The following is a 71,421-nucleotide window of genomic DNA, read 5'->3' as shown; positions in this document are numbered from 1 at the left end:
GCGCCTATGTACTCACCTGCCTCCTTCACGAACTCCTGGAACCATCCCCATGCCTTTCGACATCTATCGACCAGTCCAAGCTGTGGCGTCCTTGGCACGTCCTCTGTAAGCGCTGGATCGATGAGGTTGAGGACCGGCAAAATGCCCATTGCCACCTCCTGGCACCGGTTTTTCCATGTGTCCCGATCCTTGGTGATCTCTTGGCACTGCGCCTTCCAGCTGTCACGGTCTTTTATCATGGCCTCTAGATGCTTCTTGGCGTTGACTTTTAAAACTAGAAACCACACAAGCTATTAAAACGTCATACCACGACAAGATAAGGCGGGCAACAAAAGTGAGCAAAGGGGTTCGGAAACTTACTTTTCAGTTCCTCCTTCATCTTGGTCGTGTGGTCCCGGAGCTGCGACTAGTCGTGCGCCAGTTTTCTGTTGTCCTCCTTCAGGCGATCACACTCCACGATCCGCACGACTATTCTCCTCTCGGAGACGGACCACTTCGGCTTCTAAGCCTGCACTACAGATGTTACTACCAACAACACAACAACACTTATCATGCACTCGTTGTGATAAAGTGACTACTTACTTATTCTTTCCTGCTCTTTGTTACTGAGATGGACAACCAGGTTCTGGTTCTGAGACTCTTGCTCCGTCCTCTCATGATTGGCAGCTTCAAGTTGGTGGCGCAAGCGTTCCACTTCCACCGTCAGCTCTTTATTGCTTGCAGTGATCCCCTCGATCTGGTTGAAGCATTTCTTACGGTACCTTGCGGTCTTCATTAAGTCCTGTGTGCAAAAAGATAAGAAAGTTTGACTAGACAGCAAAATCAGGTGGTTGAAGCAAGGCATACCTGGACCTCCGTCACTAGTCGTTTTGCCGCTCGTTCAACTTTCTTGGTCTCTTCGACCTCTGGGATTTCCTCATGAACAACCCATTGGTCATTCCGCCAACGCGACACATACACATGTTGTCGCTGTCCTGTGGACGGCCCAGGACCTCCTCTACTTCGTCCTCTTCGGGCTCTTCTTCAGGTATCGGTTGCTGGTCTAGAGTTAGCAGCTTCTGCGATCACTATGGCCTTTCCACGGGCTGCAGCATCGACAAATGTGCTATGTACTCTCGCCTCCGGCCGCTGCTCCTTGGTTTGTTCCTTATCCTTGGTGCTGAGGTGTTGCCCTCAGCAGGGCTAGTGCTCAGAGCATTTGTGCTTGGCTCGGCTCTTCCCTCGACCCCCTGCTCGGGGACTGTTGTCTGACCGCTTGTTTGCTGGGGCCCCCGACGGACCTTCTACTATGGGTTCCTCGATGGCCGGCTGCTGGGCAGTCTTCTCTGAAATTGATGGCGGAGCCACGCCGCTCCTAGCTAGTTGGTCCGGATTTTCGGTGGACGCCGAACTAGTACATCGAGATAAGTTCAGAAGGCAACCATATTCAATACAAATTGCTATCTTACATCAAGGTCACAAATACTTACATGTTGGAAGCGCGGAATGATGTGGCGAAGGCGCGTCTTTTCTACCGTGCTTGCTCCACGTGCTATGCGGGTGACACCTGATCTCCCTCTACATCCAGCACCGCTGCTAGGCCTTGGTGCTCGACCCCTCCGTCGCTTGTCCTTCGCGCTGCAGTGGTCGGCGATGTAGGTCCCAACCGGCACGGAGGAGCCACCCTGCCTCCAACGAGTTCCAGTTGCCTCCTCCTCTTTCGAGGGATGAGTCGGAAGATGTCTGCATCCTCTCCCTCCTCTGTGTCATCGTCCGACAAAGTAAAGATCGCCTGAGGACGCTTGCTGGCCACCGGCCGCTTACCAGCAGCTTTGGCCGCTGCCTCCTCTCCAACTCCGAGCATGGCCCAGTCGACGTCCTCGACCCCGACGCTGGTCTGGGTGGTTGGGTCAGCAACTTGTGGCCAATCTACACCAGGGGGTGTGACACAAACACTATCGCTCTATCCCGACCATTAATCTAGGAAATAAATAGGAGATAACACAGTAAGTTTCTACTACAATATGAGACTACGGGTATAAGGCAAGATGAGTTACCTTTGGGGAGGTCGGACGAGCTTGAAAGCGTGCTCGATGTCGCTCAATCTAACATAATTTGGATCAGCTAAGTTAAATAGCTCTCCAATTCTGGCTCTGACTTTCGATCTTGTCAAGCGGCCTCCTGCCTCATCCTCGTTGGGTCTGTGCTACCTTGGTACTCGTAGCCGGGATGTACCCTCCTCTGGTAGGGCTGGATCCGTTGGCTGATTGAAGCTCCCGACCACGCTCGGACCGTCCAGTTTCTTCCACAGGATCATCCCAAATATTTTGGAATCTGTTCTAGGTGCTCAGGCTTCTCCGACCAGCTTGTCCTCTTGCTCCGGAATGAACCCCACGTCACACAGTGTGATCGTGTTCAGCTCTTCGCAGACGTAGAACCACTTCTTGTAACAGTCATCAAGCGACGTGTTCCATGGGCAGTGCAGGTACTAGGGCTTCATTCCGTCACGGAGGTTGAGGGTACACACCTCCGGCTATCTTCGAGCCGCCGCTTCCTTTCTTCTGCAGACATAAGAGATGGCAAAAAAACTCAAAATGGGGCTGGAAGCCGCCATATGCTTCGCAAAGATGAATGAATGGTGGCAACAAGGAGGATCGAGTTGGGATACAGATTGCAATCCCAATCTTGTAGTACAGAACAGAGGCCCTGAAGGAAAGGATTTGTACCAGAACCCCAAATCTCCGCTTAAAGAAGTCTTCGAACACCACGATCTCACCTGGTTGTGGATCGGGGTACCCTTCGCCCTCCGGTGCACGCCATCCTGCGAGCTCCTTGTTGTGGAGTACTCCCATGGCGACGAGGTCTTCAATGGTCTGCTCGTTGCTTCTCGATTTCCACCACTCCTTCGCCATGACTCCTGCTTTCTTCTGTGCGTCACTTTTCACCATGAATCTGGCCTTGCTGATAAACGAGGAAACTGTGGAGGATTGATTGGTGGTGATTTCGGAGGTATTAGGGTTGGCAAGAGGAAGAAGAAGGCTGCGGCTGCGAATGGTAATGGGGTTCAGTAAAAAGTAACTTCCAATTCTATACTGTTTTTAACCAAGAGTTCTGCCGTTTTGTCTGCCCAAGATTCTTGGGAGACGTGTACACGCGCCGCAGATGGTTGTTTTCACAGCCTCGAGATCTACGCCAATATATGTGCCTCTTCGTTATCAGTGTACGCGCCTCTTCGTTACCAGTGTGAGAGGGCCCATGCTGACGCACCTACTTACAGGTGCCACGCAACAGTTTGTTTGAAAGGACAAGAAGGCAGTATGACGTGCTATACCCGTCTATTTTTTTGACCAGACGTGTCAGATTGGATTTGACAGAGCGAGTAAATAAAAAATACACAAAATAATAGTACAAGTGGCATATGGTTTTTCGCCGCACTTCTCGTGCTCGGGGACTGTCCAGACCACCGTTGTGCTCAGGGACTGTCCAGACCACTGTTGTGCTCGGGGACTGTCTAGACCACCGTTGTGCTCGGGGACTGTCTAGACCACTGTAGTGCTCGGGGCCTGTCCAGACTACCATCGTGCACGGGGATTGTCCAGACCACTATCGTGATCGAGGACTGTTCCGACCACTCTCCGAACATTGCCCGGAGACAGCTCTCCTCGGCTACATGTGATTTGTACTCATATACAGTCGAGAGGCATTTATTTGGACCTTGCTACAAGGCTGATACCTCGCCTTCCAGCAAGCTCGGGGACTACATCGGTACGATGCACCTGCCGGTGCATCTCGTATCGCTTGTATTATGATTGGATTTTCAACTTAATTGGGAATTCTTTTTAGACCCTAGCACCACGTGCCTGCGTCACCTACTACCAGGCTCGGGGACTAAGTGGGCACACTTCACCTTGCGGTGAATGTGTTTATTTTATCGACCCCTACGCTTTAACTGTTGGCCATAACAACTACTGTACAAGGGTCACTTACATTTCTTTTCAGAAATACAAGTGGGCACACTTGATCAGGAAAGAAATCTTTTTCTTTTTTCTTTAGAGCGTCGTGCATTCTTCGGATAACCAGAATTTTTGGCTATAATCGTGGTTTACTGCTCTCTGTACGGACCAGAATACTAGCGTATTTGCTTAGTCGATGTTTCAGCCAGTTGGAGATGACATGAAGATAGACTGCATTAGCCGAAGAAGATCAAACGGCGTGTCGCAACATAATATATGGTGCTCGGGGACTAGCTGTGGGGGTATTAACCCCTATACCCTTACGGCTAGGCTTGGGCCGGCCCAGTCCAGGGGGTCCGGTCCACTGGAAGACGACGCGCAGTTCGGCCGATCTGTTCGGAGTCCCGCGCAAGGAGTCAAGACAGACTTGGAGATCAAGCAAGATCCTGGTCGGTTAGAATAGGAATCCTTTTCTGGCCACCTATGGCAATTGTAACCGATTAGGATTAGTTTCCAGATCTGTAACCCTGCCCCCCCAGACTATATAAGGCGGGCAGGGGACCCCTCTAAAAAACATCTCTCATTGACATACAACAATACAATCAGACGCAGGACGTAGGTATTATGCCTTTACGGCGGCCGAACCTGAATAAAATTTCGTGTCTGTCTTGCGTCACCATCTTGTTTGTAGCTTACGCATCTGTCTGCCGATAATCTACTACCTTGGGCATACCCCTAAGTAGACTGTCGATCATATTTCGTCGACAGCCACGTAGATGGCGGCTTGGGCCAGGTCAAAGCGGCGAGGACCCGGCGCGCCCGTGTACGGGTACGCGCGCTACTCCATCAGCCCGCCGGACTTCATCAGGTACGCGTACGCGTTGGTCATTAGCCCACCGGCATAGCCGTTGTTGCACTCGTCCTGCGCCACCACGCTGCACTGGAACATACAAACCAAACCAACATGCTCTAATAATCCTTCATCGAACTGGACGAATTCATTTCAAGTGGGAAGACATCGAGAGAGCGCAGTGATGCACGTACGGTGTGGTCGTAGTCGACCAGCTGCTGCTCGCTAAGGTCGAGAAGCTTCCCTGTGGCGAGGAAGTTGGTGCCTTCCACCGCGCCTGTCGTGGTGAACGCCCAACACGACCCACACGCGCCCTGCATCTTGACGCCGATGACGGCGCCCTTGTCGCGCCAGTCGAAGCTGGCGGGCAGCCGCGCCACCTCCTCTTGCGAGGCCGGCGGGGCGGCCAGCGCGCCACTCATCACGATCCACTGGACGTCCCCGCCGGCGTGCACACCCGTGAGGCGCGCCTCGAACTCCTCCCGCGTGAGGTCGGAGAAGGGCGTGACCCCGTGGCGCGCGGTCAGGTCCAGCGCCTGGTGCGCCGCCGCGCGGGCTAGGTTGGCCGCGAACACGCGCAGCCGACGCGCGTACTCCTCAAGCACGGAGTACCGCCGCCCGTGCCGCCTCACGAACGCCGCGAACTGCGCCTCCAGGAGCAGCCCCGGGCCCGCGCCGGCGCGGGAACGACCATCCGTCACCTGCCGGATGAATCCGCCGTCGTCGGCGGACGCGCCGGCGAGTGGTAGGAGCAGGATGAGGACGACGGCAAGCTGGGAAGCCAAAATACATGTATTTTGATTAACAAAGTGAAGAAATACGCCAAATGTCATCTAAAACAAGAAGCCAACGTTTCGAGGGTCATTTTAACGAAGTCGACGATTGTAGTCCTATAATTACGAAGCGTATTGTTCTATAATTGCAAATTTCTCGAAATGGTCTCGGCGGCCGTCGCGAGGTTTGAAATTGTTTTGGGGTCTCTTTTTTTTGGGAATCTTGTTTTGGTGGTCTCTGTTCCCCCGTTGGCCTCGGTTTTGCGGAGTGGGCGCCCGAAGTAGCAATTGTTTGAAACGGGGACGGTGAGGTTCGTACCTGTGGTCACAGGGGGATGCGGTACGAAATGCCAATAATAAGCTCATGGAACTTTCTTTTTTCTTTTTTTTGAAAGTTTTGAGACGAGGGAACGGTGGTAATCGAGGCCAATCGAGGCCGAGCGAGAGATTTCGGCTCAATCACTTTCAGCCTGTTTGGTTTGCTGGTTCATATCGTTACTGGTTCGTGAAGAAGTACTGTTGGCTGGTTTGTGTGAGAGAAAAATACTATTCCGACTGAAAATTTACGATCGTTTACGATAAGCCATAGCCAAACGAACAGACTGTTTAACCAGATGAAGTAATCGAGTGTTGGCGCGCCTCCTATTGGGGCAGTCTAGGACTCCTAACTTTTATAACCGGTATATAGGTTCTCGTACAAAGAGACTAGATCCGATAAGCCGATAAATCTGCTAAACGGGTACCCTTACATTGTTCAGTGCTCCCTCCGTTTTAAATTGGTGTCTTTCATTAAGTCAGAATTGCTCTAACTTTAACTAAGCTTAGAACAGAATACACAAGCATCTACAACATCAAACAAGAGTTATTCAGCCTGTTCGTTTGTTGGTTTCAGCCAGAACTTATCAGCCAGCCAACAATATTTTTCTCTCACAACAAACCAGCATCAGCCGGGCTTATCAGCCTAGAAACCAACCAGCGAACAGGCTGATTAGATACACCATTAAAATATACTTCCTTCGTCCTAAGATAAATACACATCTCGCACTTCAATATATAATAATAGACATCATTAGATTAATTACGATATATATTTTTATAGTAAACCTAATTAGAGATACAAATGTTAATATTATTTTCTATAAATCTAGTTAAACTTAAGATCAGTTGACTCCTTAAAGTGCAAAATGTGCATTTATTTTGGCACGGAGGAAGTATTTTGATTGCATTTTTTTAATATTGTAAGTGTTAATATATTTTTCTATATATTTGGTCAAAATTAAACAAATTTGACTTATGACAAACCCAAAACAACTTAGAATTTCAAACGATTGGAGCATATGTACTTCTATGTCTACAATATTACTACCACATTAAATAAATTATAAGTCATTCTGGTTTTCTAGATACATAGTTTTTGCTATGCATCTAATATATATTTACATAGTTTTTGCTATGCATCTAATATATATTTACATAGTTTTTGCTATGCATCTAATATATATTTATGTCTAAGTGCGTAATAAAAAGCTATGTTGAAAAAACAGAACGACTTAATTTGGAACGGAGTACACCACACCTGATGCACTGTGGTAGCAAAATAGCACCTCATCCAGTTTCAAAGAGAGCAATCAAGGAATGTACATTGGTGTCCAGAATTTCAAGCAACTAAATTTACAAGCACCAAGCTGGATAACAGAATATGCAACGACGATGTTGCAGCACCCATCCAGCGGAGGTGAGAACAACAGAATGAATAGCAGGAGTAATATCCTTATGTCTCAATGTGACAACAAGCCTATATAATACTACGTTATAAATTGTAGGTCATTTTAATTCTGTCCTAACTCAAAATTGTCTAACTATGACCCGAGTTTTAGGAGTGGAACAACATCAAATACATATCTAAGTAGTTTCAAACTTAAGATATGCATAGATAATTCATTTATTTGGCTTTGCAAACATTAACATATTTGTCTATAAAATTGGTTAAAGAGAAATTTGATATAGGATAAAACTAAAACCACTTACAATTTGAAACGGAGAGAATAATAGTCTCATGTAAGAGACGATGTTCAGTGAAGTGGCTGAAGTGGTAGCCTTGTATATATTAGCCTACGACACAGACTAAAGCAACAACATGATGCACTAGACGGCAAAATGACACCATAATAACATCATTATAAGTTTCAAAGTTCAAACTGACCGCATTCAGTGAATGGACAACAACAACGGTGTTCAAAATTTCAAGGAACACCTTAAAAACATAATTTTAAGGAACTAATCTGCAAGCACTAACCTCAAAACTGGAACAGCAAATGTAACGATGGATCCAAACCATTAATTTGTCCAATTCAGTAACAGGTGCAGTAACACTGGATATTCCAGGCTCCAGCACCTACCCATGGGAGTACAAAAAGAATTTGCACAACATTTAATATGCTGTGAGTTGGCATTCTGTACAGGACTGGAATGGGCACTCCCATTCAGAAGGTAGGGAATGCACATATATAATGAATATAGATACAACCTTCATCCTTACCTACTAACTAAAAAAGAGAAACAGATAATACTAACATTGTATCTCCAGCGACACCAGTCTGTATATGCTGCCACCAATATTCGTCATTATCCTTTTGAAGGGAGCTGCTGGCATTATATCATATTAGCAATAGATTACTGCCGCCCAAGCACCCACCAAGAGTTCTGTCATTGGTCCACTTTCATCTTCATGATTCTATGTCACCTGATCATTTTCATTTCGAGGTGGATCGGTGTAATCTTGACCATGATCACGGACATCTCTGAACATAGAGAAGAAAGAAACTATGCCATCAGAAGCACTGCCTCCTAGCAACCACAGCAAAAGGGACCCAAATGGGTTGAGGGAGCCTGAGCCCGTAGGGGTGGTTCCAGCTTGCTGAGTGTTTTGCTCTTGATACTGGAGAGCATTGTTGGCAGCTGGCTCAGAAATTCCATTCTGTTGACCCTCTTGCTGGTTCCTGGTAGACTCATCCTGAACCAATAGGGCATCTGCTTCACGAGCAGCACCAAGGCCATCGTTTATAGTACCAGGGTCCCTCACATTTACCCTAGCAATGTGTAAGGTAGAGTAGATAGTTGAGGATGTAATCTGGACACCTGTCTGCTGGTGAATGTGAGCTCGACTTCGCATGAATCTCAGGAGAGCTGGCACCTGAAGTGGCACAGGGAAATATGAAGTAGACATTGGGTGACAAGGATTTAATTGAGCTAATGGACCCAATATATGCACACTGATCTACCTCCCTACTGAATCAACCAATTTTGGATCAATTTTCTCATTCACATGAAAGTTACGACAAGCTGTGCATGCAAACCACTGTTCAGAAGCTAAAAAGTGGATAGGGATATTAAACTTTGAAACATCTAACTAATAGTAATCAATGATTATTTCTAAAAAACGTGAACAGAAAATTACATCAAAATGTAGAAGCATTAGATAAATAAAGAGAAAAACAAAAACACAGAAACAAGACATTAACTTACCTCAAAACGGTTCCAAAAATATAAAATAAGGTGCTGCATGAATGCTGCCGTAGCAGAGAAAGCCAGATATGAGAAGCCTGGTAAAGCATATGTCATAAAGCAACAGAAATGTGCCATTAGTTAATCAATAGTTCAGTCAGAAAAAAAGTTCGATACATACTGAATTTTACGTACCATAAGTATATGAGAAGAAGTAGATATGGAAAACCAAAAAATAGAGCAAGAAGAAGCGTGGAAAGAACTGCATCGATATGGATGTCCGCACACTGAAAAACAAAGATACAGGGATAAGTATTTAAGAATCATTAGCTTCAAAATTTTGTCCTGCACAAAATCAATTCTAATAGATGCATTCATGCTAGCTGCCTTATACTATTTCGACGAGAATAAGTGATCATCTCTACCCATATATCTTTTATTTGAGTTGCTCTCAGCAGTTATACTGAGCAAAAGGCCTAGCTATTCCCTTAGGGAAAATTTGCCGTAGGGCACCACGACTTCGTATAGCTCTAGCCTCTAGGACACAGCAAAAGTCCTGCTTGGGGGAAGGCACTGTCAAATTGTAGTTACTAGCTGGTTGCCTGGGCCCCCATTAAAATACTCTTTCCAGCTCAAAGAGAGATTTTTTTTCATTTGGGTGCCCCTGGATTACAAATGAACCCGACCTGGCCCCAACCAGACCCAACAGGAGTTTGGACAAAACTGTGACTTCTCTAAAAGGGTAGATGTTTCACAATGGGAGTGGAGTAATAATAAAAATTCCAGTAATACTTCCATGTAAAACATTACCTGATCATCGTGAACAGCTCACATAACCATACAAGAGTCAAAACAAGAAACGCAAGCAATTGATCATCGTAGAACTCAAATAGAAAAAAGAGGATCCCAATCATAATCTACAAAGATCAGAACAAAATAATGAGTGAGCTAATGTAGAAGTTTGGTGAATCCTGCAGTGAATACATTTCATCACAAACTTCAAATATTTCAAAACACCAAAGAATATATCCCATTACCGGAACAAAAACCAATGATTCGATGACATGCACGAATATCAACTGAAAAGTTGGCAGGTGGTGGCGTGCATGGTGTTGAAGCTGCACTGAAAATTTCAAGGAAGAACAACACACTAGGTGAATCAAATAAAATATTAAGTGCAAAGCAGTCCAGGCCGCAACCTACAGAAAAGAACACCAACCTGTGAACCTAAGCATGCGGGATTGTGTTTCTCTCAGAGTAAATGAAACAGACATGGTGGTTGTGAAAAAGACAAAGAGTGACATTAGAAGGACACCACATTTTGTCACAAAGTAATCTGCAAACACCAAAGTTGCAATGCATCAGATTTGATGCACAGAGAGGAAGATATGAGTCATGTATGTTATGAAAGGCAATCAAAAGCCAAAATTAAGGACTTTTTGGTTCCATACTTTCCAATTTGAAAGTTCATTGCAATTTAGCAGTTGACATGTATAAAGCTTTAGTAGAACAATGCACAATAGTGATGTCATGTAGAAAACGCTCAAGAGTTGACTCAACATATTGAGAAAACAAAGTTAACTATACCAACCTCCAAATCTTGTAGGACCTTCTGGTAGTTCATGCCCATAACTGAGATCATAGAGCTCCTTTGTCTGAAAGTTGTATAAATAACCTGCACAACATACCAAAGCCCAAAAAATTAGTTCATAAATGGATCATAGTGCAAACAGTTATACAAAGTGCAAAAAACTGTTGTTTGACATGCTTCAAGCAAGTCAACTACGTTGTTAGTTGTTACTTTGCTGTTATGAACCAAGTCTGTAATCATTTGTAGAACTATTTTGACGATTAAAGGTTGGTACATGCACAATAGGATCAGATGCGTACCATGACCAGGAGAATTCACCAAGCTGTTTGTAAGTATAGTATCATATCCAACAATGCTGTTTATCAAAAGCTGCTGCCACCTGAAAAGGAAAATGTAGAAAAAATTGAGATGGCATCTACTGCAGACAATCCAATTGGATAGTATATGTACATGCCAACACATCACAGACACCCACTCAAAGAAAACTGTAGCAAAGAAAAATGTAGACTTATAGAGAAAGAAATGTCTCTCGCATTTTTTATACAAAGTACAAATTGCACACAAATCTACAGATTTTATTAATATCAAAGAAAATTTCATGTTGCAATGATATAGGGGTTACTATCGTAGTGTTCATTGAAATAAGGCACCAATTCTTATTATCTATCTGAGTGCAAGATCAAAGTTACCAGAGGCCACAATCAACTCAAGATGAAAAATAAATAGATGTGCAAAACTGTGACTTAGTACTCCCTCCATTCCAAATTATAAGACGCTTTGGCTTTTCAAGATACATAACTTTTGCTATGCACTTAGATATACACTATGCCTGGATACATGGTAAAAGCAATGTACCTACTACCTAGAGAAGCCAAAACATCTTATAATTTGAAACGGATGGAGTATTTGTCAAAATTGTTAGCTGGATAATACACATATGGAATCTAAGTAGCAAACTGTCAAGAATTAATATATGCTGAAGTGAAAACATTTACATAGATATGTAAATTCCACAAGATCCAAGGTAAGGTCATTGATACTCTTAAAATACAACATGCAGCATGCTTACATGTTGGTGGAAAGGGCATTCTCCTAAACTCTATGTCAGATCAAAGTTTTCAACATATGAGAAGGTGCTAATATTAACAGCAACCTTTGGCACTTAAAAGCTTGCAAACAGGAAGGGTTCAAAAATACTGAACAGAAACCTGTTTCCAAAGCAAGGATTTCGAGCAGAAATTGTGATATTGATTGTTCGGACACCATGACGAATTTTAGCACCTTCAGAAAGCAAGAAATAACCCTGCAGAAAAGAAATGAGCATGTGGGAAAGCCCCTAAAATGAATACTATTCAACGTACAATGCTAATACATGCATACAAGAAAAGGAACAACAATAGGGTCTTCTGATCCTCTTAACCAACTCAAGGCTTGAATTAATTCAAGAAACTATGTCATCAATCAAACATTCAAACCTATATTGCTAATACTGTATAATTGTGAATATTCTACTGCTTTTCAGATCCTTTTCATTGAGTGAATATGCCACTCTAATAAGGTTGAACCTCTTTCATAGCCTGAAATTGTATGTTCGTTATTTACCCTTGCTAAAATTAAAGATTGCATACACAACACATCTGCGACAATGTGCTGTGAAGGGCGACTTCATCTACAAGCTTCCAGGTTAGTGCTCTGTGAGGTTACTCAGACTGCATTGCAACAGTCAGTACTTCAGTGAGAGAAGTGCAGACCTGGAAACAGCCTGCGGTCTCACCATTGTGTTGAGACCACTTGGGGTGTGACCACATAAGGCCAGTGGCAGGTCAGAAAGCAACGAAGGTCAACAGAGAAGGGATGTAACTTCCATCATATCTGTCCAGTGTTCCATCTCAATGTGCCAAAGTTTATAAGGGTGAGTGGACAAAGGAACAGCAAGGATATTTTTTAAGAGTTTAACAGAATATATCCTCATAATGGAACTTTGCACTGAAGATGTCAAGAAGCAGTGGCATATTCACAGTTATCACTTATCAGATTGTTAATGGAATTTTCACCAGCTGGGGATTGACTAGGTGCATACACTATTTCCTCACTGAAGAGTAGCCTAAAACTTTCAAACATGTTCAACAGAAGTTTGTATTCTTATTGTGCTAAGAAACAAGAAGCCCATCACCAAATAACATATCAAAGAAGACAGAATGGCCAAGTGATATAAACAGGACAGGAAGAGTCTGACCTTCTCCACGCCATATAAATAAGTAGGCTCAAACGCTTTACTCCTCCTCTCAAACCACTGCACTGTAACAAGCAACATAAGCTAGAGAAGTTAGAGAAAATTAGTGCTTGTAGTTTGCAGGTGACAAGGTTAATAGGATTCATGCAAGCACTATTCTAGGTTGAGGCGCATAAAATATGACAACTTAACAGTCGACACTACCTATTGTCGAAATAAGATGATCCATGGTTGGTAGTTGAAGATCCTTAACAATATGGAGGAAGTCGTTCCAATTTGATCTGACCTGATGTTAAAATAAACAAGAAATATCATAGGGATAAAGTACATGTATGTTAACCAATTAGGCGACACATAGGCAAACACAGATCACTAATCGCAAACATATAGAGTTATAGACAAAAAAAAAGTATCATGCCACTTACGGAACCCAGTAGGGATAAAAATATTAGTGAGCAATCTTTTGCTTAATCTGAATATTGATTAATACTGCTATACTATCAGTCCAACAAATCTCAGCAATAAATAGCTATACGCCACTAATTTGCCCCTTCAGAAACACTTCTCAAGACCCCCCCCCCCCCCCCCCAACAAAAAAAAAGAAAAAAGAAAAGAGCTAGAAACTTTTTTGCTACATCAAAATCCATCGATCCGACCAACAAAACGAGGATTTTTGGGGTGAGCATTAAACAAGGCAACAAGGCAGTGGTTTAAAAAAATTCTGGTCAAACTTCTTACCATCAACTGGAGGGTGTTTTCTGAAAGTTGCTTTATATTCTTCCAGAATGAGACAGCACGATGGTACCATTTTCTGAACAAATATGTCACTGCTGTTTTAAATGACTCCTTAGCCGATAAAGGGTGGTGTACAGAACCCTCTCCGGCTGCCTTCAAATCTGGTAAGCCTGGAATAGTCGTGGTAACAGTTGTGTCAGCTGTATTCTCTGATTGAGGTTCAAATTCTTTGTCTCCTTTCCAAGTTCTAAACATTAGCTTACTCCTCCTAGCTCCAGGGCCAACCCAGGTTGACCAAAACTTAGATGCCAAAATGTTGAACTTATCACCATTAACCTCTAAAATTTTCTCAGCTGAACGTCCCAGGTTCTGGAGATCCATGATGTAAGAAGCACCTCTGCTGGACCATAATCCCCCACTGATAATCTACAACTCATAGCAAAGTTTAAAATTGACACCAATAGAATAGAAACAGGAATCATCAACAAAAGCAAGAAGAATAAAACATACATAATGGAGTTTCAGAGTAGCAACTAATTCAATAACAAAAGCAAAGAGCAACCAGACATTAATACTACCTTGATTTGGACAAGTTGTGCTTCTCCAAATTCAATTCCAGAAAACTCACTTGAGCAGCCAGGCTTCGCATGCAAAAGACAATTCAAAAGTGAGAATCAAAAAATAAAGACTGGAGCGGACAGAAATGTGGACTACAAAATCAAATAGTATTAGTCCATCGCAATATTCTTTCTTTTTTTCTCACAACTCAAGATTTTTGTTTTAATGATCTCCACTCATGAACTTTATATTTCTACCTAGTTGATATTAATCAGCGGGAATTTGGAACCATGGCACGTACTTCGCCCTAGGAACATTGTTCCTGTTCCAGAAACAAGTAGGTTCGACATTCCTCAATCCCATCAACCCAGGAACTTGGTCACTATGCACATGACTATGTGAATTACAGAGAGCCTGCTTTTTATATGTATTAGATATATAGACAGATCATTTAGATGAATAAGGTTATAGTTGCATGGCCTTGCTTGGTGTGATGTGTGATTTGTTCTATATGCGTGTAGATATATCATAGTTCGTCAAATATTTATCTTATGTACCATTACATGCATTAATAATCCTTTGTAAAAGGATGGACAAATTAGATCAATCAGATTGGCTCAATTTTAACATAGCAGCAACTCAATGAAATCAACAATCGAAATATGTGTTAACATGATAAGTGAGGCATGAACAGAATAGAACAGAACATAAAGGTCAAAACAAAAATGTCAATCAGAAACAGAGCAGGAAGTGAACAGTATGTATACAGATTAAGTGAACTAATACTCCCTTTTGAATATATATATATATGATGTTTAGGACAAGCTAATTAGTTCAAAAAAAATGCCATGTATTTAAATACAAAGGGAGTACTTAACTTTTGTTCCTCCTAGTTCAAAGTAAATACTACTGATTACTGAAGGAAGAACAAAAGAGGATAGGTAAGAGTTCTTCAATGTTATGCCGGCAAAAAAATCATTAGCAAAGCAGCGATGGTAGCTCTGTTTCCACAATTCACATTAAATTGGCAGCATGGTAGCTCTGTTTCCACGAGAAGCGTCACATCCGCTCCCAATCCATCACAGCGGCAGCAACAGGAGCAACAGGAGCAATGGAGAATGATAGGCAGGCCACTGAGGGCAATTCTCGAGAGACGGGCCCATGACTGACCTGCTGCACGAAGTTGGTGTGCATGACGACGAGTAGGCAGAAGAGCGCGACGGCGCCGGCGAGGTAGAGGTACTCGAGCGCGAGGCGGATCCGCGGCGTGAGCAGCTGGGACAGCGTCCCCGATAGGCGCGCGTGCACCCGCAGGAACGTCTGCTCCGGATCCATCCCCCTGCCGCTGCCGCTGCCGCTGCTGCGGCCCCCGCCCCGCGGCGTCGCCGGCCACCTCCAAACCCTAAGCAGGGCCTCCCACTCCCCTCGAGGGAAGGAAGCTTCGAATCGATTGGGGAATTGGGATTATTCGGGACTGGAAGCCGCTGTGGATCAACGGAGAGCTGCTGGCCGGCCGGCCGCGAATTTGGTGCTGGGGGAATTTGCTTGCGGGGTTTGGGATTTGAATTTCTCCGGCGCAGTGCGCATCAGCGCATGCGGTTGATGGTGTGCGCGAGTTTAATACGTTTCGCTTTCCTTCCCCTCACACAGCCTGTGTGCCAGACTACCAGTATCGGGGGCTCTTTCTTGGGGAACGGGATATGGGCTATGGCGTGTGTAGGCGGCGGGGCGCACGCAGCAATTTTTCCTGCCGCCGGCACGTTGGTTGGTTGCCTGGTTCTGGTTGGGTTGGGTCTGCCGGTATGGAGCCTGGGTGGCTGGCTCCACGCGAGCGGATGAGGATGCCAGATCTTTTTGTGGCGTGTCGCTGTCCAGGAAACTCCAACACTGGTCCTGTATTTTTATTTTTACAAATTTATTTACATGCACAGCTTGAACTTGCTCTCAAATTCAAAATTGGGACTACTCTCCGTCTAAAATAAGTGCACATCTCACACTCTGAGAAGTCAACTAATCTTAATTTTGACAAAATATATGCAAAAAGATACTAACTTTCACGATGCTAAATAGATTTATATATGTTCATACTAAATAAACTTATTTAGATATACAAATATTAATACCGTTTTCTATAAATGTAGTCAAAGTTCAGACTGATGGACTCCTCGAAGTGCGAGACAAGCACTTATTTTAGAAAGGAGAGAGTAAGCTCATGCTTGCTTCTGCTTAGCAAGACACACTGAAAGCACTAGTTTGATTTTGGATAATTGATAACATCTATGGACTAATCCTTGATGAGCTAAGTATGTAGACAAGAGGGGATGGTCCAAAGCAAGTGGTAAAGCTAGATGATGGTCATGGTGATGGTGATGGTCAAACTTGAAGATCAAGTGCTTCAACTTGAAAAAGAAGAAATAGAAAAACAAAAACAAGGTTGATCAAGGCAAATGTATCAAATATGTTTTTGTTTTGGCACTCAAGACACCATAGAGGGTGTGAGTGTGTTTAGGATCGATATCCATACTATAAAGAGGGGAAAATCTTTGGTTAAGTGGTTATCGAGTGCCACTAGGTGATATGATTCTTGCATATGTATTAGGGACCTAGTGTGCTAACAATTAACCCTTAAAAATGATTTAAAAATGCTAATATACGGGCACATGAGTTGTGCACTTTATGGATAGTAACTTGGAAGCAAGGGTGGAGTGTTTGAGGAGATAGAAAAAAAAGGAGACGAAGATCAGTGACCGAACGCTAGGACTTGCATGTCCGGTGCTTAACCCTAGCTGTTGGTCAGCTGAGGAGAATTGACCGGACGCTGCACTCGACGCAGGCCGTGCATCTGGTCATGCTGTCTAGAGAAGGTGCAGGGCGGTTTGGCGACTAGACCCTAGAGGTTATCGTTGACCGGACGCGCAGGGGGTGCATCAGGTCGACGATGACGTATGTTGATGCAATCTCTGTGGGCGAGCGCAGTGAGGACCGGACGTTGGACGCATCAGGTCACCTCTGACTGGATGCATCCGGTCAATAAAAATTCTCTCTAGATGCTTACTCGACTCGACGGGACGCGTCGTGTTCGTGAGTCCGGTCATTTCTTCGTCAAGTCCGATCACAACTTAACTACTGCGAGTGATCAACTAGTGATCGTTGAAGATGAACGGGTGAGGTTCAAAGGGGTGCCACGTGGACGCCATCCGTGGACCGGACGCTGGGGTGCGTCAGCATCCGGTAAGGCAAGTCCAGTCACGCCTTCGACAAAGCAACAGCTCTTTGAGCCACGAGGCTCTATAAATAGCTCTTGGTCGGCCTTAGGGGCTCACTCTCTTAGGTACTTTGAACATTCTTGACATCCTTGTGAGCCTATGCAAACACCTCACACTCATTTTCATTATTGATTCATCATCATAGTGAGATTGAGAGTGATTCCTAGTGTATTTGCTTGAGTGATTGCATCTAGTGGCACTTAGGGATCATTGTGGCTAGCGGATTTCTTATTACTCTTGGTGGTTACCGCTACCTAGATAGCTTGGAGCAGCGGAGGAGCATTGGTACTGAGTTGGTGATTGTTCGTGGCTATCTCCCTAGTGATTGTTGAGGGGTCTTGTACCTTTCCTCGGTGGAGAGCCGAAAGATAACTCTAGTAGGATTGCTCGTGTCATTGAGTTACCTCACTTTGGGTAGGTTCTTGCGACGCCTAGTGAAGGCTTGGTGTGGTGTCAATTAGCCACCAAACTATCAAGTGTTGATCGACACAACGGGGACTAACGTGCCGACAAGCACTTGAACCTCAGGAGAAAAATCATGTGTCATCTTGTGATTGAATTTCTCCCGGTGATTGATTGATATACATTGTGATTGGTTCATCTCACTTGACACGGCTGGTATAAACATCTCACTCACTCTCTAGCATTTACATTGTTTACATTCTTGCTTAGTCAAGCTCTTTAGTGTAGCTAGTTTTGAGAGCTTATTAGTTTGGTTAGTGAGGCTCTTTAGTTAGTCTTTGAGAGCACACTAACTTAGAGAGTAGTGACATAGCCTTGTGTGTGCCTAGAGATCATAGAAACTAGAATTGTCGGTATAGGTGGCTTGCAACATTTGTAGAGCTAGAGCAAAATTGCATTTTGACATTTAGGTATCTAACCCTTTGTCGACGAAATCTAGTCGGTAGTCTACCGAGGGGTATACCCACGGTAGTAGATGAATCGATGGAGGTGCGCGTGAGGGAACCTAGACAGTGACAGAACGCAAGAGACAGCGATTAGGTAGGTTCAAGCCACCGACTTGGCATAATACCCTACGTCCTGTGTCTTTCGATGGGTTGTATTGCGTATGATCAGATAAAACGAGGGGGTCCCTACCCACCTTATATAGCCCGGTAGGTAGGGTTACATATCAGTTGTTTCTATCCTGATCGATTTACAAGATAGGAAGTTATTGATATTATGAGATCTAGCATATCTGAGCAGGTTTTCTAGATCACCGAGGATCTTTATGTAGTCTTGTGAGGCACGCTGACCTACGTCGTGCTTCATGCAGTGGCGTCTTGTAAGCTAGGCCTCCACTAGTGGCGAGACTCATGCGCAGTCTTGTGGGCTAGGCCTCCCCTAGCGGCTCAGCACATGTACAGCCTTATGGGTATCGGGGGCCATACCCCCATAGCTAGTCCCCGAGCACCTTGCACCCTCTGTGCAACACCGTCCTGGGCTTGTCCGAGCTGATCAACACGCCGCTAATTGTCAAGAAGAGGCCTCTGACCTGTCTGACTGGGAGCCGAGCTGTTGAAGAAGATGTCCGAGCAATTAGTCAGGCAGTTCGGGCTGTTGGAGCGAAGCATCTGAGCTGTTAGAATCAATGTTCGAGCTGTTCAACCAGGGAGCCAAGCTCAGACTTATGAGAAGCCTAAGGTTTGTCAGAATGGATGTAAGGAGCTCAAGTTAAAAAAAATTGAAATCTCCATCTTAGACGAAGTATGTCCACTTAGGTTCTAAGGCATCAAAGTTGGTCATGTGGAGTCCTTGACTTAGTTATCGTGAAGGAACTTAGCCGCTTTGAAGAAATCTAAGTCAAAGAAATAAGCACATTCACCGCAAGGTGAAATGTGCCCACTTAGTCCCTGAGCCTAGGCACTAGGTGAAGTAGTCTCGTGGCTGCCAAGGTCCAAAGTAGTAGTCTTCATGGTGCTGAACCCTGTTCCTAGCTTAGCTAAGAAAAATAGTACAGTCATCGCTAGATGACATGTACACACAGTAGTCCCCAAGCCTACTAGGAAGATTACGAAGATATTTTGTAGCAGGGTCAGGAAAAATATCTTGCCATGAAAATCCAAAAATTCCTTCGAAATATTGCTTGGCGCGCATTTTGTCTTTGCGGCCCGCACGAAACACAGCTTCGCATACAGATACAATAAGCCCAGTTAACGGCCCAGTGACGCACGGAGAACTCAGAGGGAATGAGGCGCAGCAGGCATGGTTTCCCAAAAACCCTAAAGGCAGAGGGTCTTGGGTCATTCCGTTATAAATCCACCATGGCTCCGAGGCGCACTCCCCATTTCCTGCATGCCACATCATCTTCCTCGTGCTCTTGCACACATACACCTTCCCGTCTATAACCGCTCCGCCGCTGGAATAAATCCAAGCAGCGAGCAACCACCATCTCCAGATCTGCTTGATGGCGTCGAAGAGGAATCGCAGCGGCTCAAGGTGGGTGCCGCGCTAGGTCAACCACGCCGAGGAGTGGGTGCAGTCCGTCAGTGATGAGAGGGCACTCAACAACTTGGTGGTGCTTGAGATTCTAACAGATAGGGCGATAGCGGGATGGTGCCTGATGGTTGGTGAGAATTTCCCCACGCCCTATTCCTATGAACTTATTGTTTTTGAAGATTACTTCATCCGCGGATTCAGTGTCCTAATTCATCCTTTTCTCCGCAGGCTGATTGACCACTATGGCATCAGTCTCTACAACCTTAGTCCAAATTCTAACCTTCATGTTGCTAGTTTCATCAATCTTTGTGAGGCATATCTAGGGATCTTACCCCACTTCGATCTATTCCACCATTTCTGTTGTCTCAAGATGCGGGGGGAGCTAGATCCAAGGTAGTCAACAGCGCTTATCTACAACTGTAGGATGGGATGGTCAGTCAGTACATCGCCGTCCCGCTTAACATGAATGTGAAGTACTAGGCCTATAGATGGTTCTACATTATGCAGGTGGAGCCATATGTCTAGTGCGACATTGATCAGGTGCCAGTGGCGAACACAAAGTGGTCGGAGAGGCCTAGCCTGGACAGAATGGAGCAAGTAAGGGAGCTCCTACAGTTGATAGATCACAGAAGGTTTGATGGAGTCATTGTGGTGACGAACTTCACGTTCCGCCAGATCTAGCCTTGCAAGGAGAGGGCACACTCGGCATTTGAGTTTTGAGGAGATACTGATGGGACCCACGAGGTGCCAGAGGAAATTGCCCAAGATGAAGTCATGCGGTGGATCGGGATGATGTTCAATCTCATAGGTCGGCTATCCATCAGAGACTAGTAGTGGGCCTTCAGCGTCGAAAATCTCCCCCCGGTGGTGAGAGCCTTTTCTGTGGTGTTTTGCTTGACTGTCCTCACTTTGCAATGTATTCATTTGTGTTGTTGAAGATTCATGGATAGGACTAGGTGATTTACTTTTTGGCGATCCTGTCAGAGGAGTGTCCAAGGGCCGTGGACACCTAGCCAAGCAGTCCCTAGCATTAGCCGAGCACTAATGCAGACGAGGAGGGCTTAGAGAGCCAAGAAGCTGGAGGTAATGACACATGGACAGAGTATGTCCGTGAAAAGCATCGCGGGAAGCAACCGGTTAACAAGGAGCCATCCGCAAAGCAAAGAAAAATAGCTAGGCCCTTTGGAGGTGAGGAGGGCCTGGTGCACATCGGGGCCTCAAATCAGCCTCGAAGGCGATAGATGGTTCTATCGGACACTTCTTCTAAAGATGAGCCGGTGGCTCTGGCACCTCCGAGCGCGGTGAGGCCTCCACCGACAGCCCCAGCCAGGGCAGAGATGTAGGAGAGGTGGCAAGCTTGGGAGGCAGCAATAGCCATCCCCGAAAGTGCTCGGAGGACCACGACGGCGGCGACTGGGGCTGGCAGGAGAGTCCCCAAGATGACGTAGGGCATTCTGACCATGACCCCCGAGCCAACCCAAATGGCAACGTCGGCGGCGGTAGAGATGGAAAGCCTAAAGATGGTAGACATGCTAGATAGCTCTGCCATAGGTCAGGGGGGCTCAGGAAGGGCATGCCGGTTCAGGACTACATGATGGGAGTCCTAATTGTAAGTTCCTTCATCATTTGCGGTATTCCATGAGTACATAGTCTTGATTTTGATGAGCTATTTCTTTGTGGTAGCGTGAAGGCAACTGAAGATCTACAGTCGTCGGCCATCGATGATAGGCAGTAGGCGTCGAAATAAGAAGCTGCTACCGCACCATTGGAGGGAATGGGGGGTGACCCGACCATTCTCGTTGAGCAGGGGCCAGCGGCTTTAGTGCCAACTACTCCTATCATCAAGGAGCCGCCAACCACCGAGCCGACCTCTCCTAGAGGTGGGGCACATGATGAAGGCGACCCAGGCGCTGAGGAAGCATGGACTGCTACGACAGTGTAGGGAGACACTGCTCGAGCGGGAGTGGAGACCGCGGGGGGGGGGCATGCCAAGCGACGCGACGCAGAATCCACCCACTATTGCTGAGCCAGTGACATCTGCAATGGGGTCAACAACGAAGGTGGGGCTTGAACACCCCGTAAGAACATGGTGGTGATCGAGGAGGTCACCTCCTTAGGCAGCTACTGAAGAGATCGATGCAATTGAGTGGGAGCCCACTCCGCCCCCAGCTCCTCTGTACAATTATTCAGCGCGATGACGAGTTTGAAATGCTAGAGGAGGAGGAGGCGAGCACGGAGACAAAAAGGATGAAGGCTGACCTATCGACAATGATCGGCCAGATCGAGGTAGGCCACAAAAAATCTTATGTTTTGTTCCTTCGTTAGACGCGGCGCTTGACCCTTATACTTTTGCAGAATGTGATGAAAGTGTTTGAACAGCGCCGGCGATAGTTGGAAGAGATGGCCCTGGTGCTGGAGGAGAACAAAGAGCTCTAGGCATTGGTGACCAACCTCCAAGTGCGCTTCACCCAAGAGCACCATCGTAAGGAGGACTTGGAGGTGAAGGTGCTGGCGCTGGAGAAGGACAAGCAACTGCTGGAGGCGAAGAACCATTCGCTGAGCGAATAGCTCGGCCATAGTGGTGATCAACAGAAAGGTATGACTCTAGGTCTTGCTTTGTTGGTGTTCAGTGTTTTAAGATATCTGACTATGACATACAACGCTAGAGATGGAGCTCGACCTTTCCCGCACGAACGTTAGGCTACTCATTGCGGGGAAGGAGGCCATAGAGGAGAAGGCTGAGAAGGCCATCATAGATCTTAAATGTAAGTGCACCTTTCTTTATCTTGGTTCTTGCCATTAATAGGAGCGTGCTTAGTCCGTCGATGTTGGTGTATTGCAGAATACCGGTACCAGGCGCACGTGCAATTCCAGGTGCTAGGTGAAACGGTGAAGGCTTAGGATGAGAAGCTGGAGGTAGTAATTGCGGGGATCAAACCCATGCTTGACCATGTCGGCTTTGCGCCACCCGAGGGATCGTCACGGCTGCCTAGTGACTTGCCACATTGGTCAATCATCGACCATTGCCAGACGGCATGGACGAACTTCATGGAGTTCACACATAGCGCTGCCCATGGAGCCGTCGTCCACACGCTAGCCATGCTACAGTCACACTACCCCTAGGTAGATCTCGAGCGGGTGGTGACTGGCTATGCTCGAGGGACAGATGCGGCCAAGATCTCCAAACTAGAGGACGAAGCTGAAGAACCAGGGAAGAAATTAGCCAGTGACATCGACCTGTTTGGCGAAGGGGGAGCGGTGCTCCATAGATTAGAAAAAATCATGTTGAATCGTTGTATAAAAGTGCTTAGCAGCTTTTGTTGAACGCTTGTTGTTTTGGTATGCTTGTGTTTATATTTGATGTAAACCATCCTATCAGTAGTGTATAGCTGAGTCCCCAGCCCTAGCTAGCCTGTTAACTATAACACAGGGCGTAGGGGCCGTGTGCGTGTGGGAAGAACAGTGCGTCGCTAAGGAACCACTACCGACCACCCATGACGTAGAGGGCAGACGCTCATGCACATGTAGGGAGAAGTCGGAGACAGGGTCGTCTCTTAAGGCGTCCGAGCATCAACGTGTTTGTTTGGGTATTTGCCTTAGGCGTAGTTGGCATGCCATCTTTAAGATGTTGTACGCAGAATCAGAATCGCTTAGCGAAAAAGCATGGAGAAAACAATATGGAGAAACATTAGGGTAAAAAACTTTATTGAATACTCAAATATGAAAGGTACATATCTTTGAAATGAACGCTTCAAGGGTAGAAACGTCTAAGCAGATCGATGTGCCAAGAGTTTAGGACATCTCTTTCATCCATGTCGCATAGTCTGTAGGACTCTGGTTGGGTGATCGCCTTGATGATGAAGGGGCCCTCCTAAGGTGAGGAAAGCCTGTGCATCCCGTCTATCTTCTGTTTCCTATGGACTAAGTCTCTGGCCACAAAGAATCGATCGTTGACATTACGGTTGTAGTACTTCGTAAGCCATCGAGGTATTTTGCCATCCGAACATAGGTGACCAGACGTTCCTCTTCTAAGCTGTCCACTTCAACGAGCCGAGCTTGGTCAGAGTTGTCCTCATTGTAATTCTCCACCCTAGGTGCTCGGAAGGCGACGTTAGCAGGCAATACGGCCTCAGAGCCGAAAACCATGAGGTACAGGGAGACGCTGGTGTTAGGATTGGGCTGGGTCCTTAGTCCCTAGACCACAGTTGGTAGTTCCTTGAGCCTTTTGCTTGGGTGTTTCTGTTCCTTCTCGTAGAGCCGCTTCTTCAACGCGTCCAAGATCATACCATTGGCACGCTCGACTTCGCCATTGGCCCTTGGGTGTGCCACGGAGACATACTTGATTAAGATGCATCTTTTGTTGTAGAAATCCCAGAAGTCGCTACTGGTGAACATGGACCCCAGGTCTATGATGATGTTGTTCGGCAGGCCGAACTGGTGAATGATGTTGTCAAGCAGCTCGGCTGCCCTCTTTGCTGTAGCTTGGACCAGGGGTTTGTATTCGATCCACTTGGAGAATTTGTCGATGCAAACGTAGACCTAGCAGAAACCTCCTTGTGTGGGCTTGAAGGTCCCGATCATATCTAGCCCCCAGCATGCAAAGGTCCACGATGCAAGAATCGTTTGTAAGGCCTGAGCCAGGACGAGGATTTGTTTAGCGAAAAACTGGCAGTTCTCACATCGATGAACGAGTGCTTCAGCATTGGCTACGGCTGTGGGCCAATAGAAACCAGCTCAAAAAGCCTTTCCTACTAGTGTTCTAGAGGCCACATGGTTGCTGCAGGTGCCGGTGTGGATCTCCTTGAGTATCTTCTAGCCTTGTTCCACGGAGACGCACTTCTGGAGTAGCTCCTCTTTGGCATTTTTTGCGGTACAACTTCCCTTCAACTAGGACGTAATGCTTACTATGACGGGTAAGGCATTCTCTCTTTGTGTTGTCAGCCGGGATGTCTGTAGTGGTGGCCTAGGGACCACTATGACTGTCTGCTCAGCAGGTGGTTTTCATTCAACGCCTTCTTGTTCCTGCTTGATGGAAGGGGCCACAAGGTCCTAGACGAACACTCCGGCTGAAACTTTAGGCTGGGTTGATCCTATCTGAAAGGTTCTAATGGCTAGAGGGGGGTGAATAGCCTATAAAAATTTCTACAACAACACTTAAGCTATATGGTTAGTCAAATAAACGACGAAGCAAGTGTAGCGCTAGCCTAGTAAAATGCAAGCCGCCTACCACAATTCTAGTTGCTATAGTCTCTATCCACACAATGGCTATGTCACTACACTAAGTTAGTGAGCTCTCAAAGACTAACTAAAGAGCCTCACTAACCACTAGTCCCGACGCAAGTTAGCTCTCAAAACTAATTACACTAAAGAGCTTAGCTTACACACTAGGAATGTAATACAAGAAAGGATGGCGATGATTATGCCGATGTGTCGAGGTATGAGCCAATCACAAGATAACCAATAAAATCCTTAGATAAGGTGACACAAGATTTTTTATCGAGGTTCACTTGCTTGCCGGCAAGCTTGTCCTCGTTGTGGTGATTCACTCACTTGGAGGTTCACATGCTAATTGGCATCACATGCCAAACCCTCAATAGGGTGCCACACAACCAACACAAGATCATACAAGCCATGAACAGTCCACTAGAGTACCTTTTGGCTCTCTGTTGGGGAAAGGTCAAGAACCCCTCACAATCATCACGATCCAAGTCGGAGACAATAACCAACCTCCACTCAATGATCCTCGCTGCTCCAATCCATCTAGGTGGCGGTAACCACCAAGAGTAACAAGCGAATCCCGCAGCAAAACATGAACACCAAGTGCCTCTAGATGTATTCACTCAAGCAATGCACTTGGATTCTCTCCCAATCTCACAACGATGATGAATTAATGATGGAGATGAGTGGGAGGGCTTTGGATAAGCTCACAAGGTTGCTATGTCAATGCAAATGGCCAAGAGAGTGAGCTTGAGCCAGCCATAGGGCTTAAATAGAGGCCCCCTTGAAATAGAGCCATTGGCTCCACTATCCACTGAAATTCGGGGTGACCAAACACGTAGGTCTGACCAACCAGACATAGCCAGCCCAGCATTCGGTCATGTGATCAATGCCACGTGCCCCCGCCTTCAAACCTCTATCGCTGATCTCCAATGGTCGAGTTCCTACGTAGTTAATTGATGATCAGATGGGCCATAGTATAAGACCAGATGCGCCGATGTTCACTTTAGCATGCACGTGTGCCCAAGCCTTCACCATGCGATCGGACGCATAGCTCACCACCACACTGTGCAATGTCAAGTCAACTCCAGAGAGGTCCTCGAGCTCCTAAATGCCAACTGGATGCATCAGGTCCACCCAGACCGGTCGTGCCCCAGCGTCTGCTCGGTTCTTCCTCGCTTGTGCGCTTAGTCTCATGCCTGACGTTAGCATATGTCACCTATGACTAGACGCAGGCCCTATGTGTTCGGTCACTTTCACTATGCTGAGTCCGATCGTGAACCAACAGAAGCTGAGTGCGACCAACAAATTTATAAATGATCAGAAGCTGACACTATGAGTCCGGTCACAACATAACCTACGTCCAGTCACTATTTCATAGTGAAAAACACCTCCTTCACTTCTGTGGGGGTATAACCCTTGATACTAGCAGGGATGTACATGGGCCGAGATGCTAGGGGAGGCCTAGCCCATAAGACTACACATGGGCCACTCCACTAGTGGAGGCCCAGCCTACGAGATGACGCCATGCGAGGCACGACATAGGTCAGAGAGCCACACAATACTGTGTGAAGATCTTCGATGATCTAGGAAACCTGCTTGGATATGCTAGATCATGTAATATCTGTAACTTCCTATCTTGTAAAATCGATCAGGATAGAAACAAACGATCTATAACCCTACCCCTCGAGCTATATAAGGCGGGTAGGGGCCCCCTCATTTTTATCTAATCATACGCAATATAATCCACAAAGACACAAGACATAGGGTATTATATCAAGCTGATGGCGTGAACATGTCTAATCACTATCTCTTACATTCTGTGTCACCATTCGGCTCCCTCACGCACACCTCCACTGATTCATCTACTACTGTGGGCATACCCCTCAGTAGACTGTCAGACGTATTTCGTTGATAGTGGCGTGCCAGGTAGGGGGTGTGCGTGCTGAATTCATAGCAAACCAAATGGTCACCTTCCCGAGCTCCATGGCCTTCCCCAATTCAGGCCAGATCTTCACCACTGTTGGATCCATGACATGGGTCATTAGCCCTGATGGCAATAGGGAGATCGTGGAGGCAGTGCAGGATCACCCTACACTAATTGCACCAACACCTGCAATGACATCTCTGATCCCCGCGCCCCACCACTGGGTTAGGAGATCCATCAGCAATGATGATCTGATCGTATCCATCGATTAGGTCACAGACCGCTTAGCAGAATCTCAGCTCCTCATGGATTCAGTCTTTAGATCAATCTAGAGCGAGCAATGAATTTCCTGTACTCCAAGATCACCAAGCTGCTGCAACCGAGTGACTTGCTCGGCCACATCGTTCAAGGTGGCTAGATTCTAAGCTGGTGATCATGGCCACTCTAGAGGGGCGCACAGTGCAGCGCCGACCACATCCCGTTACTGGCCTATGTTTGGCCAACTATGAGGCCCCAATGGAGGACCCACCAAAGCCCTATCCCTTTGGACTAGAGGGTGCAGGATCTGCGTACGAGAACACCATCCACCACCTCTTTGTCAACCACATCAAGCGCGACCACACTACCAACATCTACATGATTGACCCGACTGACTCCGGTCAACCTCGCACCCATGGTCAGCATGGTAGCTATTCGCCAGCTCTAGGATGACCCCTCTCTTCCAACCGAATCTCTCCACAATGTTCTAAATGAGAGCCCCGACGATTATTCCGACGGCTCAACCAAGACTGTATCAAGCTGCCCTACTTTCCCTCTAGGGTTCAGGGGCATGATTTTCCACGTTAGGCACGACAGTGTCACCAAGGACGGTGAAACCACTAAAGAGCACGAAGCTCATCTAGCAAAGAATGGCGATCGCCAACATCGCTGAGATGAAGAAGCAGCCCAAGGGGCCAACAAGGATGGTTGCGGCCCTGCCTCTCCATCAACATAATCTAGGGAGGCATTTGACATGGTGGGCGGCCAGCCAGTCTACTAGACTCCAAGCACCAATCTAGTCGACGCTTTCAATGAGCTCAACAAACTCCCTCACACTCTAGAGGTCGAGAAGGTCCAAGCATATATCATAGCAGTGCAAGTCTAGGCCAACGAGTTCTAGAATGACACCGCATCTTATTCCACCAGATCAGCTCATAGCCGCCTCTCCCACTGCGACAGAGGAGGCCAGCATCACGGTGCTAAGGGCCTCCGACCTTAGGCTAGAGGTCCCTACCTCTATAGAGGATCCAGAGGCAACTATTAAGGTCATTCATGCCACGATGGCCGCCCACTACGCCCCCAAGGAGGTTGGGGCGGCAACCACAACCAAGAGGTCAATCAACCCCTTCACGAAACATGAGGGATTTGCTGCCCGTCAACGCTAGCGCAGATGTCCGCAGCTACATCAAAAACAGTAGGTCCACACACTACGAAGTAGAGATAGAGCGTTGCTAGTAATTCGACGCCGAACATGAGGGATTTGCTGCCCGTCAAGCGTCACTTCCCACCAACGCATCCGGACTTCGCCCCTTCACAAAAAGGCTCCGAGTCGTCCGATGGCCTATGGGTTTCAAGGTTCTTGGTGTTAACACCTATGACAGAAAGGCCAACCTCGCTCAGTGGCTAACTCTATACGAGATCGCCGTGAGAGCCGCAAGCGGAGACGAAGATGTCATGGCAAACTATCTACCCGTCATGCTTAACTAGTCTGTGAACAATTGGCTCCTCAGCCTATGGGAGAATTCTATCCAATCTTGGGATGACATCAAGAAAGTCTTCGCCAATAATTACATGGCTACATGCGAGCAGCCTAACACCAAGTATGACCTAGAGAAGCTTCATCAATCCTCCGAGGAGTTCGAGATAAGAAATTTTATTCCCAACATCACTAATGCTGAGGCCATCGCCGCTTTCACCAAAGGGCTCTGACATGAGCAGCTTTGTGGCAAGTTTTACCGCAAGAGGCCCACAACCATCGATGCACTGATACAAACAGCAAACGGATATGCTGACGTCGAAGAAGTCGAACGGGCTGCCCGCTCCGCTCACCACCAACGTCATGACGATGACCATTGTGAATATAGGCTCTACGACGACCGCAACCGCTATTGTGACAACCAAGACCGCCACGATGACCGTGGCCGCCACCAAGATGACCGCGAGCCCCGGCATGACGATCGCCCGGATAGCTCGAGAGCTAGACAAGGCCGTCGTCGTCGACCTGATAACTCCATCAACACCGTTAATGCTCATGCTAAGTGCACCTACGATGGTGATTTTGGTAAGGAGCTAGACGGCTGATGCCCTATCCACAAGGATGCCAAAGCACACCATGTGAGAGTGCAAAGGCCTAAAAATAGCACTCAATGGCAAATCATCAAAGAAGCCATGGCATGACAATGATGAGATCGAAGACTGTCAAGGCGGAGAATGAGGCAAGAACAAGTGGGAGCAGAAGCTTGTAGCTCGACATGTCATGTTGGTCGCTACATATGATGGCCCAGTCATTGATTCCATGTACCTCGACTGGTCAGAGCACTCGATCACCTTCTCTAGGGCCAACCAATGATTAGAGAGTCCATGGGGGTGAGGTCTTCCTTCTTGAGCCCTAGCTCCTCCAGAGATCCAACAAAGAGGATGTTGAGGGCGCTCCCTCTGTCGATGTGGACCTTCTAGAAGCACACGTCCTTGATTATGGGATCTAGGATGAGTGGGAAATGCCCTGGGTATGGGATGTTTGACCACTGATTAGCCCTGGAGAAAGTGATCAGGTGCTTCAACCAGTCGAGGTACTTGGGATCAGCGATAGGGCTGTCATATGTAGCGACCGACATGACACGTTAGGCTACAAGCTTCTACTCCCACTTGTCTTCGAAGACAGCTCTCCCACCAAAGATGGTGGCGACGGTCTTGGTGGGGTCTTGGTGGGGTCCTGGTATGTGGGGCCCTTGTTCTTGCCTTGTTCTCTGCCTTAACCGTCTTCGGTCTCATCATCATCACGCCGTGGCTTCTTCGATGATTCACCATTGAGCGCTTTCTTCAGGCCTCTACACTCTTTGCATGGTGTGTTTGGCATCCTTGTGGATAGGGCATGGGCCATCCAACAGCTTGCCGAAGTCAGCGTTGTAGGTGCACTTGGCACGGGCATTAACAATGTTGATGGAGTTATCAGGCCAATGATGGTAGCCTTGTCTGCCTCTCGAGCTATCTAGGCAGTCGTCACGCTGGGGCTCACGGTCATCTTGGCAGCGGTCGTAGTCGTCACGGCGGTCTTGATCGTCACGACAACGGTCGCGGTCATTGTAGCACCTGTCTTCACGATGGTCATCGTCGTGGCGCTGGTGGTGAGCGGAGTGGGCGTATGGTTTCTTCGGCATTAGCATATCTGTTTGCTATTTGTATTACTTCATCGATGGTTGTGGGCCTCTTGCGGTATAGCTTTCCATGGAGCTGCTCATGCCGGAGCCCTTTGGTGAAAGCGATGATGGCCTCGATGTTAGTGATATTGGAAACATAATTTCTTGTCTTTGAGAAGTGCCTGATAAAGTCGCATAGGGACTCCTCGGAGGATTGGTGAAGCTTCTCCAGGTCATACTTAGTGCTGGGCTACTCATATGTAGCCATGTAATTATCGGTGAAGACTTTCTTGAGGTTGTCCTAAGATCGGATGGAGTTTTCTCGTAGGCTGAGGAGCTAGTTGTTTGCAGACTGGCTAAGCATGATGGGAAGATAGTTCGCCATGACGTCTTCATCTCCGCCCGTGGCTTTCACGGCGATCTCATATAGAGTTAGCCACTGAGCGGGGTTGGCCTTTCCATCATAGGTGTTATCACCAATAACCTTGAAACCTACAGGCCACTGGACGGCTCGGAGCCTTTCCATGAAGGGATGAAGTCCTGATGCGCCAGCAGGGAGTGGTGCTTGACAGGCAGCAAATCTCTCATGTTCAGCGTCGAATTACCGGCGATGCTCTATCTCTGCTTCGTAGCGTGTGTACCTGCTATTTTTTATGTGGCCACGAACATCTGCGCCGGCGTTGATGTGGTCACAAAGGTCGCGAGGGAGGGGTTGATTGACCTCCTGGTTGTGGTTGCCACCCCGACCTCTCTGGGGGCTTAGAGGGCAGTCGTCGTGGCATGAATGAGCTTCATAGTTGCCTATGGATCCTCTATAGAGGTAGGGACCTCTAGCCTGAGGTAAGGGGCCCTCGGCGCCATGATGCTGACCTCCTACGTCACGATGAGAGCGACGGCTATGAGCTGACACGATGGAATAATATGGGGCGTCATTCTAGAACTCGTTGACCTAGACTTGCGCGGCTATGATATGTGCTCGGACCTTCTCGACCTCTGGAGTGTGAGGGAGTTTATCGAGCCCATTGAAAACAATGGCTAGATTGGCGCTTGGAGTCTGGTAGACTAGCTGGTCGCCCACCATGTCAAATGCCTCCTCCAGATTACGTTGATGGTGGGACGGGCCACGAACATCCTCGTCGGCCCCTTGGGCTGCTTCTGCGTCTCGGTGATGTTGGCGATTGGTGCTCTTTAGCGGTTTTGCCATCCTTGGTAACGCTCTCATGGCTGACGTGGAAAATCATACCCCCGAACCTCGGAGGGAAAGTAGGGCAACTTGATACGGTCTTGGTTGAGCCCTTGGAATAATTGTCGGGGCTCTCATTCAGAACATTGTGGAGAGGTTCGGTCGGAAGAGAGGAATCATCCGAGAGCTAGCGAATAGCCACCATGTTGATCACGGGAGCGGGCTGACCAAAACTAGTCAGGTCGATCATGAAGAGGTCAGTGACGTGGTCGTGCTCGACATGGTCAACGAAGAGGTGGTGGATGGCATTCTGGTTTGCAGATCCTGCACCCTCCAGCCCGAAGGGATAGTGCCTCGGCGGGTTCTCCATCAGGGCCTCGTAGTCGACCAAGCATAGGCCGGTAGCAGGAAGTGGTCAGCGCCGCGCCGTGTGCCCCTCTAGAGTAGTCGTGATCACTAGATCGGAATCTAGACACATCAAATGGTGTGGCCGAGCAGGTCGCTCGGTCGCAGCGGCTTGGTGATCTTGGAGTGCAGGAAAATCATCGCTCGCTCTAGATTGATCTAAGACTGAATCCACGAGGAGCTGACATTCCGCTAAGCGGTCTGTGACCCGATCGATAGATGCGATCAGATCATCATTGTTGATAGATCTCCTAACCCAGCGACGAGGCACCAGGATTGGAGATGTTGTTGTAGGTGTTGGCGCGATCGGCGTAGGGTGATCCTGCACCGCCTCCATGATCTCCCCGTTGCTGTCAGGGCTGATGACCCAGGTCATGGATCCAACCGTGAAGAGTTGGCCCGGCTCGGGAAGGGCCATGGAGCTTGGAAAGGTGACCATCTGGTTCGCCATGAATTTAACACGCACACCCCTACCTGCGCGTGCCATTCTCAACGAAATCTAGTCGGCAATCTACCGAGGGGTATGCCCACGGTAGTAGATGAATTGGTGGAGGTGCGCGTGAGGGAACCGGACAGTGACACAGAATGCAAGAGACAGTGACACAGAATGCAAGAGACAGTGATTAGGCAGGTTTAGACCGCCGACTTGGCGTAATACCCTACGTCCTATGTCTTTTCAGTGGGTTGTATTGCGTATGATCGGATGAAAATGAGGGGGTCTCTACCCGCCTTATGTAGCCCAGGGGGTAGGGTTACAGATCAGTTGTTTCTATCCTGATCGATTTACAAGATAGGAAGTTACATATATTACGGGATCTAGCATATCCAAGCTGGTTTCCTAGATCACCGAGGATCTTTACGTAGTCTTGCGAGGCACGCCGACGTACGCCATGCTTCATGTGGTGTCGTCTTCTAAGCTGGGCCTCCACTAGTGGTGGGACCCATGCGCAGTCTTGTGGGCTGAGCCTCCCCTAGCGGTTCAGCCCATGTACACCCCTGTGGGTATTGGAGGTCATACCCCCACACCCTTTGCTGTAGTGATTTTGTAGAGAATTTTTATAGGCTATTCATTGCCTAGCAATTTAGGACCTTTCACACACCTACACAAAAACTTCATTGTAGAACCAACACAGCCCAAGTGTATTTGCAGTTTTTAAAGTCAAGGTTCATAGTTGAAGCTCTGAACTCACGTAGACTCATACAAGATAGGTTACTCCAGTGGCACAACTAGAACTTTTGATAAAGGGGGACAGATAATATGATGAGACCTTATAAATATGATAAATATATATAACAAATGTATATCTCAATAGCTTTTCAACGTTTTTACAAATATATTTAGTACTCATGACTAAAAAGCACAATAGTTATCGTAAAAAAGAGTGAAATAATAATTTTTTAGCTATGCTATCGATTTTTTATAGACATTTAAAAAATTCACTATGCTTGGGGGGGGGGGGGGGGGCACGGCCCCTGCTGCCCCCTGGTTCCGCCAGTGGGTCACTCACACTCAATTCCTAAGTCCTAATATTAACATTAGCATGTAAACTTGCTTGTCATTGATGCGTTTTTTAGCATTGAGATCGCATGTTCGTTGTCGATGTGCTTGGCCTCCTGGCAAAACCAAGTGGTTTGCTCCTCAGGGGTCTTTCGCTCCATCACGAATACTTCCTGAGAAGGGTAGTGGCTCGTCGAGCTCTCCCTGTCTAAGTTGGAGTAGGAAGAGAGTGTGGCAAGAAAGTTGTACATAGAGTCAATCATGCTAGCGAGTAGAGGTCGGTACTCAACGAGCGAACAGCCAAACGCGAGTGGCAAATCTATCTACTGGCTGGGACCGTGTCCTAGAAAAAGAACATCGAGTTCCTCAACCCAAACAAAAATACGAGGGAGGAGATCGATGGGATCTCCGTGGACCGGTTTGATGCCGAGTCATCGAGTTAAAGCTTGCCTAGTTTGCTGGTGACAAAGTCTAGGTTAGCGAACGCAAGGCCCAGTTGGGCCTGATTTAGATCACCTCCAAATTCTAAGTTTTTTCACTTTTTCTCCATCACATTAATTTTTGGACGTATGCATGGAGCATTAAATATAGGTAAAAAAATAACTAATTGCACAGTTTGGTTGTAAATCACGAGATGAATCTTTTGAGCCTAGTTAGTCCATGATCGGACAAAGTTTGTCAAGTACAAACGAAACATGCTACAGTGTCCAGATTGTAAAAATTTGCAATCTAAACAAGGCCTTGGTGGTGAAGGTGAGATGAGGCCCACCAAGTAGGTGGTGAAAGTCAGGGGGGCGAAGGAGATACGTTGGCTTGGAGCAAAATCGTCGACGTCGTCGTAGTTGAAGAAACTCATCTGGATGTGTGTAGATGAATCTACGTGCAGTAGCCCCTATCAGACACGCCAATTGTCAATGTTTTTACCATTGATTGTGATTATATATGGGGGTGTGTTACACGTAGAAGATCTAGAGGTAGCGCACAAAATATGGATTCATGTTGATTCAGGCATAGGGTTCCTTATGTCTGGTGTATGATTGTGTTTTTATTAACTCTAGTGCCTAAGAGTGTTTGCCGATATATTTGTGGTTTGCTGGTCAAGGAGCTCTATGACCACCTTATATAGCTTAGGGGTAGGATTATAGGAAGATCCTATCTTGAACGGCTTACAAATGTGTTTCCTCTATTTGATTACAACAAGATTGGATTAATCGGTTACACGCATATTGATATATGCCTTAGGCCAGCCTCAGTGAGAACTTTCTTGACGTTGTTTTCAAAATAGAATAAAATAAAACATGTATGAAATATCCACTCTAAATGGAACGTTTTTATATATTTGATTTCATGACACATAAAGAGTTGATAATCGTGCCGAGTGAATTATATCCCATGAAACTCATTTCTTCTCTCTCTTAAAAAAAACATTGCCACGTCATCCATCGAAATGCCTATACAACTTATTAAATAAAAATAGAACTCTCGTGAATCTTCCGTTGAAAATGGCTTTATACATCAAGCAGATGAGGGACCCCAAGGAGATGTCACCTCCGATGACCAATCACCCTTGTCCAGGGGGCTAGTTTTGGTCTGGTTTAGTTTGCAAAATTTTTGGCGAAATGATACTGTAGCACTTTCGTTGTTATTTGATAATTAGTATCCAATCATAGTCTAATTAGGCTTAAAAGATTTGTCTCATGAATTTCGTCTAAACTGTGTAATTAGTTTTATTTTTTATTTATATTTAATGCTTTATGCATGCGTCCAAAGATTCGATGTGACGGGAATCTTGAAAATTTTTGCAAAATGAAGTAGAACTGAACGCTACCTTTGTCCTCCGGAATGATATTTGTGCTGCCTGTACTCATCACATCCTCCACTTATGAAGTTAGCAACCGGTAGAAGAAGGCAAAATAGGTTAAAGGAAGCAGTAGAGGGAGGAAGAGGCAGCAAAGGAAACAAAGATGTGATGAAAACAAAGATAGACACGCCATTGTCCATGGTATGTGGCTCACTGTACGAACGCACTAACGACGGTTTAGCAAAATAGACATTTTATAGCTACCTCTTACACGCCGTTGAAGAAAAATAGACGGTAATAATCGGTACAGTATAAAACACCGGGACAATGACACATTAGTCTATATACATCGAATTTTTTTGTTGGCACGAGTAGAATTTAAATGTTTTATAATGGGCTCCAGCTAAAATTATTCAAAATTTATTAGCCTTTTCAGTTGTATCTTAGCTCACTGTACAGATGCACTAACTGACGGTCCGGAATCATGATCGGACGTAGATTATCCGTCCATGATCAATGCAAAATCAAATGACGACATCTTTTCGTTAGTCCTTGACCCGTCATCTCTTGAATTAATCAACTTAAGCTTTAGACATTTTTTAAATCTTATTAAGCTTTAGACATATTGGTCCCGTTCGGCTTATCTTAAATTCGGCTCGTTCGACTTCTTTTTTCAGCCGGAACCGTGTTTTTCTCTTACAACATTTCAGCCAGAACAATATTTTTTCAGTCACTTTCAGCCAAATTTCAGCAAGCCGAACGAAGCATTAGAGCCATTACCTAGTGGCGAGTGACACAAAGACTCTTAGATATTGCTGTACATATTTTTTTATCATTGAAATTCGAGTAGTACTTTTCCTAGGGTCAAATGATTTTCCTACTAAGCCCTCGGTAAGAGTCGAAGCTGCGTAGGAATAACAATGCGTGCTTTCCATTGTTAGACCGTCTCTCAGAACCGTTATCTAAAATACAAGACCTATTTCACATAACGCTACAGTAAAGGATTTAATACTCATTTTTTGTCTTCTCCAACAACAAGATCTAAAAGAGAATCATTTCTACGAATGGGTTTCCAGGAGAGAGGATACTCATATTAGGGTTATATCTCTCCTGACACTTAAAATGGGTCTTTCATATAGGTACTTTGTTGGATGCTATAGGTAGTGTGTTAAAGACCTATTTTGGGTTTGGGTCTCTGGTTGAAGACAACCTTGACATGATGGGGTGAGCTGATTGTGGGCTAGACCATCGGCTTTGTAGTTCTACTCCTCGGTATAAGAGCGGCCGAACGTTCACCAAAACGATCAGACAGCCCACGACTTTCCATTTTTGATAAAAAATTTCTCCGCAACTTTCCCTTTTTGGAAAGTTTTTCATTTTTGACAAAAAAAAAATCACAACTTTTCTTTTTTGGGAAGTTACAAAGTTATACTTACAACTTGTGGAACAAACTTCAACATATATACCTTCAACGTGACAAAGTTACGCACATAACTCATACATATAACTAACTACGTGACAAAGCTATACACATAACGTACTTTTATGTATAATATGTTGTGAAACAAACTTATCAACATAATTTCTTACAAAAAGGCTAAAAAAATATAAACAAAATTTTTACGTATAACTTGTTTATATAACTTAGATATATAACTTGATAAATGACATAGATGTAAATATGACGTATAAGTTATATTTAAGAACTTAGATGTACAAATTAATATCGCAACATATTAATAGATATGTTCGTAACATATAAAAAGAAAACTGATTGACTACTATAAAAATAAAAAGAGAGAAAAAGAAAAATAATACATTATTAATTAATTAATACAGGCTCTGGAGCCATGCAGACGTCTTGTATTAATTACGTCGGACTTCTATTCCATCCGAACGTTCACGAAAACGGAGTACCTCATATGAAAAAAAAAGAAAAACGAGTCCGACCTAATTAATGGAATAGAAGTCGGGAGTGTTCACTATATTGAAGCCGAGCGAACCAACGCCGATCTGGAATTGGAGTATAAGAGCAAGCAATCTATGAACGGAAATATGATGATAAATAAAAGGGTTATTTGATCTAGGCCATTACAATTTTTCGAGTTCTGAGAAACGTTATTATAATTTACCTATTCGAAGATTTGTCATTACAATTTTATCTCTCCCGCATTTATACCATTTCTACGTGAAAGGATCAAGATGCCCGAGAGGGGAGGTGAATTGGACTAATTCTAAATTTCTTTCCAATAATTAAACCCTACGGTTAGCCCAACTTCATCCCTTATGCCTAGAAAGTGTTTCTAATTTTCTACCTGAAAGCATCTAGGCCCCTAGTTGGATTTCGGTGATTAATGTCAATACAAGTTTACTATGACTAACGTGTGTTTTGCAGAGGCAATTAAGTTAGGTCATGGTAATGGAGATCGATTGGGCAATCGAGGTTATCATGCCCCTACGATGGAAATCGTTTCGGTTTTTAAAGGATGGACGACAAGGTTAAGGATGACTAGTTCTAAGTGTCGATTGGAGTTGGAGAGACACTTAGAGTAGTTTAGGACTTTGTTTTTTCCTTTGGCCGTTCTATGAAGGGGGTATGAACGGGTAGCTTGACCTAGTTGAGTCTAGTGAGTTAGGTGTGGTGCACACTTGTTAAAACTAGCTCTAGGTAGCTCCTATGAATGCCTAAGATCCTTTGGAGCAAACTTCATTCACATATGTTCGAAAGTTGGAAGTGAATGGAGGGTCAAATACTGACCGGACGCTGGCTCCGGTGCGACCGGACGCTGGCCGCAGGGTCCGGTCAGTTCGTTTGACTGAGGTGGTTAAGTCTGTTGTGACCGGACGCTGGAAGGTCGTGTGACCGGACGCTGAGGGCTAGCGTCCGGTCGACTCCAGTAAGGGTCCAGACTTGGAAAAGAGTGACCGGACGCGTCCGGTCAGTGCTGACCGGACCCTGAGGGTTCAGCGTCCGGTCGAGTCCAGTAAGGTTCCAGTAAGGGTTTTATGCGACCGGACGCGTCCGGTCAGTGCTGACCGGACCCTGCCAGCGTCCGGTCGACTCGTTACTACTGGTTCGCGGGTTGAACTGACCGGAGCGTCCGGTCATCACGACCGGAGCGTCCGGTCATCCCGCAGAAGCTCATAACGGTTCGTTTTTCAGGCTGGCTTATAAATAGAAGCTTCACTCGTGAGTGGAGTATCTTTTGCTCATTCCAACAGCTGAGAAACACGTTTGTGAGTGCCAAGAAGAGCAAGATCCTAGTGAGGTGTTTGTGATTTGAGAATCCAAGAGAGTAGCCTCACTAGCAAATCAAGAGTAGCAAAGTGTGCATCCATCTTCTCATTAGGCTTCGCGTGGTCAAGTGAGAGTTCGTGCTTGTTACTCTTGGTGATCGCCATCACCTAGACGGCTTGGTGGTGATTGGGAGTTTGGTGTTCACCCGGCGGAGCTTGTGGGTGACCCAACTCAAGTTGTGAGCGGCTTTGGGTGATTCGCCGCGACGGAGTGTCGAAGAATCAACCCGTAGAGAGCACTTGATCCTTGCGCGGATCAAGGGGGAGCTACACCCTTGCGCGGGTGCTCCAACGAGGACTAGTGGGGAGTGGCGACTCTTCGATACCTCGGCAAAACATCGCCGCGTTCCTTTCCCTCTCTATTTACTTTGAGCACTTACTTTGAGTATTTACTTTGAGCAATTCAATACTTGTTTTACATCCATAGAATTGCTTGCTAAGAGTAAGGTTGGATCATAGGTTGTGAGTTCGTTGTGCATTCGTTTGATAGAAACACTTTTCTAGGCACAAGGGGTTAATTGGGCTATCCGTAGGATTTGTTTATTGCAAGAGAATTTTGAATTAGCCCAATTCACCCCCCCTCTTGGACATCTTGATCCTTTCAATTGGTATCGGAGCCTCGTGCTCACGTTTTTAAGCTTAATCGCTTAGAGCAAGATGTCTCACGGGGATGGACCTCCTCCTATCTTTGAGGGAGATGATTTTCCATATTGGAAAATCCGCATGGAGGCATACTTAGAAGCTCTAGATGTTGGAATTCTTAGAGCCGCCTCTCAAGGGTTCCCTGCACCTAGGAATGCCGCACAACTTCAAGGCGATGAAGTGAATTATGAGAAATGGAATGTAAAGGCTCGCAACACCATTTTTAGAGGCCTTTGCAAAGAGGTGTTCAATCGTGTAAGGAACCACAAAGACGCCCATGCTCTATGGTCGGACGTTTGTGCGCTCCATGAGGGAACCAAGAGTGAGCGTGAGGAGCGCTATCATCTTGTGATTAAAAAGCTAAATTCTTTTGAGATGTTTCCCAAAGAAAGTGCTAATGAGATGTATTCTCGATTAAATGTTCTTGTAGAGGAAGTCAATGGGCTTGGACTTACTCAAATGTCACCATCCGATGTTGTGAGAAAAATCTTGAGTGTCCTCCCCATTGATAAATATGGGCACATTGTGACCGTGCTACATCAAGGTGATCTTTCCACCGCTACACCGACACAAATCTTGGGAAAGATCAATGCTCATGAGATGTACATGCACATCACACCACAAGATGGCTCATCCTCTACAAAGAAGAAAGAGAAGGACCTAGCATTCAAAGCTAGCCAAGACAAGGGCAAAGCAAGACTTGAGTATGAGAGCTCAAGTGATGAAGATGATGAAGAAAGCCTTGCCCTCATGGTGAAGAAGACCACCAAGATGCTAAAAAGGCTAAACAAGAGTGGCATCAAGTTTGATGGCAAGAAGAAGAAGTTCTTCACTAGCTCAAGAAGAAAGCCAATCTCCGAGATGGATTGCTACAATTGTGGCGAACTTGGTCATCTAGCTCATCAATGCACAAAGCCCAAGAAAGACAAGTTCAAGAACAAGGGCAAGAAAGATGATTCAAGTGATGAAGATGAAAAGAAGAAGAACAAGCCATACAAGAAGAGAGATGGCAAAAAGAGGGAGTTCTACAAGAAGAAGAAGAGTGGCAAGGCCTATATTGTCGGTGATTGGCTCACGGACATTGATTCATCAAGTGGATCATCCGATGATGATAGTGACGATGAAAAGGTGGCCGCCATTGCTATTGATCTTGCATCTTCACCACCACCATCGCCATCATCCTCTACACACCTATGTCTTATGGCCAAAGGTGAACGCAAGGTAACTAAGAGTGATGATGAACATGCTAGTGATGATGATAGTGATAGCGATGATGATGACTCACCTACTTATGATGATCTTGTCAAAATACTAAGAAAATATACTAAGATCATTAGAAAGAGTAGAGCCACAAATGAAAAACTTGATGCTAAAAATGACTCACTCTTAGCTAAATGTGACACATTAGAAAAGGCTAATGATGAGCTCAAAGAAACAAATGATTCTATATCATCCAAACTCAAGGAGCTCAAATCTTCTAAGAAAGAGCTTAAAGATAAAAATGATAAACTTGAGTGGGTGCACAATGAGCTTATCACTAGTCACAATAAGCTAAAAGATGAATATGCAACTCTAAAGATCAATTATGATACCCTTATTATTGCACAAGAATTCTTACCAAATGAGCCACATGATGCTACTAACCATGTTGTTAAGATTGATATAGCTACCTCATGTGATGATTTAATTGATGAAAGCATTGAGCATGGATCTAGTAGCAAGGGCAAGCAAGTGGTTGAGTGCAATGACTATGATGAGTATGTCAAGCTCAAGAGTAACAATGAGAAGCTCAAGAAAGATCTTGAAGAAATGAAAAGTCACAACACCATTGTGCTAGAAACTTTTGATCATGACAAAGAGGTGATCCTTGAAAATGAGTAGTTAAAAGAAGAAGTCAAGAAACTCAAGGAGGAGAGGAACAATGATCTTCTCAAGGAAGAGAACAAGAAGCTCAAGATGGAGAAAGAGCATCTCAAGGTGGAATTGAGCAAGTTTGCTAGAGGCAAGCATCTCCAAAGTGAGCTACTCATGAATACCGTCATGAAGATGGATAGAAGTGGTATTGGATATATGACAAGTGTAGAGAAGAAGAAGGCTCAAGCTCAACACCAACAATCAAAGCCAAAGCCAAAGCCAAAGAGATGTTTTGAATGTGGACAAGAAGGCCACTTTGCTCATGAGTGTCAAACTCCACCGCCACAATCCTTGCCCAAGCATGCTAGACCCTTTGCCTTCAATGCTCACTACATGCTTAGAAAAGATTCGAGTGGAAAGATGAAAGTCATGTTCTTAGGTCCCCCCAACAAGAGTAGGCCTAAGAAAATTTGGGTGGCTAAGTCACTTGTTGAGAAGGTGAAGGGCCCTCAACAAGCTTGGATCCCTAAAGCTTGAATTTCTTGTGTGTAGGTGAACTACAAGACCGGTGGAAGTCATTGGGTTATTGATAGTGGTTGCACTCAACATATGACCGGTGATCCTCGTATGTTCACCTCACTAGATGAAGAGGTAGATGGACAAGAGAAAATAACATTTGGAGATAATTCAAAGGGCAAGGTTAAAGGATTGGGCAAAGTGGCAATATCAAATGATCACTCCATCTCCAATGTGCTCTATGTTGCTTCATTGAGCTTCAATTTGCTATCCGTTGGGCAATTGTGTGATCTTGGCTTTCAATGCTTATTCACCGAGAAGGAGGTTGTTGTATCCAAGGTTGATGACAATCAAGTGATATTCAATGGATTTAGATACAACAACTTATATCTAGTTGACTTCACCTCCGAAGATGCAAACTTGAAGACTTGCTTATTCACCAAAACAACACTTGGGTGGCTATGGCATAGAAGGCTTGCTCATGTTGGGATGAGCTCACTCAAGAAGCTTATGAAGAATGATTTGGTGTGAGGGTTGAAGGATGTGAAGTTTGAGAAGGACAAACTTTGTAGTGCATGTCAAGCCGGCAAGCAAGTTGCAAACACTCATCCAACCAAAGCTTTCATGTCAACCACAAGAGTGCTAGAACTCCTACATATGGATTTATTTGGACCAACAACATACAAGAGTTTGGGAGGAAATCTCTATTGTCTTGTGATTGTGGATGACTATTCAAGATATACATGGGTGTTCTTCCTTCATGACAAATCCGAAGTTGCATCTTGCTTCAAGAAGTTTGCCAAGAGAGCTCAAAATGAATTTGAAGTGAAGCTCAAGAAGATAAGAAGCGACAATGGCAAAGAATTTGACAACACAAACATAGAAACTTATTGTGATGAAGTTGGAATCAAACATGAAGTCTCCGCAACCTATACTCCTCAACAAAATGGTGTAGTTGAGAGGAAGAACCGGACTTTGATCACTCTTGCAAGGACAATGCTAGATGAGTACAACACCCCCGAAGCTCTATGGGCGGAAGCAATCAACACCGCATGTTATGCATCCAACCGCCTATTTCTTCAAAAGTTCCTTGTCAAGACACCATATGAGTTGCTCAATGGGAAGAAGCCGGACGTCTCCTTCTTTAGGGTGTTTGGTTGCAAGTGCTACATCTACAAGAAGCGGCAACACCTAGGGAAGTTTCAAAGGCGTTGTGATATAGGTTTTCTTGTTGGTTACTCATTGAAGTCCAAAGCATATAGAGTATTTAATCATGCCACCGGCTTGGTTGAAGAAACATATGATGTGGAATTTGATGAATCTAACGGCTCCCAAGGAGCACATGAGAATCTTGATGATGTAGGTGATGAACCATTGAGGGAGGCTATGAAGAATATTCCGGTGGGAGACATCAAGCCAAAAGATGATGAAGATGATGTACAAGTCATTAACCAACCTTCTTCATCAAATGTACCACAAGATGGTGAAAAAGTTGGGAGAGTAGAAAATGAAGATACTCATATCTCCCATGAGCAAATGGCGGTACAAGCACAAGATGTTGATGCCCCACAACCTCCTCCTCAAGTGGTCAATAGAAGAAATACACCTCTCCTACAAGATCATCCTCAAGATCTCATCATAGGGAGTCCAACAAAGGGGGTGATGACTCGATCTCAAAAACTTACCTCATTTATTGCTCATCACTCTTTTGTCTCTTGCTATGAGCCTACCAAGGTAGAAGAAGCTCTCAAAGATCCGGATTGGATCAATGCCATGCATGAAGAGTTGAACAACTTCACTCGCAATGAAGTTTGGAATCTTGAAGAGCGACCAAAAGGTGCAAGAGTCATTGGAACGAAGCGGGTGTTCCGCAACAAGCAAGATGATCAAGGTGTTGTTGTGAGGAACAAGGCAAGACTAGTAGCAAAGGGGTTCTCTCAAGTTGAAGGTTTAGATTTTGGAGAAACCTTTGCACCGGTTGCAAGATTAGAAGCCATCCGTATCCTTCTTGCATATGCATCACATCATGAAATGAAACTATATCAAATGGATGTGAAAAGTGCATTCTTAAATGGCTTTATTAATGAACTAGTCTATGTTGATCAACCTCCCAGGTTTGAAGACCCTAGATATCCTAATCATGTTTATAGGTTGTCCAAGGCACTATATGGGCTTAAGCAAGCCCCAAGAGCTTGGTATGAGCGCCTTCGGGACTTCCTTATTGAGAAGGGCTTCACCATTGGGAAGGTCGACACCACACTATTCACCAAGAAGCTTGATGGGCATATCTTCATTTGTCAAGTATATGTTGATGATATCATCTTTGGATCATCAAATGAAGACTCATGCAAAGAATTTGGTGAATTGATGTCTAAGGAGTTCGAGATGTCAATGATTGGTGAGCTTACATTCTTTCTTGGTTTTCAAGTCAAGCAAATGAAAGAAGGCATCTTCATCTCTCAAGAGAAATACACAAAAGATCTTCTCAAGAGATTCAAGATGGATGAATGTAAGCCAATCAAGACCCCAATGCCTACCAATGGACATCTCGACCTAGATGAGGGAGGTAACTCAGTTGATCAAACTCTCTACCGTTCCATGATTGGTAGCTTGTTATATTTAACCGCATCTAGGCCCGACATCATGTTTAGTGTGTGTATGTGTGCTAGATTTCAAGCTAGTCCTAAGGAAACTCATTTAATTGCCGTAAAAAGAATCCTTAGGTATCTTAAGCACACACCAAGCATTGGCCTTTGGTATCCCAAAGGAGCTTTATTTGAATTAATTGGCTATTCTGATTCGGATTACGCTGGATGCAAAGTTGATAGAAAGAGCACATCCGGAGGGTGCCATTTGCTTGGTAGATCACTTGTGTCTTGGTCCTCCAAGAAATAAAATAGTGTGGCTTTGTCCACCGCTGAAGCGGAATATATTGCCGCGGGTGCTTGTTGTGCACAAATATTATACATGAAACAAACTTTACTAGACTATGGAGTAGCTCTAGAGAAAGTACCTCTTTTGTGCGACAATGAAAGTGCGGTAAAACTTGCAAATAATCCGGTTCAACACTCTCGCACCAAGCATATAGATATCCGCCATCACTTTCTAAGAGATCATGTAGCTAAAAATGATATATCACTAGAAGGTGTAAGATCCGAAGATCAATTAGCGGATATCTTCACTAAACCGCTAGATGAGGCTACATTTTGTAAATTGCGGAACGAGCTCAATGTACTTGATTTTAGTAACTTCACTAAAAATTGAGCTTGTGTTGTCCCTTGCATTCATTGTAATATACAACATGTTTAATTTGTGGCAATGCATATAGGGCTTGTCTAACATGGTTAAGATAACCGCCGAAAAGCGTGTGAAGAAGCTTAACCTTGGATCAAACTTGACAAGCAACTAGATTTACTTACAAGTATTACATATGCATGAATGTTGTTTTGTCGTTTTGTTCCATTTGCCCTCTTGTTGCCTATTTTTTAAAAAGAATTATAGCCTAAGGCAAAAATATTTTGAAAAATATGAGGGTTTGAGAGAGGTCACTCACATCAGTCCCAATTGGTGTTTATTTGGATCTTATTCAAGTTGGGACTTGATTGGGAACAGGTAGCGCGAAGGAATGTTGAAGGATTGCTGTAAAAGGTGCACCGGACGCTGCACCGGACGCTGCTGTCCAGCGTCCGGTCAGTTCACAGGAGATGAACTGCTAATGAAGGAGTGACCGGACGCTGCGTCTGTGCGTCCGGTCAGGAAGGGTTCTGCGTCCGGTCGATCGAAGGAAGGACAAGCAGTACTGACCGGACCCTGCCTGCGTCCGGTCATGGACCACCGGACGCGTCCGGTCGCGATTCCAGAGGATTTGGACCTCTCTGGAATCGACTGGACGCTGGGTGGTAGCGTCCGGTCGCTACCACCGGAGCGTCCGGTCAGTGGATCTCGCGCGGCTTTAAGACTCTTTTCCGTTTCCTTTTCTGTCGTGTTTTGGGGGCTATTTATCCGAACCGTGTTTTTCTTCTTCCTTGATCTAAGCCTGAAACGCAGCCATGCCCTAGCCCACGTGCCACCAAGCCGCGCCGCCGCTGCCTCGCCGAGCCACCGCAGCCTCGCTCGCCAGCCCTAACCCGAGCAGCCGCATCGCCGCCTCCTCGCGCCTCTCCTCGCGCCGCGTGCCTCCGTGCCCCTGCCCCGTGCCACCACCGGCACGTCGCAGCCCAGCGCCGTCGAGCTCCAGCCCTGTCTCGCCTCTACAGCATCGCGCCCAAGCTCGCCGCTCCACTGTTGCCAGACTGACGGTCTTCACGTCAAGTGCTCTTGCCCTACCCTCCCATTGATTGGTAAGGTAAGTCTTGTGTTTCACTTTTGATCTCCCATTGTGACCTAGATCAAATTCTAAACGCACTGATTCCTAATTACATTCAGGGCGTTTGACCTAACCCTAGCTCGGTTCCGAAGATCCCCCCGCGTGATATCTTATCTCTTCTCGGATCGCTGATCATCAGGTAGAAAGCCACTCGATTCAAGTTCGCATCTACATTGCTTTCTCTATTAGGGTTTCGTATCTATTAGACATATGGTATTTATTTGTATATCCATCTATTCTATCGTGCAGCGAGTCGGTTCCGTTGTGGTTCAATTGGCAGTTGGCAGTTAACTCGGAGCCAAGCTCGCGAGTAAGGATCGAGGCCAAGCCTCGAAAGCGGCAGTTTGACAGTTGATCTTCTTCAGCGACAGTTCACCATCTTGTCAGTTCAGATGGCTCGCACCAAGAACATTGGTGGTGGCCTAGGTGATGATGATCGGAGGCCCCCGCCTCGTCAGTCAGCCGGATCCAAAGGCAAGTCAGCCAAGCAGCTGACATCCAAGAAACGCAAGTACCCCGACGCCGAGACAGCGAGAGCAGCAGCTGTTGCAGAGGCCGCAGAGCGTGCCGAGAGAGGTGGTACCCGCAGCGGAGTTGTCATTGCAGATCAGCCAGTTTCACCCACAGTCAGAGCTACGATTGAGGAGGTTGAGCATCGTCATGGTAGTCCAGCTGGGACTGCCACGTTTGCAGGACGACGGGTCGCCATTGAGGAGGGTCCGTCAGCACAGCAGTAGCCTCCACCAGCAGAGCCTCAGCCAGCCCAGGAGACTTAGGAGAGTCAGGAGACCGAGCCGGCACCTCAGCTACGCCGCTCGAGTCGTACCAGTGCCGCAGTTCCACCGAGGCCAGTTACACAGCGTAGGGGTTCTCGCCCTCCGCCCAGACCACAGGGTCCACCTCTAGTGGTTCACCTCGACTTGAGGGCCGCTACAGCCAGGCAGGTTCAGCAGCTACGGTTTGTTGAGTTTGAGGTTTGGTTTCCTCCGAGGAGGGATGAGAGAGCAGCTGAGGGGTTCTACACACCACTCCATGAGGATTTCTACAATGCATATCTTAACAGTGGGGCAGTGTTCAGATCACAGAGGGTCTATCAGATAGAGTCCATTGTGGCAGCAGCCGGAGAGGGCATTCGGCAATACTTGTCATATTTGCCAGGACTGACAGATTTGATTGGACGGACGGGCATATATGTACCTTCTTGGGTCCGTCAGTTTTATGCCTCGCTCTACATTGATCCTCATCACAGATTCATTCACTTTGCTTTCAAAGGCAAAGACTACAGAGTGACTAGTGGCAGAGTCAGGGAGATACTGAGACTATAGGAGCAGCCTGTAAAGATGCATGAGGTGTGCTATGGACATCAGGGGCCTCCTAGGCGTCCTCATGGAGGGCAGGTGCCCCCTACAGATTTAGTGCGGCATTGCTTCAAGGAGCCGTTTGGAGAGGGGTCGAGCAGGAACCCCAGTGACTTGACTCCTACAGCGAGGATACTAGAGACCATCATCAGGAGGACACTGCTTCCCAGGTTGGGATACAGGGAGGGCCTGACTCGCTTACAGCTCTGGCTTCTCAATGCCATCATGCAGATGACAGTGTTTGATATCTGGGACCTCCTTCTTTCAGAGATGGAGGATACTATAGCTGAGGGATTCAAGGGTCGCAGGCAGCTTCCCTATGCTCACTGGATCACGTTCCTCATCCGCAGGGTTGTGCTTGATAAGCCCCCTGGCATGATGGATGAGTATACAGGTGCCACTACAGAGTTCCTGGCTTACAACCTGTCACAGAGGATCAGACACGCCACTCCTCCGGCACCCAGTCAGCCTAGTCGTCGCCCCGACGTGCCAGAGTCTGCAGCTCAGCAGGATGAGATCATCAGAGGGATTGCAGCCACTGAGGAGGAGGAGCTAGAGGCACAGCAGGAGGTGAGTGAGTACAGTGACAGCTCTGACGATGACTACCAGCCTATACCTCAGATGCCTCCATGCAGACACGATGCAGAGGCAGGTAGCTCCAGTTCTGCTCCACCTGCTCCACAGACAGACCCCGCTCTCATTGCTATTCTTGAGCGGATGCAGCAGGATCAGACACGACAGGCACAGGAGACAGCTGCAAACTTCGCACAGTTTTAGGCTCGTCAGGACGAGTTTCAACGGCAGCAGCAGCTTCTTCAGCACCAGTAGTTACTTATGCAGCAGCAGCTCATGGGATTCATGCAGCATGTAGTGACAGCTATTGGGGTCCCACTGCCACAGACTTCGCCCTAGCTTGCACAGCCGCCTACCACTTCGACGACTCCAACAGTACAGCCCATCGGGCTTCAGAGTTAGGGACAGCCTCCAGCTCAGTTTACTTCACCTCCTGTACAGGTGTCCTAGTGGTTAGCTTCACCTGGTGTAGCCCCACAGTTCACTCCTTATCACACGGGTTTCTCACCAGAGCAGACTTCCTCACTATTTGTGCCTGAGTCGTCAGTCTCCAGGAGTCTTGGAGCATCATTCAGTGAGTTGACCGGCATGCCTACTCTGCCTCACATGCATGCTGTTGGTCCGTCTACAGCAGCTCCAGCTATTATGACCACTTAGAGGCTCCCCTCGTCTGTCGCCTCGTCAGATCCTACGACGGACATACTTGCAGCATCACAGGCAGCACCAGCCCCAGCTCAGACCCAGACCGCTTCAGCGACACTTCCTGCTTCAGAGGGTCAGTCCGTTCAGAGCTCAGGGTCAGATGATGATGGCGCCCAGTTCCATCTTGCTCCACGTACTTCAGCGCCCGACTCATCCGCTGCAGCCCCGCCGACCGACCCTTAGGTTTTGGTGCTTGACGCCAAAGGGGGAGAGGGTTTGAGTATGTAGACTCAGGGGGAGCAAGCTTTAGGGGGAGCTAGTTATCTAGTATTAGCTTATTATATACATTTGGAGTTTTATTTGTGTGATACACTATTACTTATGCATTCGTGTGTTTACTTTCATGCATACTATTATATATATGTGATAGTGCTATCTACGTGGTTGTGATATTTGACATGTGTGATTTCTACCTTGCTTTATCTCTATGTCATATCACTTGGGTAATGCTCATTTGCTATTGCTTCCGCGTTTATATTTCGAAGCAAATGAGCTTTGTTATTTGTACTCATACTTAATTCATATCCTTTGAGTACATTGTGTTGGCTTGGGTCATATAAGCTTGACTAACTCTTTTGTTCTTATTGACAAAAGCTTATATGAACCAAGCCCGTCAAAAACCTCACTCCATAACATACTCGAGGTGGTATTGTCATCAATCACCAAAAAGGGGGAGATTGAAAGCATCTAGGCCCCTAGTTGGATTTCGGTGATTAATGTCAATACAAGTTTACTATGACTAACGTGTGTTTTGTAGAGGCAATTAAGTTATGTCATGGTAATAGAGATCGATTGGGCAATCGAGGTTGTCATGCCCCTACGATGGAAATCGTTTCGGTTTTTAAAGGATGGACGACAAGGTTAAGGATGACTAGTTCTAAGTGTCGATTGGAGTTGGAGAGACACTTAGAGTAGTTTAGGACTTTGTTTTTTCCTTTAGCCGTTCTATGAAGGGGGGTATGAACGGGTAGCTTGACCTAGTTGAGTCTAGTGAGTTAGGTGTGGTGCACACTTGTTAAAACTAGCTCTAGGTAGCTCCTATGAATGCCTAAGATCCTTTGGAGCAAACTTCATTCACATATGTTCGAAAGTTGGAAGTGAATGGAGGGTCAAATACTGACCGGACGCTGGCTCCGGTGCGACCGGACGCTGGCCGCAGGGTCCGGTCAGTTCGTTTGACTGAGGTGGTTAAGTCTGTTGTGACCGGACGCTGGAAGGTCGTGTGATCGGACGCTGAGGGCTAGCGTCCGGTCGACTCCAGTAAGGGTCCAGACTTGGAAAAGAGTGACTGGACGCGTCTGGTCAGTGCTGACCGGACCCTGAGGGTTCAGCGTCCGGTCGAGTCCAGTAAGGTTCCAGTAAGGGTTTTATGCGACCGGACGCGTCCGGTCAGTGCTGACCGGACCCTGCCAGCGTCCGGTCGACTCGTTACTACTGGTTCGCGGGTTGAACTGACCGGAGCATCCGGTCATCACGACCGGAGCGTCCGGTCATCCCGCAGAAGCTCATAATGGTTCGTTTTTCAGGCTGGCTTATAAATAGAAGCTTCACTCGTGAGTGGAGTATCTTTTGCTCATTCCAACAGCTGAGAAACACGTTTGTGAGTGCCAAGAAGAGCAAGATCCTAGCGAGGTGTTTGTGATTTGAGAATCCAAGAGAGTAGCCTCACTAGCAAATCAAGAGTAGCAAAGTGTACATCCATCTTCTCATTAGGCTTCGCATGGTCAAGTGAGAGTTTGTGCTTGTTACTCTTGGTGATCGCCATCACCTAGATGGCTTGGTGGTGATTGGGAGTTTGGTGTTCACCCGGCGGAGCTTGTGGGTGACCCAACTCAAGTTGTGAGCGGCTTTGGGTGATTCGCCGCGACGGAGTGTCGAAGAATCAACCCATAGAGAGCACTTGATCCTTGCGCGGATCAAGGGGGAGCTACACCCTTGCGCGGGTGCTCCAACGAGGACTAGTGGGGAGTGGCGACTCTTCGATACCTCGGCAAAACATCACCGCGTTCCTTTCCCTCTCTATTTACTTTGAGCACTTACTTTGAGTATTTACTTTGAGCAATTCAATACTTGTTTTACATCCATAGAATTGCTTGCTAAGAGTAAGGTTGGATCATAGGTTGTGAGTTCGTTGTGCATTCGTTTGATAGAAACACTTTTCTAGGCACAAGGGGTTAATTGGGCTATCCGTAGGATTTGTTTATTGCAAGAGAATTTTGAATTAGCCCAATTCACCCCCCCTCTTGGGCATCTTGATCCTTTCACTACCGCACAAAAAGTCTTACAACCTAAGTTCTAATCCTACTCTAGCATGACAATTCTATGAATGTAAAGACAAGAATTAAATTGCTCAAAGTAAAGAGAGAAGGAGGAACGTGGCGATGTTTTACCGAGGTATCGGAGAGTTGCCACTCCACACTAGTTCTTGTTGGAGCACCCACGCAAGGGTGTAGCTCTCCTTGATCCGCGCAAGGATCAAGTGCTCTCTACGGGTTGATTCTTTGATACTCTGTCACGGTGAATCACCCATAACCGTTCACAATTTGAGTTGGGTCATCCACAAGCTCCGCCGGATGATCACCAAGCTCCCAATCACCACCAAGCCGTCTAGGTGATGGTGATCACCAAAAGTAACAAGCACGAACTCTTACTTGACCACGATAAGCCTAATGAGAAGGGTGGATGCACACTTTGCTACTCTTGCTTTCAGTAATGAGGTCTCACTCTTGGATTCTTAAATCACAATCAGCTCACTAGGATCTTGTTCTTCTTGATACTCTCAAGGATGTTTCTCAGCTGTTGGAATGAGCAAAAGTCACCCCTCCCACGAATGCAGGAAGTATTTATACACCCGTGTTCAAAACGAACCGTTATGTGCCTCTACGGATTGACAAGACGCTCCGGTCATGTTGACCGGACGCTCTAGTCAGTTCTCCCCGACTCTCAGTATTTAAGTTGTGACCGGACGCGTCCGGTCACGATTTTCCCTCTCTGGAACCTTACTGTAGTCAACCGGACGCTGGCACCCAGCGTCCGATCGCACCAGACGTTTTCACCTTGATCAAATGAACTGATCGGACTCTGCGCCAGCGTCTGGTCACACCAAAACCAGCATCCGATCAACATTTGACACTCCATTCACTTCTAACTCGCAATCATATGTGAATGAAGTTTGCTCCAATTGATCTAAAGGCTTTTTAGGAGCTACCTAGAGCTAGATTTGATAAGTGTGCACCACACCTAACCCACTAGACTCACCTAGATCAAGCTACCCGTCCATACCCCCCTTAATAGTACGACCAAAAGAAAAATAAAGTCCTAAACTACTCTAAGTGTCTCCTCAACACCAAACGACACTTAGAACTAGTCAATCCTTAACCTTGTCGTCCATCCTTTGAAAATCAAAATAATTTTCATCGTAGGGGCATGACAACCATGATTGCCCAATCAATCTCCATTACCATGACCTAACTTAATTGCCTCTATAAAACACACGTTAGTCATAGTAATTACATATTGTCATTACTCATCGAAACTCAACTAGGGGCCTAGATGCTTTTAATCTCTCTCTTTTTGGTGATTGATGACAATACCACCTCGAGTATGTGAAAGAGATGAGATTTTCAACATACTTGGTTCATATAAGCTTTTGACAATAAGAACAAAAACGTTAGGCAAGCTTATATGACCCAAGCCAACATAGTGTGCTCAAAAGATATGAAATAAGCGTGAGTACTAACAATAAAGCTCATTTGCATCAAAGTAAAACGCAGAAGCAAAGCAGATGAGCATAACATAAGTGATATGACATATAAATAATTTAAAGTAGAGAGCACACATGTTAAATATCACGATCACGTAGATATCACTATCACATAAATATAGTTTGATGCATAAAAGTAAGCACATGGATGCATAATAGTGTATCACACATAAAAAACAAATATAATAGATAAGCTAAACTCCCCCTAGATAAGTCGCTCCCCCTAAGTCTAACATACTCGATCCCTCTCTCCCTTTGGCGTCAAACATCAAAACCTAAGGGTCGGTCAATGGGGCTACAACGGATGAGTCGGGCGCTGAGGTACGAGGAGCGAGCTAGAACTGTGTGACATCATCATCTGATCCTGAGCTCTGAGCTATCTGACCCTCTATAGCTGGAAGCGATGCTGAAGCGGTCTAGGTTGGATCAGGGATTGGTGCGGCCTAAGACTTTGCAGGTATGACTATAGCAGGTGGCTTTGATGATGCAACTGAAGAAGAGAGCGTCTCTATAGTCTCGGTAATAGGTGCAACTGTGGAAGGACCTGGGACATGAAGATATGGCGGAGTAGGCTGCCCTATCAACTCACTGAAGGTAGCACCAAGGCTCCTAGAAACTGTAGTATCCAGCACAAGCAGTGAGGAAGTCTAAGCCAATGTGAAGTCTGTCTAAAAAGGTGTGAACTGCGGGGCTAGCACTAGCGAGGCAAACCACTTGGACACCTGCTCTGTAGGAGAAGGAAACTGTGCTGGTGGCTGTCCCTAACTCTAAAGCCCACTAGGCTATAAAGCTGAAGTCGTAGAAGTGGTGGCAGGTTGATCGATCTGGGGTGAAGGCTGTGGCGGTGGAGCCCCAATAGCTGTCACAACATGCTGCATAAATCCGAGGAGTTGCTGCTGCATGAGGAGCTGTTGCTGTTGCATGGCCTGCTGCTGCTACTGTATAGTCTGCTGCTGTCGCTGGAACTCATACTGCCTAGTCTTAAACTGTGTGAAAGTAGCAGCGGTCTCCTAGGCCTGGCGAGCCTGATCCTACCTCATCCGCTCAAGGATAGCGAGTAGAGCGGGGTCTATGTGTGGTGCAGGTGGAGCTAAACTGGAGCTACCGGCCTCATGGTCATGTCATTGTAGAGGCATCTTAGGGATAACCTGGTAGTAATCATCTAAGCTGTCACTGGGGTCGCTCTCGACCATCCCCTCCTGCCAAGCATCTAACTGCTCCTCCTCTGTAGCTGCTATGCCTCTGATGGTCTCAACCTACTGGGCTATAGTCTCTGGCACCTCTGGGCGATGGCGTGTCTGGTTGGGTGTCCTTCCTACACTGTGGCGGAGCATCTGAGTCATGTTGTATGTAGGGAACTCTGTAGTATCACCACTATACTCTGCCAGCATCTCAAGTGGCCTCACAGTAACTGCCCTATGTATCAGAAAAGTAATCCAGTGGGCATAGGGCAACTATCGGTGACCTCTAAACCCCTCTATAATAGTATCATCCATCTTAAATAGTAAGAGATCCCAAATATCAAAGATAGTCTGCTGCATCAGGGCATTTAGTAGCCATAACTGAATGCAAGTCAACCCCTCATGATATCCCATCCTCAAAAGCAGTGTCCTCCTCATGATAGCATCAAGCACTGTAGCTGTAGGAGTGAGGTCACTAGGTGTCCTACTTGACCACTCGCCGAATGGCTCTGTGAAGCAATGGTGGACCAAATCTATAGGAGGCACCATACCGCCATGAGGACATCTAGGAGGCACTGTCTATCCATAGCAAACCTCATGTAGCCAGACAGGCTGCTCCTGAAGCCTAAGAATCTCTCTGACCCTAAAGCTCATCAGCCTATAGTCTCTGCCTCTGAAAGCAAAATGTATAAATCTGTGATGTGGGTCAATCCAAAGTGTAGCATAGAACTCACGGACCCAAGATAGAACATATAAGCCTACCCGTCCGAGTAAGTCTGTTAGCCCTAGCAAGTAGGATAGGTAAGGGCGAATATGCTCTCCAGCTGCTACTACAATGGACTCAATGTTGCACACCCTCTATGATCTGAATATAGCCCTACTGTTAAGATATGCATGATAGAAATCCTCCTATAGTGGTGTGTAGAAGCCTTCTGAAGCACGCTCATTCTGCCTCGGCGGAAACCACTCCTCAAACTGAACGAACCTGAGCTACTGCACCTGCTTGGCCGTGGCGGCCCTCAAATCCAGACGAGTCACTAGAGGCAGACCCTGTGGTCTAGGAGGTGGACGAGAACCCCTCCGCTGTGTCTCTACCCTCGGTGTCACCTGGGTACGAGTACAACCAGAGCGGCATAACTGTGGCTCAGATACCAATTGAAAGGATCAAGATGCCCAAGAGAGGGGTGAATTGGGCTGATTCTAATTTTTTTGCAATAATTAAACCCTACGGTTTGCCCAACTTCACCCCTTCTGCCTAGAAAGTGTTTCTAATGTTCTACCGCACAAAAAGTCTTGCAACCTAAGTTCTAATCCTACTCTAGCATGGCAATTCTATGAATGTAAAGACAAGAATTGAATTGCTCAAAGTAAATGCTCAAAGTAAAGAGAGAAGGAGGAACACGGTGATGTTTTGCTGAGGTATCGGAGAGTCGCCACTCCCCACTAGTCCTCATTGGAGCACCCGCACAAGGGTGTAGCTCCTCCTTGATCCGTGGAAGGATCAAGTGCTCTCTACGGGTTGATTCTTTGACACTCCATCACGGTAAGTCACCCACAACCGCTCACAACTTGAGTTGGGTCATCCACAAGCTCTGTTGGATGATCACCAAGCTCCTAATCACCACCAAACTGTCTAGGTGATGGTGATCACCAAGAGTAACAAGCACAAACTCTCACTTGACCACAACAAGCCTAATGAGAAGGGTGGATGCACACTTTGCTACTCTTGCTTTCACTAATGAGGTCTCACTCTTGGATTCTCAAATCTCAATCACCTCACTAGGACCTTGCTCTTCTTGGCACTCTTAAGGGTGTTTCTCAGCTGTTGGAATGAGCAAAAGTCACCCCTCACATGAATGGAGGAAGTATTTATACACCAGTGTTCAAAATGAATCGTTATGTGCCTTTACGGGGTGATCGGACGCTCCGGTCATGTTGACCGGACGCTCTGGTCAGTTCTCCCTGACTCCTAGTGTTTAAGTTGTGATCGGACGCTGGACAGCATCCGGTCACGATTTTCCCTCTCTGGAACCTTACTAGAGTCGACTGAACGCTGGCACCCAGCGTCCGGTCGCTCACCTCTCAGCGTCCGGTCGCACCAGACATTTTCACCTAGACCAAATGAACTGACCGGACTCTACGCCAGCATCTGGTCACACCGAAACCAGCGTCCGGTCAACATTTGACCCTCCATTCACTTCCAACTCGCAATCATACGTGAATAAAGTTTGCTCCAATTGATCTAAGAGCTTTTTAGGAGCTACCTGGAGCTAGATTTGACAAGTGTGCACCACACCTAACTCACTAGACTCACCTAGGTCAAGCTACCCGTCCATACCCCCCTTAATAGTATGGCTAAAGAAAAAACAAAGTCCTAAACTACTCTAAGTGTCTCCTCAACACCAACCGACACTTAAAACTAGTTCATCCTTAACCTTGTTGTCCATCTTTTAAAAACCAAAACTATTTCCATCATAGGGGCATGGCAACCATGATTGCGTAATCAATCTTCATTACCATGACATAACTTAATTGCCTCTGCAAAATACACATTAGTCATAGTAATTACATATTGTCATTAATCACCGAAACCCAACTAGGGGCCTAGATGCTTTCACTATGTCTACCATGTACAAGGCCCACTGTCAAGCATGTATGCCCATGGCAAGACATACGGAAGTCAAGTCCGCGTCTCCTCCGTCACACCGAGCGTACCCACGGCGGGCGAGTACGCACCCACGCTGTGGCCTGTGCACGAGGGGGAGTAGCCACGCTCACCCGTAGTCCCAGCACGCTGATGCGGCGACCACCCCCGCTGGCGACCTCCATCTCTCGCTCCACCGTCCACAGCACCATCACCACCTCCCCAGTGACAAACTTCTCCTCGCTGCTATGGCTCACCTCGGCGCTGGCGGCTGCGCGCGAGTTCACGAATGAGGTGCACCCCTCTGAGGAGGAGATGGACTGGCACAACATTGACACAGCGATGCGGCACTGATTTCCCATGGCAGCAGCGACCAAGAATCCACGCCCATGCCTTGCGGCGGCGGCAGGTCGCTCGCCCACAACCGCACGTGCATCTAGGAGCTGATGATCGCGGTGGTTGCAGCTGGGGTGGCGATGCCCTCGGCCGCAACGGGTGGCCATGGTAGCGACAGCCGGGGCTCAGAGCCCGCGCCCTTTAGCCCATGAGTTTGCATGAGCCAGCGACCGAGGTGGAGAAGACCGGCACCGCCGAGATCCCACTCAACGGAGTCGCATGCAACGGCGTGGCAGGCATAGGAGGACATCGTGAAGGACTTGGAGTTCGCCGCCGCCATGGTCTATGGAGGGCACGTCTAGGCCGGTGGAGCTCCCTATTCATGCCTGTGGAGCTGGTGGCATGCTGGCACCTCTGAGCGAGGGCGCGTTCTTCATGCGCACCAACTTGTAGGCCGCTGGTCCTCGCGAGCAGGCCACGTCGAGACTGGCAAGCCACGGCCAAGCGTTTGTCCTCACATGCAGGCCGCCGCCGGCGAGTGCGGCCTCTCCGCCTCCCACAGCCAGACCTCGCCACCGAGTCAAAGAAGTCCACGAGCCATGCCGCTACAGCGTGGCCTCTAGGCGCACTAGCTAAAATCCTCGACGCATGGCTGCAGCACCACCAATAGCCCAGTAGGCCACCCAGCTCATCTACTGCCTCCACGATGGCCGCCGATGGGGAGGGGCAGGGGCCACCATCGCCATGCACAAGATGCACCTTAGTCAGGGGGACGTCGCTTGCGTGGGGCAGGCTACGCTGCCGCCAGGGCCTTCCTTCCATGCGAGGTCAGAGATGGAGAGACTGGGGGTCCGTCCTCAGTGTGGGATTCATCGCCGCCTGGGGCTCCATCCTTCGGGGGTGAGATGGCCCATGGCGGCCTACCGCCTACGGAGGTCATGACCATCTGTGGAGCTTGCGTGCGCCTCGCCCTAGAGCTGCTGGGTTTGGGGACAGGGATGTGGATGGGATTGAGGGAGGGGGACGACACCGGTGTGTGTGCTGTGGGTTGGGGAAGGAGGGTGCATATACCTTCCGTAGGCATACGTGCCTGACAGTGGGCCTTGTACGTGTCAGCTGTAGAAAATGGCATGGATGCGGGAGAGATGAAATTGTAATGGCAAATCTCTGAATAGGTGAATTATAATGGTGTTTCTCATAACTCAAAGAATTGTAATGGCCTAGATCCAAATAACCCTAAATAAAAGTAGTGTTTTATCTATATCTATATCTATATCTATTCTAAAAAAATTATATATCTATATCTGTATCCAATACTAAAAAGCAAAGCAATTCTTTAGTTTGTTTTTCTTTCTATTTTCCAAATGTCCTCGTATCTTGTTTCCTGTGTGATCTGACTCACGATCCATTCTCATACGAGTTATAACAACTCGTGCGAGTTAGAAAACTCACGTCAATAAAAGTATGAATTCAATTCCAAGACATATTGGGTTTTTTGAAACGTACGAAGACGTTTGCTAGTTATTAACATTGATGGTGCATCAAAAACCGCTTAGCCTCCCATTACGGGGTTATACGTACACCTCCTACTTAAAGCGTGTGGGGATACAATGGTTAATTGTTAGTTAGATAAAAATTAGTTGAAATTAACTCTTGTGCATCCAAACAAGAGTGATAATAGGTGTTAACCAAACCTTCAACTAGTTATTAGCCAATTAGCTATTTAACTCGAGCTAATTTAGACTATTATTTAACTCCAACTAGTAACTTCTAGTGATCCAAACATCCAAACATATTCTTAATGTTTTAGGCAAGCTATATAACACAAGGTGAGAAGAAGAAGAGAAGAAGAAAGGGAGCTCAGATACTGTCCAAGCTACTGCTGTTCCCTGGAAAGTGGGAACATGATGTCGGTGTATCTTCCGATCACTCTTGTCTAGCCTAGACGCCAACGGCGCTGTCAAGGCTCAAGGGTCGTGAGTGCCTGGTGGAAGGCAGCGGGGAAGCACGGGATCCTGAGCGGGCCCTGGTGGTCGTACACGTACTCTTGGGCAGCTTGGCCCAGGAGGGGCGCCAACATCAGGCGGCCCAGCAGCTTAGCTCGCATGAGGAAGCGCTCCACCTCGCCGTCTGACCCCTTCCCGACGTGCACCAGCACGTGGCCCTCGGGTGTTAAAAAATTGGGTAATTTTCAGATTAAAACCAGAATATAAATCATGACAATTTGAAGTACTAGATTAAGCATGAGCATATTGCATAGCATGAACATGATAACCATTGTAAGCATAGCTCGTACACCATACAAATTAAACAGTATGAATGATGACATTAGATCATAAGGAATATACCTTCTGAATGTAGATGTAGTCGCTGGTGGTAAAGATGCAAATGGAGACAAAGCTGCTGACGATGGCGCAAGGTCGAGGTCGTCGATGAGCGGTGGAGAAAGAGCTCAGAGCAGTTGATGACAGATATGCCAGGACGTAGCACCACCTAACTTGGATGTAAGATGACCCATCGTGAAGATTGGGAGCAGTCGTGCAAATAGCGCTTCCCAAAAACCTTATTCGTCTTCTCTCGGTGTAGGATTGCAAAGACGGAGGCTCTAGAGACCTGCTCACCCGATCACCGGTGCACGTAAGCGATCAGGCTGGAGAAGCTACGACGGCAGCGCAATAGCGAGAAGAGGAAAATACTAATTGACTACTTTAGGATTTTCTAACTGAAACTCTCAATTGTAGTTTTTGGTGTGTCTTTTCCTAGGAGGATCGGTATGTGTGTGTGTGTGTGTGTGTGTACCTCTACATTAACTAGCTATATGGTACTAATTGATGTTGCACCTCCGACCTTTACTCATGGATTTAAACAATAAAGCCCATTAGGAAACACAGATATTGGGCCTTTGAGATTTATTAGAATTTCTTCATATGGATTTAGGGGAAGTATCCATATAAATTCTAACAATCCCCCACCAGATTTCAACTACCCAGTATAAACATTTTCCTTCTCTCACTACTGTTTATATACTAGTGTTTCAGCAGAGACTATTAAGTTGAACATCCGCCTAGAACTTCAAGTTACACCCATTCACAACTTGAACAATGGATTACGCCTTGAGTTGCAAGTTTTGTGTGAATGAGTTTCACTCAAAGTCAAACTAGTACCTGGCTGCCAGTAGCCTTCCCCGTGGGTGGAACATATACATCGTACTCCCTGGTCTCTTCATGAGCTTACTAGAGATCACCCAAATCTCATAGACTGCGATGTTTTATAGTCGGACTCATATAGGTATGTTCTTTCAAGAATGCTCTGTAGGATAGCACCTTCGCTTGTTAAAGCCAATAGAACACATTAAGGCATTCGCCAACCTTCCTTACAGTGCCTCATCGCTCTGAGAGTATTACATCTTCACTTAGAGAGGGTTATAAATTACTCTCCTTAGTTTACCAATAGTTTGTTCTTCCTAGGTCCCTAGTCATGGGATCTCTGATAAAAAAGGTTGGGTTACTACTACTGTAAACTCACATGGGTCTCATACCCATCTCCCTTGATGCAAATTCTATCACATTCCATGATAGCCCTTTTGTAAAGGGATCTGCTAGGTTTTTGTCTGTTTGTACATAAGCCACAGCTATTACTCCAGAGTTTCTCAACTTCCTGATAGACTTTAAATGTCTTTTAATGTGTCTTGTTGACTTCACATTATCCTTGGCACTGTTCACTTTAGTAATCACGGTTTGATTATCATAGTTCATAAGAATAGCCGGTACTGGTTTCTCAACCACCGGTAAGTCCAACAAGAGCTCACGTAGCCATTCCGCCTCTGCAGAAGCTGTATCTAAAGCAGTAAGTTCTGCTTCCATGGTTGATTTTGTCAAAATAGTCTATTTGCAAAACCTCCATGACACTACATCACATGTAAGAGTAAACACATACCCACTTGTATTGTAGATCTGATCAATATCATATATCCAATTCGAATCACTATATTCCTCAAGCATAGCTGGGTGCCTAGAATAGTGAATTCCAAAACTCATTGTACCTTTAAGATAACGCAAGACCCTTTCAAGTGCATGCCAATGATCATCACCCGGGTTGGACATGTACCTACTCAACTTGCTCACAATAAAAGAAATATCTGGTCATGTTGCGCTAGCTAAATACATGAGTGAACCAATGATCTGAGAGTACCTCAATTGGTCTCTAGCAATCTTCTTGTTCTTTCTCAATGCCACACTAGGATCATAAGGTGTTAGAGAAGGTTTGCTATCCATAAAGCCGAACCATCTCAAGACCTTCTCAACATAGTGAGATTACAACAAAGTTATCCCACTCTCATCCTTAAGCAGCTTAATGTTTAGAATCACATTAGCTTCTCCTAGATCTTTCATGTCAAAACTCTTTGATAGAAAAGACTTGACCTCATTAATAGCATCTATGTTTGTTCCAAAAATTAGAATATCATCAACATATAAACATAATATAATAGATTTGCCCCCACCATGTCGATAATACACACACCTATCAGCTTCATTTATGGTAAAGCCTGCACTCGTTAAAGTCATGTCAAACTTCTCATGCCATTGTTTAGGCGCTTGTTTCAAGCCATACAAAGATTTCAATAACTTACACACCTTGCGCTCTTCACCTTTTACTACAAACCCATCAGGCTGATCCATATAAATTTTCTCATCCAACTTTCCATTTAGGAAAGCTGTCTTCACATCCATTTGATGAACGAGAAGACCATATGAGGCAGCTAGGGAAAGTAGCACTCAAATAGTGGTCATTCTAGCAACAGGTGAATAAGTATCAAAATAATCCTTGCCTTCCTTCTGGGTATAACCCTTAGCCACAAGCCGAGCCTTGTACTTGTCAATAGTACCATCAGGCTTAAGCTTCTTCTTGAACACCCACTTACAACCCATAGGTTTACAACCAAATGGCAGCTCAGATAATTCCCAAGTTCCATTAGAAAGAAGCGAGTCCATCTCACTATGAACAACTTCTTTCCAATCATCTACATCTGGAGATGCATGCGCCTCTGCAATAGAGGTAGGAGTATTATCCACAAGGTACACAATGAAATCGTCACCAAAAGATTTTGCAATCCTTCATCTCTTGTTCCTCATAGGAACTTCATTGTCATCCTTCTCATGAACTTCCTCAAGTGGTTGCTCAAATGACTCAACAGGAGACTCGATAGGTATAGTAAAATCAGGAGCTATCTCAGAGGAAAATCTAGTATTGCTACGCATATCTTTCATAGGAAATATGTTCTAAAAAATGTAGCACCACGAGATTCCATAATTGTATCGACAAGCATATCAAGAACTTCATATTTTACTACTAAAAATCTATAGGCAATGCTCTGGTGAGCATATCCTAGAAATACACAGTCCAATGTCTTTGGTCCAAGCTTGTGTTTCTTAGAAATTGGTATGTTGACTTTCGCCAAACATCCCCACGTACACAAGTATGAAAGTGATGGTTTTCTCCCAATCCAATCTTCATATGGGGTTGTTTCTCTATTTCTGTTTGGAATTCTATTCAGGACATGACTCGTAGTCAATAAAGTCTCCCCCCACCATGCCTTAAATAAATCAGCAGTATCTAACATGGCATTCACCAAGTTAGTCAACGTGCGGTTTTTCCTCTCAGCAATCCCGTTTGATTTGGGCGAATAGGGAGGCGTCCTCTCATGAATAATACCATGTTCCTCACATAATTCATCAAACAATCTAGAAAAATATTCACCACCACGATCCGACCTTAGACGCTTAATCTTTCTCTCTAGTTGATTCTCAACTTCAGCCTTATGGATTGTTAAAAAATTAAGCAATTTCTAGATTAAAACCAGAATATAAATCATGACAATTTGAAGTACTAGATTAAGCATGAGCATATTGCATAACATGAACATGATAACTGGTGTAAGCATAGCTCGTACACCATACAGATTAAACACTACGAACAAAGACGTTAGAACACAAGGAATATACCTTTTGAATGTAGATGTAGTCACTGGTGGTAAAGATGCAGATGGAGACGAAGCTAGTGACGATGGTGCGAGGTCATGGCCATCGATGAGCGGTGGAGGAAGAGCTCAGAGCAGTTGACGATGGATACACCGAGACGTAGTGTCGCCTGACTTGGATGTAAGATGACCCGTCGTGAAGATTGGGAGCAGTCGTGCGAAGAGAACTTCCCAAAAACCTTATTCACCTTCTCTCGGTGCAGGATCGCAAAGACGGAGGTTCTGGAGACCTGCTCGCCCGATCACCGGTGCACGCAAGCGATCGGGCTAGAGAAGCTACGGCGGTAGCGCAACAACGAGAAGAGGAAAATACTAATTTACTACTTTAGGATTTTCTAACTGAAACTCCCAATTGTAGTTTTTGGTGTGTCTTTTTCCAGGAGGATCAGTACATATATATAGGGAGGAAAAACCCCTACCTCCACATCAACTAGCTATATGGTACTAATTGATGTTACACCTTCCACCTTTACTCATGGATTTAAATAATAAAGCCCATTAGGAAACACAGATATTGGGCCTTTGAGATTTATTAGAATTTCTTCATATGAATTTAGGGGAATTATCCATATAAATTCTAACATCGGGCACCACCGCCGTGGCGCCCGCATGCGGAGCTTTGCCGACGCCCTACCGCTCATCCGGTGGCGACGTCGAGGAGTCCACGACCTGAGAGAGCCACCAAGCCAGCTACCTCGTCCCCACGTTTGTGGTTCCGTTTGCTTGCGCACAATGCGTGTAGCAGAGAGCTGGTGGAGTTGAGCTAGGTTGTTGCTAGCGAGTGTGTGCGAGACTGCGAGGCCGAAGAGCGTCCGACGACCACTTAGGGGGTGTTTGGATCCAGTGACTAAAGTTTAGGAGGTGTCATATGGGCGTGTCACATGGGGTGTTCAGATACTAATTAAAAAACAAATCACAGAATCCGTCAGTAATCCGCGAGATGAATTTATTAAGCCTAATTAATCCGTCATTAGCACATGTTTACTGTAGCACCATGTTGTCAAATTATGGATTAATTAGGCTTAAAAGATTCATCTCGCAAATTAGTCGCAAACTGTGCATTTAGTTTTGTAATTAGTCTATATTTAATACTCCATGCATGTGTCCAAATATCCGATGGGAGAACGACTAAAGTTTAGGAGATGTAACAAACACCCCCTTATTTTTAGTGGGCAGCGAGGAGCGGCTGGCTGGTTGGTGGATGGCATGGCATGGCAAGTGTTGACCCCGTTTCCTAGTGGATGCATGTGGTGGACCTTGGAAGTGGCAGTCAGTCGCTCGGCCGGCAAGATGACTGCAGCAGCCAGCAGGGGTGAGCGCGTGGTCAAGCACGAGCACCACCACTGGCACGGCGCTCACCTCATTTCGAGCCATCGTCGTTGGAGGTACGACGACAACAGCCGGTGGGGCTTTGGTGGCCCCGTCGCAATCACCCGCCGATCTCTAAAGGAGGGAGCCGTCAACATGTCGAGCGCTATACGGCGCACCAAGAGGACGCAGTGCGCGCAGCCGTGCACCGTGGGTTGCATTGCATTGGCCGACAACATACTACCGGTGGTCGGTCGTGGTCGTGCGCATGCATGCATCATGCATGGTCATCTTCCTTTTATGGGAGAATTATCTATTAGACATCTAGCGTGATGGTCCTTTGTTGGCGGACATCCACTTTGGAGCATTTTGCTATAGGACACTCTGGTTCATTGAAATTTGGCCACATGACACCGTGGCCCGATTATAGCCGGTTGAGAAGAGAGAAAACTTCATTTTGGACATCCGGTGCCCCTAAACCACTCTTGGGTCCGCCCCCAACCTGGTCTGGTTGGACCCATAAGAACAGGCCCCGACCCGATTGTTAGGGTTAGGTCGCGCGCTGTCCCTAATCCCACACTCCATTCCTTGCCACCCACTCGACTCCAGTGCTCGTTGTGCCGCCGTCCACCCCAGTGGCCACCACCGCTGACACCTCTAGCCTCGACCATCATCCACCACCATGTGGGGCTAAGGATCTAGAGCACCCCCATGACCCAAAGATGAAGTCCCCCAGCAGGAAGAACGCGCAGTGCCCTGGTTCTCCGCCTAGGGTTCCTCAATTGAAATGGATTCCAAAAGGGTGAGTTTTTTTTGAACCCGTACTATTTGGATTTGTATGCCTGTTGATGCATTAGAAAAGTTGTGGTTTGAAATCGTTTAGTTTGGTTCTTTTCCTTTGTTTTGATTTAGGATGGATCCGATGGCCGCGTGTAGGTTGGCAATTAGAGTACCTGCCTATGTAGAGCAAAGACTAGATGGGCTCGATGATTATCATGTAACTGCTAACTACATGCATGTGGTGGACAAGGATCTCTTCAATTGGATGGGTTTTCATGAGTTGCTTTGTCAGGAGATAGTTCATGGTTAGGATCAAGAACTACAGGTTACTTTCGTTGACAAAACCAAGGATGAGAAAGTGCGCATAGATTTTGATTCTGCTCTATTACATGCATTTGATGTGTATTGGGACTGTAGGAATACCACTGACTGTACAGGTTGTTGACATTGGTCCTCGTTTGTTACAATCTCAGTTTTCCAGTGCTAATGCCTCTATTGATAGTCAGTCTCTTATTAGCACATAGCAGAGTCAGGTCAATTGTTTGCCACTAGCTATGATTTTGCCTAATGATATTCTAGTGCCTAATCTAGTAGATGATCATAATCCTAAAGCTATTCATATTCTAGAATGTGTTAGTAACCCTGATGTTGCTGCTGATACTGAGGTTGATAATCCTAGTGTGGCTACTAATTCTGATGTGGCTGCTAATCTTGATGGAGATGGTAATCCTGAGGTTGATGCTAATCCTGAAGGTGATGATAATAATGAGGATGATACTAATGCTGATGATGACTAGGAGAGTCTGATGAAATTGAGTATGTAGGAGTAGATGGTGAGAAAGAGAAGTACAAGGATGTGCTAAATGATGATGGTGATGATGACTGTGATTACTATCCTAACACTGACCCAGAAGATGATGACCCACTAGTCATGGATGATGAGAGGGGCTATGAGGGTGTGGTGCAAGTGACTGACATAGATAACCTTAAGATAGCTATTGGTGTTACTTTTGAAGATGGTTTATGTTTTAAGAGGTGTATTAGGCAATATGTTGTGCTTAATGAAGTTGAACTTGCAGTTCCTTATAGTGAGTCACGGCGGTACAGAGCACATTATAAGGCCAAGATGTGTAGGTGGAGGATTCATGCATCTCAGTGTCAAGATAGGAAGACATGGCGGGTATGTGTTGATTTTAGAGTTTGATTTAGTGTTTGATTCAGGTCTTAATGAAGTTGTATACTCACTGTTCACATTGTTTCCTTGTTTTACTGAGGGGTGCAGATTAAGAAGTTACCACACAAGCATAGTCCAAAGGAATTATATGGCTACCAATCACTGGGTCAAGGACAAAGTTATAAACTGGCTCAGGGAGGATCCAACTCTTGGGGCTAAAGTTTTGAAGGAGAAGTTGGAGAAGAAGTACTACATCCAGTTGAGCTACTACATTGTTTGGAACGGCCAACAAATGGCCTTAGATGAGGTAATGGGTGGTTGGGAGGACAACTTTATACATGTGTTTTCTTGGAAGAGAGAGATTGAGAAGAGGAGTCCTGGCAGTGTTGTAGAGATTGAGTGGGACGTTGTGGATAAGAAGAGAAGATTCAGTAGGATGTTTGTAGCACTGAAGCCATACATTGATGGCTTCCTCCAAAGTTGTAGACCTTATCTAGGAATTGATTCCACAGTTTTGATAGCAAAGTGGAAGGGGCAGTTAGCAGCTACAGTAGGGATTGATGGCCACAACTAGATGTTCCTAGTGGCCTATGCAGTATTTGGCAGTGAGACCAACGAGAATTGGGAATGGTTCATGAAGATGTTGCACAAGGCTATTGGATCCCCACCTAGTCTTGTTATTTCAACTGGTGCAGGTATGTTTCCTTCATTGTTTGATGTAGTGTTACATTCAGTGTTTCATCCCATGCAGTCTAACATTATTTCCTTTGTTGCTAACTGTAGGTAAAGGAATAGACAAGGTTGTTACCAAAGTCTTCAGAAATGGTGTTGAGCACAGAGAATGCATGAGGCATCTTGTCAAGAATTTCTAGAAGTGATTTAGAGGAGAAGTGTTTGAAAGGAACTTGTGGCCTGCATCAAGGTGCTATAGACAGACAACCCATGATAGGCACTGGAATGAGATGCTCAAAGCATACCCAAAGGCAACAACATGGCTATTGGAAAATCACAAACAACTATGGGCAAGGTCCAAGTTTAGCACAACAAGCAAATGTGACTGTCACCAACAACATAGCTAAGACCTTCAACAATTGGATCAGGGAGCTGAAGTCCTTACCTATTGTAGAACTCATGGAAAAGATAAGGCATTTGATCATGGAGAGGTTTTGCATAAGGAGGCAGCTGGCCTCAAAGTTGTCTAGGTTCAAGATTTTGCCTCATGTCATGAAGGAACTGCACAACAAGAGCAGAAATCTGAAGTACACCATTCACAAGAGTGGCCCAATGAAGGAAGAAGTAGGAGGAGTGAACAAGGATCTAGTCCCATGGAGGTTCATTGTTGATCTGGATAAGAAAGAGTACACTTGTAGAGGTTGGCAGTTAACTGGTCTGCCTTGTGTGCATGCCATAGCTTTCATTGGCACAAGAAGAGTTGAATTGAAGGACTTTGTTGACCATTACTACTCTATAGAAATGTTCAAAGCAGCTTATGCAACTGCTGTGCCTCCTATGCCAGGCAAGGAAGAATGGAAAAAGGTAGAAATTGGCTTCAAACTCCTTCCTCCTAAATGCAATAGAGCAGCAGGAAGGCCAAGGAAGAGAAGGATGGTTACAGTTGAAGAGGGTGGGTCAACCAGCAAGAGCAAGAGAAGGTGTAAAAGGTGTGGTGGACTTGACCACCTCTAGAAAACCTACAATGAAACTATCCTAGACCCTGATGCACCACCACCTACACCACCAAAGAAGAAGAAAATGACTTACAAGCCAAAAGTGGTTGAGATTATAGAAACCAGAGATGCTCCATCTAAGAAGAGGAAACTATGCAGTAAGAAGAAGAAGACAACTCCAGCTGAGCCTACACCTCCTAATTAAACTATGCAGCAAGTGATCCATCTCTTGGCACTATTTTTTAGTTAGTTTAAAGGCATGACTAGTTTAAAACATGTTAAACGCATGTTTCATCTTGCAGGGTTCCAAACTCCCCGGTCACTAGGAGTCAGGCTACCTCAACGCTGACATCTAGGCCAAGCGCATGCACTAGGAGCAAGAGGGCCCTGATGGATGTCTAGGCACTACAAGCAACACAGGAAAAGAAGAAAGCTTTTGAATTCTATGATTTTGTGTGCTTTTGAGCCACCTGTGCCATATGAACTTGGCAGAACTTGGTATTGTAATGTATTAAACATGGTAATGTAATCTGGCATATGAACTTGGCAGAACTTGGTAATGTAGTGAACTTGGTAATGTATTCTTATGAACTTTAAGGCTTGGTAATATAGTGAATTCAAGGTTGTTGTTACTTGTTGTATGTTGCTGACCTTATTCAAGTTGGTCATGCTGAAAATTTATTAACCTGGGCAATGTCACATAACTGTATTTCTTTTATTTTATAAACATTACAAAGCTAAGTTCATGCTTGGTTATACAATAACATGCACATGGCAACAAAGCATACAACTCCTACAAACACACTGGCCACATTCATCCACCTAAGAACTCTCTGCTCTCCAGCTATTCTACTCACATCAGCCCTTAGAGCTACTACAACATTGTTCAGGTTCAACACAGAATTCTCCAAAGCCTTCAAGCCAGCCATCACTGCTGCAACATCCACGCCATCTCCTGCACTCTCTGGCTTCCACATGAAGAAACTGGCCCTGATCATGCTAAAGAACACAACATTGGGATGAACCCTAGACCCGATTTGAAAATGCCAAAATGGACCAGCAAGAAATGCAAATACCTCACCTAGTCACGATTCCTCCAAGTGTAGAACTGCTTGTCTGAGTTGTTTTGGGTTCTAGACGTCCGCTCCACAACCGTCGCCGTCCTACAAAAAGGGCACAGCGGCTTAGCCTCTCTCGCTCCACGTGAACTTGTCGAGGACGAAGCGCCCGAGCCTGTCGCCATCTTCAACCGACCTCTGCTTGCTTTTTCGTGTCGATGATGCCAGCCCGCCGCGCCGCACCCGCGCGCCAGCCCACCGCCGCCTTTATCGTGGAGACGGGGAAGGAGGGTGAGACAGTTAATGGTTGGGTAACGGACGGGTTCTTATATTGGGGGTGGACCCAAGTGTCATTTAGGGACACCGGATGTCTAAATTTAAGTTTTCTCTCTCCTTAACCGGCTGAAACTAGGCCATGGTGTCCTATAGTCTAATTTTAACGAACCAGAGTGTCCTATGACAAAATACTTCAAAGTGGGTGTCCGCCAGCATAGGACCGTCACTTTTGGATGCCTTGACAGACAATTCTCCCTTCTTTTATTGGCTCGTCCGTGCTTTTGGGCTTTTGGCATTTGCGCAGAGTCGACGGCCGGACGGACAAAGGCGGAGGGCAATATTCTAAGCTCGGGACATGGAGCCATAGAGGTGACGCCCGAGGCCCGACGAACCATATAATGCTGTCACGCGTGTTCCTACTTCAGTCAGACAAGCAAGTAAAGTAATCTCCTACAACTAAAAAGACTAAAAGTAAGACTATTTTTTGTGCTGACTTTTTTTTGGGGTCGCTCCTCCCTTCCGGCCATGCGATACTCCGCGCGATAGAAAAAGAAACTGCCATCTCTGTGATCCCCGCCTGCTTTGAAGAAAACAAAATGATCACCTAAGGCCACATGCATGGAAGAAAACAATAATCATGCATAGAAATAAACAATTGACAAAGATCAAGCAAGACTCGTCCCTTCTGGCCATACGATACCCCACGCGATAGAAAAAGAAACTGTCATCCCTACGATCCCCGCCTGCTTTGAAAGAAACAAATCGATCACTTGAGGCCACATGCATGGAAGGAAACAATAATCATGTATGGAATAAAACAATTGTCAAAGATCAAGCAAGACGACTCAATGAGGTTGGCCCTTAATTTTAGTGTTTCCAGCGTGCAGACCTGAAATTAAAAAGTGGCTGCTCCTTGAGAACATCAGTGGTGCCAAATAAAAGATGTGCAGGTTATGCATGGTAAGACTGGTGAACATTCTGCAATTTTCTAAACAAATATTCTCACCATTCGTATATAGGTCCATTCCCCTGCGTTTCTTCGTGCTCCCATTAGCATATAATATGAAAGTATTATTGTGTTCATCACGACTTTCACTTGACTACTCTTATTAGCATATACTTACTCTGTCCCAAAATATAAGTCATTATGGGATGTGTACAGGTCAAACTTTCTCAACTTTGACTAGGTTTGTAAAAAATACGTGCAACATTTATATCTCCAAATAAGTTTATTATGAAAATATATTCAATGGTCTATGTAATGATACTAATTATGTATTATAAATATTAATATTCTTTTATATATAATTGGTCGAAGTTAAAAAAAAGTTGACTTCTCGGGAAGCGAGAATGAATTCTATTTTAGGACAGAGGGGGTATATGAAAGCAGTGTTGAAAATATTTTAACAATCAAGTTCGTCTCTGTCTGATTGGTAAGCTTAGACATCATAATGGCATAAAAAATTTCGACTCTCATGGATACCCTCATGGATCAGTGCAAAGCATCCCAATCCTATAACATATACAAATAGCAACCTTAAAGTTATGATATTTTTAAATAGTGGACAATAAATATCATCTTAGACGTTCTGGCATTAGAGTATATACGTGCAGACACATAAACATAGTGGTGCAAGTGAGCAGCCATCAGGAGTCGAGAGTTATGATGTGTTTGGATCCCAGGACTAAATTTTAGTCCCCGTCACATTGAATTTTTAGATATCAATTAGGAGGACTAAACATGAGCTAATTATAAAACTAATTACATAAGTTGTGGCTAATTCACTTGCTAGCGCCGTGTACAGGATGGTATGGAGATGTGGTGGAACTTATTCGTGGATTTATTAACGCACGAAAGAAATGGATATCAGAAATCTCTTACTGCCGGTATAAAAAATTATCTTAGCCGAATCACGGAAAGATCTACACAGTAGAGTTTGTGAGCCTGCGACGCTATGCTCTCTGTGACCGTGTAAATTTCATGAACTTAGCTTTTTGGATTAAATGTCACTTTAACGTCGGTCATATACTTTTACAGTATTGTTATCTTATCGTGCGATCCGTGTGTTTTTAGTACAAAAGTTTAGCGGTCCCGTAGCAACGTACGGGTACGAACCTATTTACATATATACTTGAACCTGTGTGTACATAATTATATGGAGATGCAGTGGAACTTATTCATGAATTTATTGACGCATGAAAGAAATGGATATCGTAGAATTATTTCTGTCGATATAAAATATCATCTTAGCCGTATAAAAAAAAAAGTCTATACAGTAGAGTTTGTGAGCCTGCGACGTCGCGCTCTCCGTGACTATGTTAATTTCACGAACTTTGCTTTTTGAATTAAATGTTACTTTGACGTCGGTATTTACTTTAACAGTATTGTTATCTTATCGTGCGATCCGTATGTTTTTAGTACAAAAGATTTAGTTGTTCCATAGCAACGCATAGACACGCTACCTTGTAAAAAAAACAAACTATAGTGCGTGCATCCACCACACATCTGACATCTGTGCGCTTTCATTTATTCAGCTCGTGTGCTAACTGAGTCGGTTACACGAGGAGAGGCTCACGACGAG

At 45.9% G+C, this 71,421-nt stretch overlaps 4 protein-coding genes across 5 annotated transcripts; 2 read left to right on the top strand and 2 right to left on the bottom strand.

Moving 5' to 3' along the window:
- Positions 1-4,661: 4,661 nt before the first annotated feature.
- LOC136548132 (probable cysteine protease RD19D) lies at positions 4,662-7,991 on the bottom strand. The gene is made up of 3 exons (XM_066539780.1): positions 7,852-7,991; positions 4,977-5,555; positions 4,662-4,872 (listed from the first exon to the last, which is right to left on the bottom strand). The coding sequence occupies exons 1-3, from the start codon at positions 7,891-7,893 to the stop codon at positions 4,771-4,773; spliced, it is 723 nt and encodes a 240-aa protein (XP_066395877.1). The 5' UTR covers positions 7,894-7,991; the 3' UTR covers positions 4,662-4,770.
- LOC136547881 (membralin-like protein At1g60995) lies at positions 7,874-15,930 on the bottom strand. 2 transcript variants are annotated; one of them, XM_066539653.1, is made up of 15 exons: positions 15,347-15,930; positions 14,197-14,259; positions 13,882-14,044; positions 13,622-13,788; positions 13,088-13,169; positions 12,887-12,948; positions 11,859-11,953; positions 10,950-11,029; positions 10,651-10,734; positions 10,279-10,395; positions 10,097-10,182; positions 9,870-9,976; positions 9,255-9,346; positions 9,081-9,157; positions 7,874-8,748 (listed from the first exon to the last, which is right to left on the bottom strand). In XM_066539653.1, exons 1-15 carry the CDS (start codon positions 15,509-15,511, stop codon positions 8,290-8,292), a joined length of 1,899 nt encoding a protein of 632 aa, XP_066395750.1. In that variant the 5' UTR covers positions 15,512-15,930; the 3' UTR covers positions 7,874-8,289. The 2 variants fall into 2 exon arrangements, with proteins under 2 accessions (XP_066395750.1, XP_066395700.1); XM_066539603.1 differs by having other exon boundaries at positions 13,622-14,044; positions 15,347-15,929.
- A 49,288-nt stretch (positions 15,931-65,218) lies between these two features.
- Positions 65,219-66,710, top strand: LOC136452404 (uncharacterized). The gene is made up of 5 exons (XM_066453026.1): positions 65,219-65,417; positions 65,462-65,794; positions 65,886-66,317; positions 66,435-66,533; positions 66,622-66,710. Exons 1-5 carry the CDS (start codon positions 65,219-65,221, stop codon positions 66,708-66,710), a joined length of 1,152 nt encoding a protein of 383 aa, XP_066309123.1.
- A 70-nt stretch (positions 66,711-66,780) lies between these two features.
- LOC136452398 (uncharacterized) lies at positions 66,781-67,524 on the top strand. Its single transcript, XM_066453016.1, has one exon. The coding sequence runs from the start codon at positions 66,781-66,783 to the stop codon at positions 67,522-67,524; it is 744 nt and encodes a 247-aa protein (XP_066309113.1).
- Positions 67,525-71,421: the final 3,897 nt, after the last annotated feature.

The sequence above is a fragment of the Miscanthus floridulus genome, chromosome 1 (assembly GCF_019320115.1).
Source record: "Miscanthus floridulus cultivar M001 chromosome 1, ASM1932011v1, whole genome shotgun sequence".
NCBI classification, from domain to species: Eukaryota; Viridiplantae; Streptophyta; class Magnoliopsida; order Poales; family Poaceae; genus Miscanthus; species Miscanthus floridulus.
The sequence above is the reverse complement of the archived record's forward strand: the minus strand, read 5'-3'. Positions and strand labels throughout refer to the sequence as shown.

Excerpts from the sequence above, each read along its gene's own strand:
- LOC136548132 (XM_066539780.1), bottom strand. The coding sequence starts at position 7,893 with ATGGTTTGGATCCATCGTTACATTTGCTGTTCCAGTTTTGAG. Across the intron at positions 5,556-7,851 it reads TTTGCTGTTCCAGTTTTGAG|CTTGCCGTCGTCCTCATCCT; the intron begins GTTAGTGCTTGC and ends TTGGCTTCCCAG. Across the intron at positions 4,873-4,976 it reads TGGTCGACTACGACCACACC|TGCAGCGTGGTGGCGCAGGA; the intron begins GTACGTGCATCA and ends TGTATGTTCCAG.
- LOC136547881 (XM_066539603.1), bottom strand. The coding sequence starts at position 15,511 with ATGGATCCGGAGCAGACGTTCCTGCGGGTGCACGCGCGCCTATCGGGG. Across the intron at positions 11,030-11,858 it reads AATCCTTGCTTTGGAAACAG|GTGGCAGCAGCTTTTGATAA; the intron begins GTTTCTGTTCAG and ends TTTCCTTTTCAG. Across the intron at positions 10,735-10,949 it reads GGTGAATTCTCCTGGTCATG|GTTATTTATACAACTTTCAG; the intron begins GTACGCATCTGA and ends TATGTTGTGCAG.
- LOC136452398 (XM_066453016.1), top strand. The coding sequence starts at position 66,781 with ATGATAGGCACTGGAATGAGATGCTCAAAGCATACCCAAAGGCAACAA.
- LOC136452404 (XM_066453026.1), top strand. The coding sequence starts at position 65,219 with ATGATTTTGCCTAATGATATTCTAGTGCCTAATCTAGTAGATGATCAT. Across the intron at positions 66,318-66,434 it reads CATTGATGGCTTCCTCCAAA|TATTTGGCAGTGAGACCAAC; the intron begins GTTGTAGACCTT and ends TGGCCTATGCAG. Across the intron at positions 66,534-66,621 it reads TGTTATTTCAACTGGTGCAG|GTAAAGGAATAGACAAGGTT; the intron begins GTATGTTTCCTT and ends TGCTAACTGTAG.